The sequence below is a fragment of the Acipenser ruthenus genome, chromosome 5 (genome assembly GCF_902713425.1).
Source record: "Acipenser ruthenus chromosome 5, fAciRut3.2 maternal haplotype, whole genome shotgun sequence".
In the NCBI taxonomy this organism is placed as follows: domain Eukaryota; kingdom Metazoa; phylum Chordata; class Actinopteri; order Acipenseriformes; family Acipenseridae; genus Acipenser; species Acipenser ruthenus.
In genome coordinates, this window is record NC_081193.1 from 40,980,327 (window position 1) to 41,050,055 (window position 69,729).

The following is a 69,729-nucleotide window of genomic DNA, read 5'->3' on the forward strand; positions in this document are numbered from 1 at the left end:
ATTTAGATAAATACTGCAATATATGTAAATATGTGCAAATTGACCATATCTGAAATTTGATTGGCTCGCGGTGGCCATGTTTGTTTATGTAGTGACTTGCATTGAACAAACTTGGTAGACAACCTTGCCAAGGCTATGGATGCAAAGTTGCTCTTCAATCAGCATAACGGTTTCAGAGAAGGAGACGTTTGAATATTTTTGACAAATCCAATATGGCTGCCGAACCATGTGACCTATGACCTTCATTTCGTGCTGGCACAACTTCCCACTGGCCTCTACCATTGTGTTAAGTTTCGTAAGTTTTCGTGTAACGGTGTTGATTTTAGACATTTCAAAATTTGGCATAATAATAATAATAATAATAATAATAATAATAATAATAATAATAATAATAATAATACACAAAAAGTCAACAATAAAAAAATATTTAAAAAATGAAATAAAATTAGAAATTTGTGTATTCTATAGATACAAGTCTAGTACATCCTGTCAGTCTCCTTCTGGTTATGTATGCAATGTATGTGAAATATAGGAAAATAGTTTATCAAAGAATTGCCTTCTACAATCCTGCTATTAATTATAGTCTAAAATGATTTAATTTTACTGTAGATATACTATACAGCATTCAAGTATCCTACACATAAAAAGTATAATGGTGTTGCTTTACAAATAGCCATACTATCATGACATGTTGTTGCGTTTTTACTAATAAATTAGGTGTCAATTTTGGTACATTTTCAACACTAGACTTAAAGATTTAAAGTATGTAAGGTACCAGAAACGACAGTTTAAAAAAAAAAATGTAATCAAGTAAAACAATCTTGTGTGTCTGTGTAGAAGGAAATAAAATGTGCTGTTTAGATAGCTGAATGCATTTAACAATGGTAGCATGATATGCTCCTAACAGTGCATTACTATGACTTAACAAAATTAAAAAATAGATACAGAAAAATAAGTACCACATGCCTTGGATTGCAGCATACCCTTCTGTAATGGGTACTTCTGATACCCTAATGTATAGGATGAGTTAGCATGTATAATATCAGCATGAATAATACTGTATATTGGGCACAAATAACCTTTTCTGATACTTACTGTACAAAAGTTGTTCAGACATCAAAATTTGAACATTTCAAGGCTTTGCGCTTCACAATTGTATGTTAATTTCATGGCTTGTTTTCTTTTCATTTAACATCTGCTATTATTGGTTTATCAGTTTAACTTCTCTGGAGACACAGTTTGCTAAGAATTTGTTACTCTATCAGAATGTTCTCACTCATTTGTTTTTACTTAAAAGGTTTTGGATCAATAGTTTTGTATCAATAAAAACACTGGTAAAATACCAGTTATTGAAAAAAAATAACACTTTAACAATACATTTTAGGAATTTCACTAAAGAGTGTATAAATCACAGCACAGTTTAGTATGCTCATTAAGAACCTGATTATACTATTTCCTAGAAATTACGAAAAAAAATGAAGATGTAAATAAGTACAAAACAGATACAGTCCTACACTATTGAATGCCAGTAAAATCTGTGACGCCACTGAATGCCACTGACTGTGTACGAGGTTTCTTTGACAACAGTAGAGAAGTAGATCAGTTCATACATCAGGAAATGGTACATGACACAAGGCAGCCCCAGCTCAACAGAGGAAGCTGGTAGTCAACGAGGTGCAAAAGCAGGAGGAAAGGATGAGGTGCATAAAGTCTGTTTCCCAGGCCAAGCAGGGAGAATGGATGAGATGGGAGAGTGTGGAACAACGCAAGATTGGCTGGCAAGACCTATGGTCAATGGAACAGAGCAGGATCAGTTTCCTCATCAGGTCAACATATGATGTTCTCCCATCACCACAGAACCTAAACCTCTGGGTAGGAGAGGATCCCTCATGTCCTTTGTGTTCATCACCTGCAACATTAAGGCACATTTTGACAGGATGTAAGGTGGCTCTTACCCAAGTACGGTTTACTTGGCGCCATGACCAGGTGCTGCAATGTTTGGCCTTAGCATTGGAAGACAAGCGTAACATGACCAATAAGTTGCCACCAGTTCCATCAAAACATTATACACAAAAGACAACATTCCTCTGCCCGGGAGAGCAACCACCAGGTGTTAAAAGGTGTTAAAATCAAGCCCAGCACAACTGGAAGCTACTAGAGACTGGAAAATGCTGGCAGATGTTGGTCAATGGCTTATTTTTCCACCAGAGATTGCCACCACTAATCTTCGACCAGATATTGTCTTGTGGCCTGGATCACAGGGAGGCAAATAAGCTGATCCCTGGAGCCAGCATTACACTTCAGCCATCAACACCAGGCAGAAGGATATCTACATCACCATATGGAAGGAAACGCAAATGGATTGAGACACAGATGGATCACATTAGTTCACTGTAAAGCTACGTCTTTGTTGGTGCTTATCTTGGCAAAAGCCGAGTTCAAATCAGCATGAAGTTTTAACATCTACTCTTGTGTAATGGAAATCATGGCATGGTGCACATTTAAACTTTTAGAATAGCTAGCATCTTTCAATTAGGGATATTCATTTATTAGTGATATTCATTAAAAAATGGACACACTCAGCCTGATCATTACAGTTACTGCAGTTCACAGCAGAACTGTCTATCCACAGGTAGACTTATTTTTATATATAAATTATAAAAACATATTCAAGGATGGGTTGGCTTAAATATTTTAATTCTTTAAAATAATAACTAACAATTTCATTCTAAGAATAAAACCCATACAACTGGCACTGACATCATTCCTTCTAAAATGTTATATGTTGTCTTGTTTTTTTTTTAACCCTTAACATGTCCTATTCACAAAGCCTTAATGCGTGAGTTATTTAAAGAATGTCTTTAAAAAATCTTTTTATGAATGAAAAATTGCTTGTTTTTTATACTGTTCTAGACTGATATTGACTTTTTTTACGAACAGTCTAAAACAGTTGAATTAATATTTACTTTTTATTCAGAAAAAGCGTTACTTAAATAACACATGAGCTAGCGCTTTGTGCTTAGGGTCTACAGTTCCGTGTATGATTATGCCAAGAAACAGATAATAATCTAGAATATTCTGGGCATGTTTCTAATGAAGTCAATACCAAAACATTGTATCTTTTTACAAATTAATACTAAAAGCAGGACAAAGAAATACTAAAAGAAACTAAAATTCGATGACAAACGTTTTGAGAAGTCTTTTTCAGTGTCACTGAAAAAGACTTCTTGCAGAAACGCTTGTCATCGAATTTTAGTTTCTTTTAGTATTTCTTAGTTCAGCAGCACTGAGTGTTAATGGATGATAAAAGCAGGAAAGAAATCCGTGTTTGACTATATTGAACATGACTAGTATTCTAAGGGTTATATAAAAAACAAGTTTCCTTTTTACTAATGTCCCAAGAGAACAGATTGTGTTTATATTTTTACAATGTAGCATGGATACCAAAACAATACAAAAGTAAAAGACACTAGGAAAGGTTTCACATATTTCTGACATTTTACAGTAACAAATAAATAAATATGAACAACTGTAGCTATTTTAATAGCAAATAGTTACATTAAAGCAGGCAAACACCTAAGCACAGATATTTCCAAACACTACTACATGGTAGTAAAACCACTTTAACTTAGGATGCTCTGTACAGTTGAAGCTAAAATGATATTAACCTGCGGAAGGTTATTTCTAGGCATTTCATAAAATATATTTTACACATTTTTGCTCACTCACACCCAAAAATAATAATTCTGAAAGTGTTTGGAAAGCATAATCTTTCCAAAGCAAATTAATATATAAAGCAAGTTACTGCCAAGCTAATTTCAAAATTCGAAATAATAATAATAATCGGCATCCATTTACTGTACTGTCATGGTGCACCTGGGCAAAATGTTTTTACTTAATCTAGTTAAGGCCTTCTAATCCTAGTAACGTATTTGTAAATGTGGTCCTAGGCTTGACTTGGGCACAGGGTTACACAATGCTTCCAGAAGATTTTTTATATAAATGCATATTATCTAAGGTGCATCAGACATTTCTAAAACACAAATTCATGTGATATAATGGAATAATAATCTGGCACATGTCTGAATAAAAAAAAAACTAACTCTATATATATAATGCTTATTGAGATATACAAGTACTATTGTTCAATTGTGTTATTCCTTATTATCTAACAAGTAAATACAGCCATTTAAAACCAGGTTGTATTTCCAACAAATCAGAACCTTCGTGCCAGAAAATGGTTGCAATTTACACAATTTGCCCCACCTTAAATTGTCACAGGGGATACGTTCCTGAATGTAGAAAGGACTTTGTAAATCATAAAAGCTCACAGAGAACAAGATTAAATAAATGAAAAAAGGGTGAAAAACAAATTCAATTGTAAAAATCCTTTCAGGAAAAACGAAATTTCTTTTTAGCAATCAAATAAAACATAATGTTTCCCAATACATAAAGTTCACAAACAAAACAGCTGAAGGGACATAACTGAAATTGAAGCTGCTTCCTTTAAAAAGAGCAATAACAGCATGTCCATGCCAATCATAGTTTTTAATTAATCTGAACCATTTGTACATTTTCCAAATATTTACTTTAGAGAGTACTGGGCTCCAGGTTCCTAAGGGAACGGTAACCAGGGCAGATAGGAAGGCAGCAGTTAGAGGAAACATTTCATACATCATACCTTGTTAGTACAGGGAGCAATTAGGAAATACACCTACTGAGAAATGGAACAAAACCACTGTTACTGTATATTCATGCTACTTGCACAGTATTTAGTAAGTGTATGCCCTTTCTTTTCATTTACATTTTTTTGTTACATTAGCTGCTAAGTTAAATCTCAAAAGAGAGTTACTAGAACTTGGTGCTGTGGCTGAAGCTGTCTGACATGATTATGTTCTTGTAGAAGTTATCAGATCTCACGGAGCAGTATCCTTTAACCTTGTCAATGACCTGATGTACAGGAATGATGGATGTCTGGTCCCCTTCTGACTGACCAGACTTCATGCTGGTGTGGTCGCCATACATGTTACCTGGCAATAAACAAACAAACAAAAAATAATTCTGAGATTGTGAGCATGTTTCTACTGGAACCACAAACACGATATTAACCTAGAATAAGTCAGGATCGCGGATCATCAGTATTAAACACATGTGGATGAAGAAATTTGCTAAACATAAATCTCTTGTTATACTGACTACAGATCTGAAAAAAATTCACTGTACATTAAGATTCATCCCCATGCTCTTGCCTTTAAACCCAGTGGTGCTTTTCCAAGGTCTGCGTACCAGTGTATTTTTGTGCAGCTGGGTCACAGCTGGTATTCATTTATACAGAACACATCAATCAAACTACTAACAACAATACAAATCGTTTCACCTAATCCTGGACATGACAGACCTAAAACCTAAAATAAAAAATCTATGAAACAAAATTACAAAAAGGCACAGTTAAAGTTAATAACCCTAGAATGATTTGAGAAAATGTTAAATTATTAATTCATTATTAACACACAACACATACAGTACATAGTTGGATAAAACATTTTATTTTCTTGTTTAGTTATATGTTAACTAACTTTTACCTTTTATTTTTATGTGCCTAAAGTAGAAAAATGGTCACCCGATCAGTGGATGAAAACTAAAGTGAAATTGAAAAGGTTTGAGCCCTGCGACTTCATGAAAACCGGTATTTTGTCATTTTGTTTCTATCACTTCTTATTTACCTTACATTACTACCTGGGTCCAGAAGTATCATTTTATTATCATTTTGAAACTATCAGTGGGTTTTATGACCTGAAACTTAACTCAGAAGAGGAACCCACAGCACAAAATGAAAGCATCTTGAAAATAAATGGTAGAAATCTCCTCCCTTGTTCTGCTGGCCCACTCTCTGGCTCCAGAGTTCATGTACAACAGTCTGTGAGGGTCAGACTTTTGTTTCATATAGGGAGTTCCATGGAAACTCCCCTGGTACCATGGTAGGCATGGTAATTGATACTGCAGTGCACCACAGGTTACCAGTCAATTACCATGGAAACTCTTTTTTAAATCATGTGTCAAATAATACCCTGGCTGGTCACCAAATGGTGTTGTTTTAAAATTATGAAACATTGCATCATGTTTTAAACAGTAAGTGAAGCTAACTCTTTGATCTGAAAAAAAAAGAAAACAAAATATATATTGATGGGAGAAAGAAATGGGGACAGCTAAATAAAACCTAAATGTAACATAAAAGCAAGTCTTCCTTTAGAAAACATAAATATTATCATTTTTAGACACTTATTATTTTCCCTGTCAGGTTTCTACAGTATGTAAAAAAAATAAAGGTTTCTGGAAGGTTTGATTAAACAAATTCATATATAATATATTAATGCTATATTGTATGTTACGTACGCAATAAGGCCCGACAGGGTGCCCATATACGACCAATATACGGATGCCTCGGGACGTTGTGTATAAGGACACCCTTATTGTATTTATAATCCAGGTCAAACAGTGGATTTGATGGCAAAAATGTTTAGTTTTTTTTTAATTAAATATCCTTACGCCAATAAAGGGATCCAAAAAGTAGTCCCATTTATAACTTTGAACGACACACTAAGCTAAGCTGAGTACATTCATGTAATTGAAGCATGCAAAAGTAAGTCAATACTTATTTTTGATGTGTTGAATTGTACATTGCTATTGAAAAGATCCACCAGGAGGCAGTGTTGAGACGGCACTGAATTCATTTTTTTCCCTCTCAGTGCTTGATGCTGTGCTTCATTCAGCAAAATGGAGGGACAGGAGAAAAAAAAATCAATGCCATCTTGCATTTGATTCATTTTTCAAGGTTTGTGTTGGAGCGGGGTGGATAATGTGGAGAAGTGTCTTTTTGTGTTCATCTGTAGCATTTACAAACCGTTAAATACATTATTTACAGTGACAAAGTCAGAGAGAGTGTGTATATTGACAGATTCACCAATTGTGTTTTCATTTAGATAGCGGTTTATTCCAGCTCAGAGACTAATGTAGCTTGACATTTTATATTCTTCTCCTTGGTCATTAATTACATTTCCATAGAAACCCCTTAGTATTTTATTAAGATTTTCTTAAGATGGCATTTTCCAGTTGAGAATTTGTTTCTGTTTTAGCCAGTCCTGAAAGACAAGCAATTTTTTTTGGTATTTTTTTTCCCCCCGTTTTACTATCTTCCAGTTCATTTAATCGTTCTTCATACAAATCGGCATGTTTACTTACTAATTTTCTGATTTTTTGGGGGTATCTTCAGAGACATCCATATTTTCAGGTAGTTGCTCACTCAGTTTTAGAGTTACTGTAACTCTGTAACTGTAACTGCAAACAAGATGGCTACCAGTACTGCGAATTCTGTGAGGCAGTGCAGTGATTTCTATGTGATATCCTTCCAATATACGGACAGCTGGAACCTTGCTCGACCAATCACATTGCTTGTTTCACATGTCATTGCCAGCCCTGGATTATCATCATCATTTAGGTTTACCTTAAATAGCTAAGCTTGTGGAAAATGGTAGGGTATAGGGAGAGTGGGGAAGGGATATTCTATTTGTAGTAGCCTAAATAGTTTTCGCAGTTCAAATTTCATGCTGTGGTTTCATCCATCTTGTACACAACGATCTGTCTAACTATTCATCCAGTATGTGTATGCTACAGTATGTTCTTGTTTTTCTGAACTTCTCATTTGAAATATAGCCTACATTCAAAATATATAATCAAAGTTAGTATATCTGTTAGTTACTATACCACTACCACTACGACTGATAATAATAATAATAAAATTATTTTTAATCCCTGTCATCATTAGTTTCCCGATCAATTTATTTAAACAGCATTTTTTTTTAAATATCTGTGAACCCTTTATCATTAAACTGTTATTGTTTCTTTGAATTTATATTCAAGCGAATTGATGAATCTTAATATTTAATTTTATCAGTCAATTCGTTCCGTAACACAAGCAAGATTGGAGGTGAAATCACTTTATTTTACCTGCAGCTTGATAATGAACAACGGTACCTATGGCACTCTACTGGAAATAGAAAGTACTGATTTTACACTTCAAGTTGCACCACATGATAACCGCTGTATACCATGACATGCCTCAATATAGCCGCGAGTTTACCGCGGTACTGGGGAGATTTTTCATGGAACCTACTGTATAACAAAGTCACACTCCACACAAATCGAAAAATATATAAACATATAAGCATTTTGGCTTTTCAGGGAGAACATTGTGGGACCTGTATCAAGGGTTTGCGACGGCATTAAGGCCATAGCGCCGAGTTTACACCGGCGTTAAAATTGCCACGTATGTATCATGACACTTTTGGCAAGTTAAGGCTGTCTTAGCACCGCCAAAATGCGCTCCGCCGCTCATTAGCTGTGCATTTCAAGCTTTAATTATATGCATGTGCAAATTGTAGGTGGGGGTCATTTGTAAATGAAGTCTGAGATATTAAAATGAGATTCACGAAGAGGCAGAACAGCAGCGCTGGCCCTAAGAGGGTCCACAAATAAACTGGTCTTATTTGGGTGCAAAGAAAAAGTGAGAAGGCAGCTGATAGGAAAGAGCATTATAGCAGCAGTCAACATTCTCTGTATTTTTAAAAGAAATTCATGAATAACAATTTAAAAAAAAACAACGAATTTCATGGAATGTCATGAAACCAACATTTTATATATATAAAAAAAAACACATTTTCTATTTACATTATATTCTACTGATCAAGAACGTCACCCAAAAACCAAGGCTGAAACATTTTAACATTTAGCCTAGCTACTGAGTCAACTCTTCAAAAATGTATATTGTAACTCGATTCGCTATTGAAACAATCTTTAAAAATGTAACAAATATCTGTTTTTTAAAAACAACCTTGAATGACAAATGCAGCAACATTTTCGAGTTTTGTAAACCTTTAAAACTTATGTTAACACATCAATTAAAATAATTGTGTAATTTATAGCCTATTTTGCTGCCTCTAATCCCAAAATATTAAACACAGGTGAAATGTTAACTGCAAACATGAAATGACAAAACTGAAGCTTTTGTGTTTTTCTTTATACACACGGGACATTTCTAGTAGTACAGCTGCTGTAGCGCTGCTTCTACTTGGTAAAAGTATGACATCAACAGGGGAGTGAAGAGTAATGTAAAATACTTTAAGAAATAAAATGCATATTTCTCACAGTAGGCAGTCAAATACACGATTTCCATGAAATTAGTGATATCGTGAATGTTCAGGGGCATTTCTTACGAACAACCCAAGAAAAGAGGTAGAGTACTGAGAAGAAGGGAGAGTATTTATGGTCTGCATTACCCTTTTTGATCCCCCTGAGGATGAAATTATAGCTTGATACCGGCTACTTCATTATGTATATTTGGCTTTATCCGTCGTATAATAATAATATAAAGTCAAGACACTTAGTCAACACGGGTCATTGCCTCTCCAAATGACCTACCTATTGTTCAATTGAGGTAGTCCATTTGGAGGGGAGGCGCTATTTTTCAGATTAGTCTGTTAGTCTGTGCTACCGTAGCCCATTTTTAGGGTTTCAGAACACCAGCGCAGTGGAATTTTCACATTTAAATGTGGTAGCTTATGCCATGCCTCATTAATTTTGGGCCAGTTAATACATTCGGGATGGGGTAAAACTGTGTGCCGCAATCTTGATACATGTCCCCCATTGTGTTTTAAACTGCATTTCTGCTTATGGGTAAAATAGACATCCTATCACCATGGTCACCCATTTAAAAATATAGTGACAAAATAAAAGGAAAACAAACTCAAAAGCAATATATTGCTGTTTTACTTTAAGGACCTCCACAAATACATTGCACCCCAAATAATAATTGTTAATCTAAACAATCTAAATAATCTTTAATCTAAACAAATACCAGCATGCATAATAAGATGAGGAGTTGATCTCAACTGTAAGCATGACTTTCACACACATTTTCAGTGGGGGGCAGTAGGGAATGTGGAATACTAACTTTGTGGAATATTAATTATTTGAGACAGTATGAGTGGATCAACATTCAGACCCATCAAACTTAGCCATCTTAACTCAATAAATCAGCAGTGCAACTCAAACTTGAGGAACTCATTTTAGTGGCTGCTCTCTGGTGTAGAAAAACTGTGCACATTACCAATACTGTAAAATGCAACACAAGAGAATACATATTTTTTCACTTAAATGTTTTTCCAGAACCAACAGTTATGCATGTTCTAACACGTCTAGGATTAAATCTATTTCTCTTGAAAGGTCAAAATGTTACTCAGAGTAGCAGCAATGAGTATACCTTCTTCCTTGGAAAATGGCAACTGCATGATGTAAACAAGCATGGAGCAAATGGGCTATTTGGTTTATGTTCAAAAGATTCCACTTCTGATTATTGGTAGCACTTATATGACATAATCTATACCACAAATATACATAAATGTATCAGGTAAAGACTATCCATTGAGTTAACAATCTGTTTAGTGGTCATTTAAGAGATTGATAAAGACGAATGCATTTATTGAGACAGTTCTGTAGAACTACGATCAAAACTACAGACAGACTACAGTAGGAAACAAACACCAGTGGTAAGTACAAGCAGCAACATAACTGTGTTCTTTAAAATCCCATAACACTGCCATGGATACCTAGGTTTGGACTTTCATATCCGTTATCCAGATTATCCAGCCCCAAATTGGTCTCTAGCCAAGTAGATTAGTTAATGCTAGCATTAATCATGTTATCCTAGCTCTAATCTGCTTCTAAAATACTGGAAATAAAAACAGTCCAAGCCAGTGAAGGGGTTGAACTTTGTTGGGACTGGTACTATCAATGAAGCACCATGACATAAATAAAAACAGGATACAAGCACACACTTGTATAACATGTTGACAATTCAACAGTAAGACTGGACTGCAAAATAATGAATATTACAAAAAAAGTCAAATGGACCATATGTCCCGAACTACTGAAAAAAGTCCCTCTAGAGAAAAAGTCAAATAAAAGCAAAGGATGCAGTGAGGACATTTTAAATGACATAGACGTGTTTCTGACATCATTCTGGCTCTACAGTATGTTTTACCTGTGTTGCTGTTTCGTTTTGCAAATGGATTTAGAATGGCTTTGGATTTGGATTTCCAGTTGGTGGAGCTGGATCCAGTGGAGCTAGAGGATAAGGATTTTCCTAAGTTATCAGAGCTGGCTTTCTTTGTATTGTTGGTGGCTGTCTTACTCCAATCTGTAATGGAAAAAAAGTATTTTATTACCAGCTAATATAATATCACAGTTTTATTTTTAATGCATTGTTCTATTTTTGAAGAACTATATAATAACTATGCAACAGTTTACTTTATAGTTATGTGAATGGTGTCATATAATTAAGGTAAGAATGCATTGGGAAACTATATGGAAAGAAATGTTGCCAAATTGAGTCTTGCATACTTGTAATATTTTTACCTGAATTGTCTGCCAGACGGAATCTGCCAAAACAAAGGTATCTTCTCCACTGCTTCTGAACATTTTCTTTCAAAGCACAGTGAAATATAAATATAAATAAACCTGCAGTCAAGTAAAAAGAAATATGGAAGTTATTTTAAGTTCTCAAAGCCAAATCCTTCAATTGTCCTTTTCTGAGAAAATCAAATACTACAAGGTTAGGATCAATAAAAAAAAGACAAAAAAGAAAAAAAAAACAGTTTAGCTTGCAAGCTTGTTCAGGTAGTGGACAAAAAATGGAAACACCAATGTAAAGTCACTTAATAGGACGTTGGGCCACTATGGTATCCCGCTCTGTGGAGTTCTCGGCAGACCATTTTTGATGAAACTGGCTGCTCGCCCCCCAGGTTGAAATTTGCAGTCAATTGATCTGCAGTTGCTCGCCTGTTTTGCCTTGCACTTTGAATTAATGCATGGATATCACGATCCTGGAGTATGCGCTTCCGCCCACTGTTGCCCTTTGCTGATTATGTCTTTCCCTTGGAGTTCCATGCCAACATCACATTAGACACCGTTGCTTGTGAAACATCATCAAATTGAGCTGTCTTGGTCACTGAAGCTCCTGCCAACCGTGCCCCAACAATTATCCCTCTTTCAAAGTCACTGAGGTCTCGTCTTGCAGCCATGCTAACCATAATTATAGGCAACCAGGCCTGTCCAGCATTTTTATTCATGACCCTGAGCATGCTGGGATGCTAAGAAATAAATAATATTTGCTTAATTAACGCATGAGCCACACCTGTGTGGAAGCCCTTGCTTTCAATATACTTGGTGTCCCACATTTACCTAGGTGTTTCCATTGTTTTGTCCACTAACTGTATAGATTTTACTTTTAGGCAAAGAGTAGAAGTGAAATAACTGTGGATGCATATACTGCCTGCCAGCCTACATTACTGTATTTCACTCATCTATTTTACCTGTTTGTTTTGTTTTATTGCATACACATTCCAGCAATGGTCATCACTGGTTAAAAGCTGGTCTGACTGGATGTGCAACAGTACGGTAGCTTTTTAGGTACCAAAACTGTTTTCTAAAACTGAGAAATCTGAAAATCTACTGTATTCCAAATGTTTGTTGTGGGGATACATTATATTCATAACATTTTCATATATAGTATAGTCCTTGCATATTCACACATATTTACAGACACATTTTAGCCAGTCTCAGTTAGTTCTTGGTTTGTGCCATATGGTCTAGGGGTTAGGATTCCTGGTTTCGGCCCAGGGTGCTAACTTACCTTGCAATGAGTTGAAAATTGCAAAGAGGTACATAAAGGCGAGGTTCACAGGGCCCCATGCAAAAAAGGCGAAGCCCCAGGTCATGCCCAGTAGGAAGGTCAAACTGATGACACTGCGTAGGTTACGGAGAATCTCTTCCCTCAAAGTGCGGTTACTTCTTTTCCCATTCCTCCCACAAATCTGAACCATCACCACAATAAACATGGCGACATTCATGAGGAAAACGATTCCAAAGTAACCTGCACAGGTTACGTAGAAAACAACTTGGTTCTTAACCCAGCAGCTGAAAAAAAGATTCATGTTGAAAACACAGGGTAAATTACAAAAAATAAAAATAAATAAATAATCACTTTCTGTAGGTTTGCCAGTTGGCTTACCGTTACAAAATAACAAAAGCACATGATGTATGCAGTAGCTAGCAGACTTTTATTTTTTTGGAATACACATGCACATTGAGTTATCAAAATAAGGGAGCTTTTGTAAAACGTTAGTGGTTGAATTCCACTTTATTACTTTGTAGAATGATAGATTGTTGATATGGTGCTCCTTCTAATTGCTTTTAAAAAGGAAAAATATCAAAAAAACAACTAAATTCTCTCTTGGCCCATATGGTTCTTATAGTACGGTAACTATAGATTGCTGATTTTGCACGACAGCAAAGCATACACAGATGGTGTTGTTACTTTCATCACACAACAAGCTGAGTTTGGTACTGCACACTGAAATTAAAGGTTTGCTGACATAAAGGGGTTTAACAGAAGAGTTTTGAGCAAAAACTGGGAGAGTCCCGGCAAATAAGGCAGTGTTGACGGGTCCGCAAGCATTGTTTTCACAAAGCTTTTCCTTTGTGTTCATGGTTCCCATTTAGGTTATGGTGACTATTATGAAATCAATGTCTAATAACATATTTTAAACAAAATGGCTTTACATCTGCATCACGTGACTTACAATTCAGAGGATCCTTCTCCATTTTCCCCTTTTCCATAATATTGTTTGCCATAAAATTTTCTGTCAATGGCAACAACAATAGCTACTGTAACAGCAGGAAGACCTGAAAGAAAACCAACCTTTTACTGAAAAAACACATCCTTACAACAATCTTACTGCGCTACCACAACAACTACTGCTTTTTCAAGTGACACTCAGGGATTAGCCCTTTCAGAAGTGGGCAGTACTTGTCCTGGATCATAAATTAACTGACAGATAACAATAAGTCAAGGTATTAGCAAATGTAACACATACATAGTAAACTAGTATTTAGTTATAGCAGAACTGTTACTGCACGTGGTCATACAATAGCTGAGTTTTTCTAGATTATGCACTACAAACATAGCTTAATATATATATATATTAACTTACCCCATCCAACAATGCAGAATTTGAGGATGTACCTCCTAATGTAAGTGTTGAAGACTTTAACTAATGCAATGTACATATGAACAGCCTCCAGACCCATCCAGGTAAAAGAAGTTAAGAGGAAGAAATGGAGAAAGACTGCAACTGCAATGCAGAGACCATCGATTTCGAAAGTGGCCAGCCAGCCATCTATCAAGAAAACCATGTTGAGGAAGAGTAGAGCAGTGCTTAGATTCATTAGGATTTTGGAAGGGTAGTCTCGACGTAATTTTCTAAAAGTCAAACAAGATATGTATTTTAGACAACTTTCATGTCATTGACAGCACAGTACATGGGTCAACCAAACCAAATTATGTTGGACTGCAGAACTTACATATGTAAGAAACACTTACTCGAAAGCTATGTAGGTAATAAGTGTGGCTGCAGAAAAGATGGCAGAAATGCCACATCCAATGTATGTGATGATGGTCAGAATCTTTGTGTTCTTTGCATCAATCTGGGCTGCAGCTCCTGAAATGTCCTTAAAAACAAAGTAAAGGTTGAAAAGGTGACTTCTTATATCAATTCCCTAATAGTATTATACTAATTAAATATTTGCTATCTCAGAGGCTGAACAAAAACTTATATTACTGTGCAGCTTCATAATGCTGTGCACCCAGTTATTAGAACTACATGTAAACTAGAAACACATTGAACAAAAACAAAGCACCCAAGATAGCATAATCAAAAGGGCACGTCATATGAGATTAAATGGTTGTAAAAAAGACTATTACTGATATATCCAGGTTAAAAAACAACCTGACACTGAAATAGTTCATGTTCATTGGACACCACCTGTAATAAAACCTGATTAAAAGAATCAAAGAACACAGCTTTGTACTACCTATACCTAACAGGTGGTCTGTATCATTGACACAATTGGACAGTGAAAGGTTTTTACTGGTCAACATCGGTAATGGAACTTAAGAAAAGAAAATCTAAGAATACAGCTGTGAATCAAACATTAGGACAATAACTAAAAGTGTGCTTTAAACAGGTTACAACTGCATGGCAGCCCCAGTAGGTCAGTGGTCAATTTCATGGACAGCAACACATTAAAATGAAGTCACTAGCTCAAATGGTTTCTGAGATACAAGGCTGTGACGTGATCTCAGCTTTGCTAAAAAAAAAAAAAAACTGTCACTAAAAATGGTTCTTTTTATCTTGTACGACACCCATGAGCTTAGCCTAGAGAATCACAAAATACAAAATACACCTGTGCACCGAGTATGACGGCAGTTTCTCGAGTGCAGCTCCCATTACCACTAAAGATATTGTTGAAAACATGTTTACCCTTCTTTGAAATTGGACTGGCGTTATTCTACTTTTATACATAACCTCTTAAAATTACTACTATATAGCAACACGAAGTAAAGAAAATGCAAGCATGGTAAAAACAATGGTGGTTTACAGTAGATTCCAATTCACATTCCTCTTTATCAAAGCATCAAATCCATGTGCATAGGCATATCTTCATTGTTTGCTCTTACCATTAACACCCCAAAGTGAGTGAGGTGGTTGCATAAGCACACTGTTTTGTTTCCGTTTGATTCAGGGCTCACAGTACAACCATCTGCATTCCACCCACCACTGTCGTCTTGAGGACCAAAAGAAAGAAAAATAAAAAAAAGTTGTATTTCAAAAGCTTGTCAGTTTAATAGCAGCATGCATTTATACAGAAACAGTAACTCACTTTAAATAAATACAGATGAACCTGCTTTATGTCATTATATACTTTGTGATATAAAGTGGGTCATGATATAAACCAGGTTTCACGTTTGCCTACGACAGCACATTACAAGAAGAAAAGAAAGAAAACTAACGGTGAATTAAAGAGTACTGTTTTTAATAATGTACATTTAGTCGTTCTTTACATTTAAACAAATGCATACAGTTTACTACCGGACAAATACGTTTTGTAACATTAACTGGAATGAAACAGTTGGTGTCATTATCTAAGAAAGGCATGAATTGTCGAGGGATGAGAGCTTTCAATTTATGAATAAGGCGTTTGACAAGTTGCACAAAATGTCAGATTATCATCCGAGATGATTATTGGTTGTTCGTTGCATTGGAAATTAAACCCCGGACACGCAACATTTGACAGGCTGCACAAAACGTGACAATAAGCGGGTTTGTGAGATGATATTAAGAGAGGTAATTTCTCAAAAAACCTATGGTGCATGGCGAGTAGTTTTTGAAAAATCATGATAACAAAACAGGGTATGATATTAAGCGAGGTGATATAAAAACAGGTTCATCTGTACTTGCTAGTCCTATAATAGAAGTCAGAAAAAAACAAGCACAGTAATTGCTACTATAAATCTACAAATATTTAATTTGCAAAGTCTGATTCATTTGAATTCTTCATTCTATTGTAATCAGGTCTGAAGTAACAGAAAACTATTTATTTATACAAAATCCATACCAAATAACAATTGCAGTTATATTATATACATTTTATCCAACATCAGCTCACAAAACAAATATGTATATATATATTTTTTTAATGACAGATTATTTCTTCTGTAGGTTTGTTGATGTGTTGAAACATATTGTGGGCTGCTTAAATAACAACAGACAGGAATCCCAGTAATTGCTGTACTAGACTGTGGCCTTCTGTATGTTCCTATGCACAGCCTGGAAGTGTACATGAAGCTTTAACCCTTCCCATTAAACTCCAGTGAAATAGTTTAGTTTCTGTGGGGTTACCATCGCTGTTTGATGGCAAAAATAAGAAACCCTAATTTTAGGCAATAAGTTTTATTTAATTATGTTAGCATAGTAAAGCTGGTACATCTTTTGTGCTTTTAAACTCTTTATTTTCTCTATTTAAGTATTACAAACATTACAGTACTAAAATATGTATTACTAACATCTGTTCCATTCAGTTATGGTTTTCTGACCAATAGTGCACAGTATTAAAAAAAAAAAAAAAGTTCATCCATTTTAGAACAGCTTAAAACACAATTTATTTATCTGACAATTAAATTATGGAGATAGTGTACAATGAAGACAACATGAACACACAACTTGTCACAGATAATTTCCATATTGATCTTGGGATTTGCTTTCTCACAGCACATCTCCAATGATATCTGTTTCACATTAACAAAGACCACCATATATTGTACACAAATTATACTTACTTTGTAAAGTAAAATCCCAGAAAACGCATACAGGGTTTGGCTTGGTCTGAAAAACAACAGAACACTGAGTCTTAACTGAAGAAAAAAAGTATATCAGCTACACCTGCAACTGTTTCCTTTTGGGTGTGTTCAGTTATTTATTATTTAAATATTATTTGTTTATTAATAAAATATCTTTAACCAAAGGAAGAAAACACAAATAAGCCAAGAAAGCTGTTTAACTGGTAAAACAATAGCTAGGAGGCTTGTTACTGGTTTAGGCAGGGTGTTTGGTTGTCCATGTAGTTTGTAACTGGGTACGCAACTTTGAGGTTCTACTGTACATAAAAATGCTATATTTTCAATTAATTTCATATTTTAAATTTAAGTATAAAGAGAATGTGTATTTTGCCAAATGACTAAGTTAAACAAAAAACTTAAGGAACGAAAGGGTTCTTAAAATGTAAAATGTGCTAATTGGAACAGCATAGCTTTCCATTCCCAAATTTTTATTGCATTACCAATCAACATTGCTTTTACATTAACATTACCGAATGGTAACGGCTACAATTTTAACTTAAATATATTTATTTATGTAATATACTGCAATATTTTAGTATATTTTAGTATTTGTGCAAAGTAAATTATATTTAATGTATTTAACATGCATTTATGTGTATTCTTTTAAGACACTTCTAGTGAAAGTAAACAGATTTTTTAACAGTACCTTTTAAAATAGCATTTGTAATATTCAATTCTATGAGCTGGAATCGATCCTGGTGTTGGAGTCGACTCCATGGTGCCAAAAATAGAATCGATTCCCATACTCGAAGAAACAGAATCAGGAATCGAATCCCATACTCGAAGAAACAGAATCAGGAATCGATTCCCATACTCGAAGAAACAGAATCAGGAATCGAATCCCATACTCGAAGAAACAGAATCAGGAATCGATTCCCATACTCGAAGAAACAGAATCAGGAATCGAATCCCATACTCGAAGAAACAGAATCAGGAATCGATTCTTTTGGGATCGCCTCCCCATCCCTACAAGTTACTAGATAAGTAATGCTGAACTTGTATAGTGAAAAAAACTCAATCTTTTTCAGAACACTCCGCAGTGTAATACTTTTCAATTACATTTTTTGGATGGTTTTCAGAAATTGGAAAACTGAAAATATGGTTTGTTTTCATTTTTCTGTTTTTTCATCTACAGTTCGAAAATGTAATAAATGCATTTTTGGTGAAAATCTCCATTTCTTAGTTTTTTGTATTTGTGGTAATGTTGTGTGGGAAAAAAAGCAAACATCAAACTGCAGTAAAACTCCATATTCATGTTTTTTATTGAAGGAAAGACTTAGGATCAGGATTTTCCATACTTAAGGTGAGTTCCGCTAGTGATTTTTTCCCCATTTCCACCACTGACTGTATGTTATGCCTGTTTAATTCATTTTCTTCATGGTAGTTGAGTACCACTGTGTTTAAATGAAAAGCACCAGGCAGACATATCAAAGAACTATCTAGATCAATTACTGAGAATTATATGCATTGTCATACATTGTAAATCACGTATGAATGTATGTACCTGATAGTGTGTATGTTGGATTTGTATCTTGACAGGATCCTGAAGGTTGCTTATTGAAGCATTTCCAACACTACTAGCCACCACATAACTGTTTAAAGAAAGTCCATTCTTTTTCTGATCCTGTAATAATTAATAACAAAATAAAAACATTAAAATGGTGAAATAATGTCTCACAAAGCGATTTTATGCTCCCATCTTAGTGTTGAAAATCATATTGCATTAAATATTTAATATATTTCTTAAAGAACATTAATGCCTGTATGCAATGGTACAAATTAAATGCCAAAAAAATTGTTTTCTGGATTTATCATGATTTCTTTATTAAACCAGAGTTACTGTAATAACATAATATACTGTATCAGTATATTACCCCCCCCCCCCCCCCCCCCAGTAAAATATACAACACAAGAAGCTTACCTGGAACAATCCTGTTTTGCTATAGAATGTAAATTGTACCCGTGAAACAGTATCTATTTCTGTTTCACTTAAATTGTTCAGCAAAGTTGCGGGCAGAATCACTGCAGCCAATGGATCCCCCTGATCTGATTCAAAACTGACCTGATGAAAAATCCATTAAAAAAAAACAAAAAAATGATATTATGAAACAATCGCAAACCTGTTCAGAATTTATGTATCTTTTCTAGTACAATCAGTGCGTGCATTTGTCTATTATGCTTATTTGCAACTCATGTTGCCCGGTTGCATTTACAATGTAGCCCTGGCGGGTGCATTATTACATTTTTCAAGCAGTTATAGCACATGGTTTTACCTGGAGATCTGAAGCATTGTTTGTGCGTGCTGCATTGAAAGATGTTCCATTGAAAGTGCTAGAGTTTAGTGCAGCAATTCCTAAGGCTAGATTCTTTGAGGTGATGCTCAGTGTTGGGCCATTGAAAAGGATTTTCAGTGCCAGATCATCCACAGTTTTCAGTGCCCTACAAAATGAACAATATGACTAATACAGTTTACTTACAGTGTCACACCAGGAAAAAAAAGTAGTATATCTTGAAGCTTCTACTTACAAAGGTGAAGAGGCTGCTAAAGCTGTATCAGAGCTAGTTAAGACATTGGAAAAGACTGCCACAACTTTTGAAGCCAGTGAGGCATTAATTGTTGCCACACTAATGATCTGGTTTAGCTTTGTGACAATTTTTGTTACTTCTTCTGTGGTCAGCTCGTGGTTGGTTATATCTACAAGCTGGGTGGCTACATCTGCAGCATTTTCTGTGGGAAAAAAAAAAAAAAAAAAGCTTGAGGCAGTTAAAAAAAGAAGAAAACCAGGGAACACAAATGTCTAATGAAAATAACGCCCTTCATACGTTAAATCTCTGACTGATTAGAACACAGACAATGGTCAATGAATGCAGATCATAAACTGCAGACTGATGGATTTGTCTTTTTTCCCCCTAACTTCTCAATAAAGTATCATATGGGCCTAGCACTACTACTATTAGCCTCAAACTAGACTCCTAATGAATTACACACAGGTATATAATGAATCTCTATCAACTTAGTCATGACTAGGCAGCCTCTAACTACTAATATACCGTAGTTTGACTTTTTGAATTTTCAACTGCATAACAAATCTGGGCATTATATTTGTCTATATAATTTACATGTATTAGCAATGTTAAACAAAATAAAACAAATATTTTGAACTGAAATAACGCCCTGCTAGATGAATAACAGTATTGTGCTTACCTGCAGATACTGCAATGCTATCAATGTCCCCTGTGCAGTTGATAAGATCAGCTGAGCCCCAATAAGAAGTATAATTCTGCAAATTTAACATGCTAAACAAAAAGGACAGTTAATACACATAAAGGTATAATAATGTGGTTTTACACAGTATACGGATTGTCTAACAAAATCTTTATAAAATAGAACATTCTATCACAATACATTCCTGCACTGCAATGCTTACAGATGTATTTTTAAGAGTACATGTGCTGGAAATGTCACAGAACCTTTAGTTGACCTCTGATTTATAGCAATTTGTAGATAAAGAATTCTAATTATATTGGGACCAATTCATAAAACTTTAAGAACTGTTTTAAGGAATGATTTTAAAAGGACTATTGTAAACATGTTCAGTGTTTTGAAAATTACAATATACTAATAAACCCTTTCTAAAACAGATGTAACAGGTTTAATGAATTTCAAACTTGATTAAGTCTGGTGGGTCAGGGGTTAAAAAAGAGAAGACCACTAAATGTAAGTGTACAACAGAGAAAAGGTAACAAGACTAACTCGTTTCTTTTTTGTGGATAGTAACTGTAATAGTATTACAGGAGGCTGTGTGGTCCAGTGGTTAAAGAAAAGGGCTTGTAACCAGGAGGTCCCCGGTTCAAATCCCACCTCAGCCACTGACTCATTGTGTGACCCTGAGCAAGTCACTTAACCTCCTTGTGCTCCGTCTTTTTGGGTGAGATGTAATTGTAAGTGACTCTGCAGCTGATGCATAGTTCACACACCCTAGTCTCTGTAAGTCGCCTTGGATAAAGGCGTCTGCTAAATAAACTACTCCAGGTTAAATAAATTTCAGGTTGGATGTCATGCCTTTAGACTATCTTGCATGGGAGGATAAAATTGACTAATATGCTTTCAGCCAGTTATAGGCACATGCCGGTTTCTTTAACCTAGATAGCAGCCGATACTGTGTTTTAAATGAAAACATCTTTGCTACAACCCATGTTTCTTTGAAAATGTTTGAGACCCATTTGTATGTGGATAACGGAAATGCAAAATGCGTAAGATTTCTGGAATTTTTGTTAACTACAGTTACTAAAACAAACAAAAAAAACAATTCTTTAAAACAGCCCTTTTCAGTGACTGGAGAAGGGTTTCTTGTGACAGAAAGCAAACCCTTACATTACATACTCAATGTCACTTTAAATATAGTCCAAACTTAAAGTCTATTCATTGTGTAAAAAATAAATCAGTGTATGACCCACCATGTTCTTGATGCGTTCAAAGCTTTGTTTGGAAAGCATGGCAGGTATTGGGTAACTGTTGGTCTACTTTCAGGCCACTTATAATAAAAAGGATTTTCTTCTGTATCGCAGTTTTCTGAAATTTACAAAACAAATAAATGTAGGCGATATGCTGAATATAAATATTTTTTTGTCTTTTTAAATAATTAAACTTTATTTATTACATAATGTAACATTTAGCTCACAAGCAATACTTATTACAAATATTATGTAAATGTAAATAAAAGACAATCGTTTGAAAACAACTAGCAAAAAACTAAAACAATACAGTTTTTTACCAGAATATTATGAATACAGCATTGCAATCTTAACCATTATCAAGAGACACACACAGGCAGGCCACTTCATTAGGACCTGTTGACCTGATTGGATTTGGCATCACCCTAGTGTAAGGCATCTTCTCCTGCTATGCCCAGGGTTCCATAATTAAGGCCAAATAAAGGTTTCAAATGAAGTACCATCCACCGTGCCAGAATTGTGCATGAATGGTTTAAGGAGCATCTTTAATGGCCACTGCAGTCTTTGGATCTCAATCCAATTGAGCATATTTGGGATAAAGTTGAACTTCCAGCACATTGTGGATTCTTTGCCATGTTGTGTCAAAGCTGTGACCAGGGCAATGGGTGGTCCAACAAAACATTAGCTCCAGGTCTTAATAAAGTGGACAGGCAGTGTTTGTGGGTTTCACTTTTTAATCTATTTGATGTGCTCCTATTCTGCATTTTTATTCATAAGAAGAAATCAACACAATTGGGATCTAATAGGGATAAGTTAATCAATTAAAACATTAACAGTGATTACGCAATACAATGAAACACAAAAGTACAAATACAGTGAAATACTATACATACCAACCGGGTGCACAGCCACAGTGTCTAACAGTAACCCGCCTCCTATTGACTTGTTGTTATTTACCAGTCTGCTGTGAATGCTTTCCTCTAGCAGAAGAATATCATTCACGTACTTGTAAACAAGCAATGCTTGACAGATGTACCTAAAATACAAAATATACCGGATCCCGCTTTATATTAATAAATGCTGCTCATTTGGTGTTAATTGTTAAATCTATGTTAACCTATTTATAAACTCATGAAAATGTATCATAGAATAAAGCTGGATCTCAGTGCTGATCAGGTTAAAAGGCTTGCACTGTAGTTTATAAATAGGTTATTATATATTAAATAACCATTAACAAAAAATGCATAACATTTGTTAACATGTTGGTAAGCTAGTTGTTAATAGTTAATATAGTAAATAAAAAGTGTGCCTTAAAATAAAGTGTTACCTTACTGTAAAAAACACAAATTATTAGTGTTGTTATTGTTCTAAGAGAGATTTACATAAGAATTACAGGAAAACAATACCCACTACCTTTGGAATAACTGCTTAATAGAATCACTGGTTAATTGGATCAGCTGCATATTGTAATCAAAAATAGTTTTCTCTTTGCTGTTGCTGAAACTGAGATCTTCCTTTAACCTAAAGTAGTACCAGATGTCGATATTTTAAAATGAAAATTCCTGTGTGCTATTATATGTGGTTTTCATTTGTATTAAACGTTGTTTCAAATGCCATCTGAATTGCTTTTTTTTAAAAATCTTTTCCTTACTATTGTATGGTGTTTTCTGGCATATCCTAGATGCTGAACAGCCCCACATACACTGCAGCTCAAAGTAAACTCAAAGCAATTGTAAAGTCATGGAAACACTGAGTTAAAGAAAAATAACAGAAACCAGAACTGCTCAGAATGATTGTCAACACCATAAAATAGCAATAAAATAAAATAAAATAAAATATACTCACTCATTCCTTACTTGTTAATCAAAACAAACATTTTATATATATATATATATTAGGTACCAGAGAAGATCAATTCAATATTACCTTTCTGTTACACTTCTTACAAGTCTGCTGGACACACCATTGCTTATCTGAACACTAGGACACAAGAAAAGAAATGTTAGCACGAAACCTCAATTAAAAACATGACCATACTTACATACAGTATATTAATCAGGAGATAATAAGGCCTATGTATTGTAAGGACTCTTACCTGACATTAGCTACATAAACTGGGTAAGTCCAGTTTTGAAATGTTTGGTTGAGCTAAAAAAAATAAAAACATAAGATAATTGTTATAATTTTTAAAATAAAACACCCAGTCATTTTCTATAGTAAGTGCTCAAGGAAAAGGTGTATAAATTATTATACCCAAGTTGATACAAACTGTTCCACCTGTTCCGCAGTCGTATGGTTCTGATTCTCATACAGAACAAAGAAAATTCTGTAGAACACTCCTTCTGTTAAAAAATACAAATATATACAGTATATTGGAACATACTCAATAACCATAATATAGCTCAGTACATTTTACTGAGCCTTTAATAACATGCTATTATATTTAAACTATCATAGCAGAATATAAACAATACACAAAAACCTATATTAGAAATTGCTATTGTTTAATGCCTAAAATTGTAAGTGTAATCATTGTTGACCAAAAAGTGGTGACAGTGAAAAAGTTTCTGTTTGGAAGTACAAAACCTCAAATATTAAAATATAGTATATCTCTGGTTTTAAACGGTTAAATAATTTATACATTGTTATATTTGTTCTATTCAGAGTGACAATCAACAAACAAACTCCTCTGGTTTCTGCCCTGAAAAAAGACGTTGGGAACTGTGTCTTGGCATCAGTGTTTTCAGTCTGAACTTTAAAATGAAAAAGAAAGCATGGACTAAGAACAGTGTTGGGGAAGTTACTTTTAAAAAGTTACTTGAACAAAACAGTACAGTACTTTGAAAAAAGGATGCTAGTTACAGTTACAAAGATGTTACTTCTCAGGCACAGTTTACATTTTACAGAAATATTTTTTTTTCGTTTGGTCAGGCAGCAGCTTGAAATACTATTTTCTATCAAGATATTATGTAAGATGATATTAAAAAACATGTTCATGTGACATTTTAGATTTGACTTGCATTGTTGAAGTGCTTTTTGATTTCCATGTTATGCATTAGCCATAGTTTTTATTTAACTAAAAGCAACTGTTATTTTTTCATATGAAACAAGTTGCCACATTTGTTACCTGTCTGAAAAAGGTACCATTAGTTACTGAAAAATGTAATCACATTACAGTGATGTATTACATGTAATGCATTACACCCCAACACTGACTACACATGATAACTTTTAGATTAAAAAAAAATATTACAAGTGTCAATATCAACCGGGAATGAAGTAGGTGGTGCGTAAACAATTAACAAAATGATGTTTGTATTATTCTGTTTGGTGTCAGTGACATGCAAACAGTGTCAATGCTAAACATACATACATTTCAGATGAAGTAAATTCATCTTAGCTATGTCACAATCACCACTAGATGGCATAATAAATACTGATTATTGTTAGTAGTCACTACCATAACATTGTTATCTTGTCACTCTTAGGAGACTGCAGTATTGCAAGCACAGTAAAATCAAATTTATTGCAGCAAAAATAAAGAAATGGCAATACAGTTCAATATTCTAACATGCATACACTTTTAGTAACACAGGATACTTGTTACAAGGTAAGGCTTTCATTTCCCAGTAACATATCGGAAGTATAACACAGTCTCCATCTAAACAAATCTGTATCCACTACTGCAATACTATAAATGTCCATGATTATGTGACTCACATATTCAAAGGCACACTCTACATACAGTAAGCCTCCCAAGCCCTAATTAATAGAACAGAACATTTTAACTATTCTCAATTATCTGCATGAAGAAAAATAACCTACACAGAATTCTAGAACTATTGCTTTAATTTTATTAGTTTTTTGAGTGAGCTTTTACTGTTATGCAATATGTTATGCGTCATTATTGTTAGCTGCAGCTCTTCACTTGTAATGAAACACAGCGTAAAATGTTTTATTTCAAATGCTGATAAAGAGGGAGTCTTAAGAACTTATGTTCTGGTTATCTATTTGTATATTTTTTTTCTTATTGTTGTTTTTGAACAAAACTGTTTATATTTATGACCACACCGAAACCGCAACTTCTTGATAAAAAATCACGATTTTCTTACAGCCATAATTCATCCATAAATCATATATTTATATATTTCAATAAGCAGTCTCCTTTGAGTTTGCTGACAAGGAAACTTAATTTTAAAAGAGTGGTTATCACTCTTTTAAAAAAAAGGACAAATAAATCATGTTTTTAAAGGATATCAGGTCACTTAATTTACAATGTATCTAAAGCTTATACTATTGATTTTGGCTATCATGCATTGTTAGAATTTCTTACTGCATGCTAGATTTGTGAGTCCCCCTCATTCAAAACTACATTTAACTGGTGAATTAATTAGCCATGCTCACTATCATATCCACCGAGTAACTAACACCCAGTGCCAGTGTTAACTAGTAAAGTAGGTGAACTTTTCTCTATATCTACAATGGTATTATGTGGGTTTTTAAAACATACTGTTGTTCGGTGCAAATCCACACTGACAAGTAATATCAAAACGAACTTTACATTGGCATGATGAAAATGCAGTGAGCCCCACAGCTGTCAGACTTCCAGTTGCACTGATTGTGTGCACTCCACCAGCAAATGCTTCACTGGTCCTATTAGGAGGTATTAAAGTATGTGGATCTTTTGTTGGGTAACCTGTTGTTGGTTTACTCTCTGTATGGGATAAAAGGACTGTCTGGATGGTGTGTGGATTAGCAGCATGTGATATATTCCCAATGACAGTGTTTGCCGATACATTTATGGTAGATACTGGATGCTGTGTGGATGGCAGAGTGAAGTTGTTTGTTGAACTTTCAGCGATTGTACTATCTTCAAGAGGGGACTGTGCATCTGCACCCGACACTGAGGAAGACCCATCATATCTGGAGGAATCGGAAGAGTTCATAATCTGACTATGTTGTGATACAGAATCTACATGTAATATTGAGGTTTCTTTAACTATGGTTGGAAATACAGATGTTCTTGCAGTCCAGTCTTTGAAATTTGTGTTAACAGATTCCCATCCGTGTGTTATATTCTTTACAGTATCTTTAAACAATGTTGTCACCGTTCGTGGAATGATGCTAGGTTTTGTTGTGCCCGGTTCTTTATCGGTTACCAGTTGTGGACTCTCCAAGAGAAGAGGAGTGAGGTAAGCAAGAGCTGAATGAGCCTCTTTCAAATTAAGTGTTTCTGTTTGTACTGGTTTTAAATTGAAGGTATTTGCTGGCTCGGGACTTACAGAATGTGGCATTGTTGTGCTTGAGTAAAACTCAGGGAGGAAAACTTTTGAAGGACTTGATACTTTTAAATAAACATCACTTTTATTGAAATCTCTAAATGCTGACATATGGTATTCTCTTTTTTCTTGTGAAGAAACATTGATGGTGTGTAACATACTGAATGGCTTTTGTTGAAAATCATTTGTTGAATACAGTGCTGATGAAGGGGACATGTATTTCTCTAATTCTAAGTTAGAAGCTGATAGATAACCTGTAAATGTAGTTTTATGTATGCTATGAGATAACGTAAAATGTTCCTTTATCTTAGGTAAAGGGTAGATACGCGACAAGTAGGTGCCATCTGATACATGTGTTGAAGAGCTGTTTAAGAAAGTCCAAGATTGTGGCACAATATTAAAATAGTCTGCCCCTTCACTTACTGGTTTTGAAATCATTAGACCCTTCCCCTGTAACACCGAATCCACTGGTAGCAAGTCGGTTTTTGAGTTGGATACATAAGTAATATATGATGCTGATTTATCAAGTCTACCTTCACTCGATTGAGAGAATAGATACAAATGTGAAGAATGGAAGCTAGTTATTTTTTCTGTTTGTGAAAGGAGTGACATGTACATTAAAGGAGCAGCTGTATTCAGAGAAATACTGGATTTGGAAGACATCCCCACTAGTGTAGTAAGTGAAAGATTTTCAATAGGTATTGCACTTCTTGGAATGTTTTCTACAAACTGATTGTTGATTGTGTAAGACTGTGTTGAGTCAGATACAATTAAATTAGATGGCGTTCCTGATATAAAAGTGGCAAAAAACTGAGAATGTGTTGCCAGATAAGCATATGTCATAGAAGAGTAAACCTCAAAAACATGGGACTGTAAAGAGTTGCCAAGCCTTGATGGTTCCAACATTAGTATTTTAGATTGAATCTCTGATGAGGCCTTGACATCTGTTTTAGGAATTTCATTGAACTGTTGTGTGGGCATTTGTGAAGGTGGTATTATCGGATTGCTTGGAAATACCCTGTAATGACTATCTGCCTGTTCATTGTTACTAGTAAATGAAAACAGGTTGTGCACAGGTTCTTTCCTGGAACTGGAGATGTCCCTGTTAGGTGGAAGGAATGTGCTGTTCATGAAATTTGATGACAAGGATTGAGGATTAAGTTCATCTTTGACAGGTTCTGTTGCTTCAGCAGTTGTTGTTGTCACAGGTGTTATATGTTGGTAATCAGATGTAATTCCAGGCAGGCTAAATATATTCCTATTGTATTCACTGAGCAGAACCGGTTTGGTAGGGCGAATGCTGACCCGGGGCGACTGTAGATATGTATCCCTGGAAACCGGTGGCACAGATGGCACAGTTTGTTGGGCACTTGTAAAGTTCAGATGTACTGTTTGTTTACCAGTCACACTTAGTGGTAGCAACACATTGTCCACTATCGTCTGTTGAAGCAAACTACTAAAAAGATTGATTTCAGTAATGCTGCTGTATGTCACCAGGGAACCCTGCAGTGGCAGATCAGATGGAAAATGATAGAATGATTGACTTTGTGAGTCTGTAATGCGGGTAACATTCATCAAATTGTTGTTTTCTTCTGTGATGTTATATTGCGCAGTATTGCCAGAGCGGTTCAGAGGAACTGTGTCATGTAGAATGAAGGATGAATCCATTTCATATGAAGAAAAGGCAGCAGAGGCATCTGTGCCATTAAACATACCTCCTCTAATGTCTACCTCATAAACAGCAGGCTCTGAGCCAGAGGAATAGTCTAGAGGCTCAGTCTGATTTAGAGTGTTGTTTTCACCAGTATCTTGCAGATCCCAGTAAGGGGCATTCTGCTTATTTTTACGACTAGAGAGTGAAGTTGTCTGAAGAGGTTCCACTCGGTCACTTTCGTTGTTTTTATGTTGTCTCAGAAAAGTTTCTTTAGGAAAGTCCGCTGTTGTATCATAAGATCCATTTTTTGTACCTTGCTGAACATGTTTTCTCACTGTAACATTGTGCTTTGCAGCAACAGCAGGCATGTTTTGTGTCACTACAATTTCCGGCTTGGTCATATAAATCACTGGTCTTTCTTGACTGTGAGTGACAGGATCTTGTTTCTTCCTCACTGGCCAAATTAAAGGTGTTGAAATTATTCCTAATGCAGTTTTAGAACTTCTAGCACCAGGGATTACATGTGGTCCTGGATGCTCTGGAGGGGAGTCGGTCTTCTCTCTTTCCGTGCTGTTGTTAACGTTCATAGCTGATGTGAGATTTTCATATTCTTGTATGCTTGCTAAATGGAAGTTGGTTATTGTGAAAAGGGAAGCTGTTAATTCAAATTATTTGCTTTAATATACTGAAAGGCAAAAATGGTAACATTTTGTAAAAGCTGAATAAAAACGGAAAGATTGCTTAATTTCTTATTTCTTATCTTATTTCTTAATCTGACATTAGAATAATAGTATATATAGTAATAGTAATATACCATACATTAACGTATGTCAATTATAATTTACAAATGTAAATTATACATTTTAAAATGTATAATTCCAAATGAATATACTACCAAATCAGACATATTTAGGGACTCATTCACAAAATATTTTCTCAGTTATTCGTTGGCCTTATTGGTTAGATTAAGCTTGGATTTTAGAACAACATTATTTAGAAGCTGTCAAAAAGTATGAACAGCATGTGTATGCAAGGTTACTGCAAATAATCCAATTGAAAATAGCTCATTACGTTTTTCAAAGGATTTCTTTGTTATTCATTCCTTATTCATTTTTTTTTCTGTGGAAAAAACCAGAGGATTGGGATTGTTTCTCTATGATGGTTTCAGTGAGGATTAAACACAAGCTTGCAAAACATTTGATAATGAAAGTCCACACAGCACAGAATATGTACTCTGATATCATTTTTACCTTAGAAAATTTATGGATGAATTAAATACAGCATCTCACGATCCACTAAAAAGCATATGCAAGTACTTAGGATACTGTTCTGATGGTTAAATATTTAGCTGAAAGTCAAGTTCACATAATTTTGCTATTAAAAACATAACATATTATGTCACTGAAATTGGAGTGCAGTAAAGTCTTCTGATCAATTGAAATTGTTGTTTTGGTTTGGGCTGCATTGTCTCGATTGTATGTGACAAGACCTTCAGACAATCTGCTTTATTTAAATAGTCTCCTTTACCAATTAGACAGCTTTTTTATGCTTAAACTGATAAAATGGTATAGTGTATTGGATCAAATATTTAATGTGTGAAACATTTCTTTGTTTTACCCAAACAAATGACATTTTAATGAATGAGGCCCTAAATGTGTGTTGCAGAGTCACAGAAATGCCACAGAGAACAATATTTACTGTATAGTAGCTGTCTGACTAACCCTCTGAAACACGCAGTGTGCCATACATATTGCAGGCGTTTTACATTTTTCTCTGCTCTCTACACCTACTTTAAGGGAATGCCATTTTAGTACAGAAATTACAAAGGTATCCACTAGGTCCCTGCAAAGGATGCAAGGGCATGAAACAGACAAAAGGGTCCATTCTCGCTAAAAAATAAAGGCGGAGCAATGATTATTTGGATATATTGAACAAATTATAAACAATATAGGAACCAAATCCAAAAAATAATAATCTCCATGTTTGTCTTTAATTGCATAATGTAATTTCCAATAATGTTTATTCCTAGCTAAAACATGAATTTAAAAATATTCTAAAAGAATATCTTGACATGCTTTCTCAAGCAAAATCCTATTTAACACAATGAAGTGCTAAAATGATATACACTTTCAAAAATAGTTATTGAAAACTAATCTGAATATTGCAAGCAAGATACAATAACAGCAATTAAAAAAACAAAACAAAACATGGAGTCATAACAAGTCTACCATCTCACCCCATAGACAGCTTAATCTCCCTGATTATCATCCATGATGCAGAGAAAATGAACAGAGCAAAGCACACTTTACTACTACAAAAGACTTCATCTCTTTCTTACAGATTGTTTAAAAAAGGATTCCCAAACAGAAAAACACAAGAACACACACACACACTCAACTTCAGGCTAGTTGAATAGCATTCTGTTTTATAAACTCCTGCAATGCAATGAAAATGTCAAGAATAACCTTAACGGCACTGTACAGTCCAAAATGTTATTTTTAATATTTCACTGCGTGAACAGAAAAACATGAATCAATGAAAGAATTTAAAATAAATCTATAGGAAAAAAAATATTGGTCTTACCATGTTGACTGCTGTTAGTACCAATGGTGTTAGTGGTGTCAGCTGCAGTTGTAGAAGGAATTAATGTTGCTGCTAACATTGAAAAAGTAAAATATGAAATATATATAAAGTTTAAAATTAAATCAACAGAAAGAGACAATAAAGGTGCCCTGCAAACAGCACTAGAAGAAATAAGCGCCAACGCGAGGTTAACACTGAAGAAACACTTTCTACCCCATTTTGTACATTCTAAACCTCCCACTGTCAGCTATTTATGCAACTTTTACTATGGTAACCAGAGCACCCAAGTCACCTGCATTTCTCGGGTCAGACCCGCAAACTGACATTAAAACCTGCAGACCCGTGACAGTCATGGTTGAACCCGCAAAATAAAATGTATAAGTAAGATCACTATTTGGGTGATGTAAAAAAAAAACTGACGTTTTTCATTATCAACATATGATTGTATGCACACTCCAGTCATTGATGAGTTCATAATTCAAGTTGCAAATTATAAACATTTTAAATTAACCATGTTGTTGTTTTCTTTCTTTTATTGATTCAAAATGGAATTTTAATAAATTTAGGTCAAATTAAATCACTGTCCAAAATGTTCAGTAGCTGCCATGTAAGAGCAGGAACCATTAGTAACGTGTTTACATGAAGAAGAATAAGTCTCAGATCCAAAGCTTCAAATTATTTTGCAATTTAACATTAGTAAGACAGAACAAATTGGCGAGGAAAACTAACTGACTGACAAAGTCTTTAGGAAAGATGCCAAACAAGAACCCAACAAGTAGAAAATTGTATTAAAATTTATCTTGTATTTATCTTGCTCTTAATTGTATTATTACTTGTACTGTGATTCTTGAAATGTATTTGTTTACGTCTGTAAGTCGCCCTGGATAAGGGCATCTGCTAAGAAATTAATAATAATAATAATAATAATAATAATAATAATAATAATAATAATAATAATAATAATAATAATAATAATAATAGAAAATCAATCAAACAAGTGTATAATAACTGAATAAATTCAGCCATCTTTCCATCTGTAGTGCTACTGGTAGTCATTGGTATGTCACTAGTGACAAGTGGATAGCAATAGATGTTACAATAACCAATAACAAAAATGGAAAATAGTTTAATTTTATTTATTTATGGCTTCCCTTGTGCCATTTGAAAAGGTACTTTCCCTCAGAATAGTGCTTTATATTCATCCCAAGTAAATCCAGCAACTACCCTACCCGTACATTGTACTGTTCATCAGAATATTCCATGCAGCGATTACTGCTGCTACGCAGTATACTAATAATTAGCCAAATACAAAACAGACAAACAAAAATTTAATTATTGCTCCCAAATAGATTTTCCATAACAAATTGGGAAGGATGATTAACCAACAGAGAAATGTTCTTATGAAATATGCTAACCAAAAACCCTCCCCTGTGAAGAAACATTGAAACAAATCTACAATAACTGAATAAATTCAGCCATCTTACCGTCTGTAGTGCTACTAGTCATAGTAGGCATGTTACTGGTGACAAGCTCTGTTGTTACAAAAGCTGATAACAAATAGAACATGTTTAATGATAGTTATATGGGGCTTGTACTCACTCAGAATCACACACTATGTTCATGAGAATATTCTATGTAATTCATATTCTTATATTAGTAAGATGTAATACACCAATTAGTATTACTCAGGATAAAATAAACGCTCCACCCACTCCAGATTTATTCTGTTCTTTTCACAAGTTTAAACAAGAATGCAGAACTTTTTTGAAAGTTAAGCAGCTGAAAGAGACAATAACAATGCCTACATGCATGGACAACACCCACATTTAAAAAAAGAGAGCTACATACAATACCAGCACCACAAAAAATATGCAATAACACTGAAGAAATACAGTCAAAGTTTACTGTGCAAAAAACAAACTAACAACTACAGTAACTAATACTACTCGTGGAGTTCCTTTAACAAATTCTAACGTTCTACATATATTATTTCAATCAGAACAGGCTGATGTGTAAAAAGGAACGTACTACAAACTCAAAGATGAGCAAATTCTTAGAAAGTCAAAAAGACAGAACCAGCTAGCAGGCGACACAGGCATTTGGAAGTGAGTAGCCATGTAGGACAGAATAAATTGGGGAAGTTTATGAACAGACATTATCCTTATCTTTTACAAGTACTTAAGATAAACAAACACCCTCCACCAAGAAGAAAAACAGCTAAAGTCTACAAAAACAGGGTAAATTCAGTCATCATATCATTTATAGTGCTACTAGTAGTAGTTGGCATGTTAGTGGTGACATCTGGTGTTGAAGTAGTTACAATAACTAATAACAAAAATGGAAAGCAAATATAAAATTACTTTCAGCACGCTTAAGATTATTAAAACTTTTAGTAACGTAATAACTGCATTAAACAAATATGCATTACATGTAGGCCTACTTTAAATCAAGTTTTCTATTATTATTTATTTCTCTTTCATTTATTAGCAGCTCGTTATGCTCAAGCTGCTCCTCCTCCTCCTCATCTTCCATGGTAAAAACCTGGTGTTTATTTTCAATATCTGCCAGCAGACCCGGCGCGTATTGGAGACAGGCGATTATTTGAAGTTTTACGGTACATAACATGCTGTGCAATGGGTAATATAACAATGCATTGTTTTTAATGTTAGTTTTTCTTCTGATTTTTTTTCCAGTTGCAGTGAAAACACATAAATATTGGACCATATTTGAACAGCATGGAGTGTGTTATTGTGCTTACAAAATGGCACCCCCTATACCTCATCCCTCCCAATGTGATTTGGTTGTCATGTGAAGGTACAGTGGTTCTCTAAGTTCTAAACTGTTGGATGGTTAGAACACGTCTTAGCCAATGAGGTGCTAATGAGACCCACTTTGTTATACACAGTGGTTTAGTGCATGGTTGAATTAATATTCATAAGATAACATATTTTTAAATAAATAAACAGCTTTTACAGAAACATTGAAGGGGAAAGGAATTCTTACCATCGGTGGTTGGATTAGTATCAATCATGTTAGTGGTGGTGACAATGGCTGTTGTAGTAAATGTTACTGGTAAAAGTAATGGAAGAGAGTTAAATAATGAATTAAATGGATGTAAAATTAAACAGGTAGAAAAAGCACAACTGGGGCAAAGTTGTGCAATATAAACACATATTTACCCCAATGAACATACACAATGTAATTCATTCAGACTACATGTAACTAACCAGGCAATATTTAAACAGTATAGATTTAGTCAATTTAGAAAAACTGGTACACACAGCGCTCCAGATAAGCGGTGTAAATGCGTAAAGAATATGCATAGAAATTTTACTACTAAAAAATCATGATCAGGATACACTAGGATTTTCATATCCTCTTTCTGAGATTGAGCACTCCCAAGTGAAAGTTAAATACTTCCGTCTTTGTTCTCCTGCTAATTTGTGATCCATATTGTGTGACTTAAGCTGTGAAGACAATCATAAACACTATGGAGTGCTGTAAACCTTTTACTTTAACAGAAGTGGTTCCATAAATGTATAATGTCACTCTACATAGAGGCAAATCCCTCCTACAGATTGCTGTGTCATTAAACAAAAAGAAAAAGAATCACTAGTTGCACAATCTCTAAATGTACATGTATTCATGTACAGGAAATAAGAGGGTCTATTCAATTGTTAGCAAACAATAGTGCATTTGAAAACTGCCACTGTATTGTTATTGAATATAGAGACCTTTGTATACAAAGGCTTTAAAAAACAGCAAAAGGTGCATGCAAGTTTCAGTCATGTACCGTAAAGCGATAGGGAGGGTCCTGATGATTTTATGAACAAGTATTTAGATCTGTCATCATTAAGATCAATTGAATATGCCCTAATAAGCTAAATAATTCTGTTTGTTCTCAAGACAGACATACTAAGTGTAGATAATGTCATACAAATTAATCAGGCAGATAAAACAAATAACCTTGCATGAGATGAAGCATAACATTGATTGAAGCTGATGCAATAACTGAATAAAAATATACTTTTTTAAAATTATGACACTGTTGTTATTGGGCATGTTGGTGGTGACAAAATCTGAAATATTACATATGTCAATAGGAAACAAATACAGCGTTAAATCGCCACTGCTTGATTCACTGACAGGGGCCACTGTTCTTTCTTGCACAGCTTCAAATAAATACCTGCAGATAATAATTAAACAGCAAAACATATAGATATTTGTTTGATTATTGTTTCCTACCTGGGCAACCGAGTTCAGATGATGAACAGCTAGTTGTTGGCACTGTAGCTGATGAAGTTAAAGAGGTACCTTGAAACAAATTAAACACATTTTATTTTTATTGGCAGACTTTCACTATTAGCTACTTGATATAATACAATACACTTATTTTCTGACACAGCTCATTTTACACTTATTTTCTTACACAGTTCATTTTTTTCCACCTTCCAGCTATTTGCTTACAGAAACTCAATACTGAGAAAATGGAAAATGTACCACCTAAATGAGGCAATACCATCAAATAACATTTTTATTACACAAAAAGAAACAAACTGCTGACATTTGAAATACCTAACTCTTCTCCTAACTTCTTATCAGGTCAGAAATGTTGCCAACACCACATCATTGTAGCGTAATGTAAATTGCAGTAGCATTAATATTTCAGGAAATTACAAAGGGAGTGTCATAGTTGAAACAGGTGGCAATCTTTTTTTATTGTCTTCAGTTTACTGTGAGTGTAATCAGGTTGCATTATATGGACTTGCACAGACTCTTGCTGGAGAAAGATCAGGTCTGTAAAGGAATCAGGAAGGTAGGCAACAGGCAAACAACGTTTTTGAAAGAAGAAAAATGTACATTTCCATGCCGTGTAATTTTATGTCTGCTGCTTTGAAATACTTTTCCAAACAATGGCCATACCCACCCCCACTTTTTATCAAAGCAAATATTTCTTCCAGTGCAATCGAGAAATCTACATCTCTCTCTCTCTCTTTTGTCTTGGTTTAACAAATAACTGTTTCACTGATGTACTGTACAGAACTTATTTTAGACACCCATGGGATGGGATCCATTCCAGGTTTTACTGTGAATTTAATCAGACAAACCATAGAGAGGAAAAGCTCAAATGGACCAAAAGCTTAGACTAAAACTGTGAATGACTCAAACACCTATGCAATGGATGTCTTTAATATTATACAGTACCCCTGTCTGTTTTCCATGCCCATGCTCTAAACTAGAAATTAGTGCAGACTGCAGAAAGTTAAGAACATCAGAGGTTAGGCAGTTTTTTTTTGTTTGTTGTTTTTACTTCATATCCTCTGTACATTTTGCGGTTTTAGCAGCCTGCCTGGCAATACATGCATTGCATTTTGATTTTGATAAAACAAGCAGTGTTAGCAGCAAACTCACCACTAGATGGGGTAGTTGTTGTTAATTTGCAATTTGGGGAGCAAACTGTAAGAGAAGATCAATAATTAGCTGCTGAAAACATTAGTCACAGTTAGGCACTGAATGGAATCGCAAATTGCAAAAGCCTAATTAATACATGTTAAAATATAAATTTGCCAACATTTAATCAAACCAGCTTAACATCACTGCTGTTTATGTTGCCCTCTACTTTTATCAAGAGTATTGTACTTAATAATCAGCTTACAGTCTCTGAGCACTATACATTTCCAATAATATGATTAAAAGCCTTTAAAACGGGGCTGTGGCTTATCATTCATGACCCTATAGAGTTAAAATCCCTAGCTCTCTATCAGAAGTCCAAATTCTTACTAGATGTATTGAGTTTCATAATCTCCTTCATGAAGGGTGTTTTCTTAGCAATAAGAAGTGTTTATCCCTGGGCTTGTAAAAATAAATTAAATGTGGTACTGATGTTAGTTTACCCCAAACCGCAAACCTATGGATTATATGCTTGAAGTAATTCCTGAAGAGGTCACTAGAGTAAAGCAAGGTCTATTGGATGGTATAGAGCTCTGTGTCCTGGATTATTCTGTGCTTGCACTGGCACTTGTATATGATTTGAATTTGAAGTGCTGATATCAGCTTGCTCTTTACTTCAGTATAAGCACCATTGTTTCAAAAAGGGAACACACACCCAATAAAGTGAACAAACTATGGAAAACAACACAGACATTTGATTCATAGGTTTGTGTGTAGTCCTAAATTCTTTCTTTTTCATATTATAATAGGTGTTTTCATCAAAAAACAATGTGAATTTGGAGTAACAAGTTGGCCACATAAAGCCTCTTATGTTCAAGTGCATTACGAACGACATTATTTTGCATTTCAAAACTGCAAAAATCTAAATTAAGGACAACCAGCAGTATACTTGTTATCACGGGGCTGTTAAAGAGTTGTTCATTCAAACAGACACTTGACCCACATATTTTGCCACAAACATAAAGCATTTTTTAAAATAAGAATTTAGGTGCCCAATTATTTTCTCCCTAATTTCCAATTACAGTCCTCCAATCCCACAAACAAGCCAATTAGTTTTTAACACCCAGAAACTCGAGAGCGGTTGATGCAAACCAGCCCTGCAGGTGTTACCTTGAGCTCACCAGGTGCCTGGCCAGTAGGGTCTGCTGTAGCACAATGAGGAGAAACAATTCCTGCTGGTTTTGCCTCCCTAACCCATGAGGGTGCCAGAGCTAATGCAACGCTCTCTCTGGAATTCCCAGAGAACACCGGCGACTTTGCACAGCCAGGACGTGAACCTGCACTCCCCTGACAGTATTTTTTAACCAAATTGCGTATCACACATTTAAAATGTGGAAAAATATTACTATTAAAACGAAATTATAGAAATCACTGAACAGTGGCACAAGTGCTTGCATTATTATTTCTCAAATCAGGCTGCTTGATTAAAGTTCCAAATGAAAACATACTTAAATGCAGATGTAGAAACAGGAAAAGAAGGTACTTCTCCAATATACAGTATCATATTTTAAATAGTTTCTATGAAAATGTATGTCTTCTAATGATCAGTTTGCTTAAGCCTTATTGTGCACAATACTTTATTATTAAATAATAAGGCTCTGGTAAAATAAATACATAAAAACCAGCTGGTCTGCTTGGTAACCAACAACATTTGTTGCCAGTTGACATAAGAAAATAAACTGTAAAGATGTTTGGTCTCAATCTAGAGATCTACATGCATATCTAAAGCAACCAACTTCCACAAGTCTGGATGTTGCTGCTAGTTTGTGAGCAGTTTAAAAACAGGTTTAATGTACAGAGCTCTTATTATGAATGATTAAAAAATAGATTTCGCAGTTTTCCAAAATGCCTGATGTTTTCAGTAGAAGGAACTTGGTTGTGCAACTGCTCACAATCACAGCTGCGTTCACATCTAAACAAGTTGTACTTCTAAATCGAATAGGTGTGGACCGGCTTTAGGATGACTTTTTTTTCTATTAAATGTGTACACTTACCACAGCTCAGGTTTTCATCTGTGGTTAAATAAGAGGCTGTGATATTCCAGAATTCATTTTCCCAATCAATGACGTCACCTTTTTCATCACAGGTAAGAGCTGAAAGCATGTCTGAATTCATGGCTGATTTCCAAAGACGGAAGTTATAAATGCCTCCAGTGAAAGAATCATGTTTTTTGGAACTAGGGCCAAGTGAAAACACCCCATTGCTAGGAATCACTTTAGATTTAGATGCTGGACATTCAATATTCTCATACGTATTTACAGTATATATAGCTATATAACCTGTTGTGCCATCCCATGTGAGGCAGAGCAGCTGCATATCCTTGGAGAATAGCTCAATGTTTAGTACTGCATTACTCAGATCACAGTTAGCACCAAGCACAGTTAAGGTAATGGTTGACTTTGACTTTTCAAAAGTAAGCAGTTCTGTAGAAGAAGAATCTTTATATGAAAAGAAAATCCAGTTTTCTTTGCTGTTGACAGATTCGGTTGCTTCAAAGCAGACTGTAAACTGTTCGAGATTTGGGATGGTTACACTTGTTGCAGTTGACACAGATTCTTTTACATTAAGCATTAACTTCTGATTCCTCAGGGACACTGCAACTGTACAAACACAAAATGAAAAGGTTAGCTCATTGTGTATATATGTAATTTACTACATCACAGGGCTGTGCAGATACTCTTCCATGTAATTCATCTGATGTTTTAAGGTCAGAATTAAATGGAAAATTACTCAACACAAGTCAAATTGCTCCCTTGGTTGCCCTAGTTTACAGAAATTATTGAGGACCTATCAATAACAATCTATGTGATTTAACATAGAACCTGTTGTGATCAAACTAACTAAAACCACTCATTTTATCTGCGATTATTTATCTTACCTGTTCTTTTATCATTTTGATTGCACTTTGCTCATTTCCTTAAAATTGCATGTCTGCAGTGAATTGTGGGATTGTAGTCTGGGGGAAAGATTTAACCTGTGATAAAACTCCAAAAGGAAATACATATCCCTTTATGCACAGTGGTGGCTCTTACAGTAGGCCTAGGGAAAGGTCTCGTGGATGTGACAAATCAGTTGCGTTTGCAAGTATCGCAAAGTAAACATTTTTAAGTGGCTTTTAAATCAATCAGTGCCATTGATTGATACTCAATTGTAAATGTAAGGGAAAGGCAGTATTTCTTGTGGTGAAATTAACACATTAATTAATAGTCTGGTTTCATACCTTCCTACAATAAACATCTTAAAGGGAAATACTGCATGCGCAATAATACATTATACAATTAGTAGAAACACAACTGAAAAACTTGATAACCCACAAGTTAAAACACCAACAAATTCAACAGGGAATTGGGATTTTTATTTTTTGTATTTTTAAAAATAATACAGTGGCTCTCAAAAGTATTCACCCCCCGTTGGACTTTTCCACATTTTATTGTGTTACAACGTGGAATCAAAATGGATTTAATTAGTTTTTGCCACTGATCAACACAAAAAAAGTCCATAATGTCAAAGTGAAAAATAAAATCTACAAATTGTTCTAAATTAATTACAAATATTCACCCCCTTAAGTCAATATTTGGTAGAGGCACCTTTGGCAGCAATTACAGTCATGAGTCTATTTGGATAAGTCTCTACCAGCTTTGCACATCTGGACACTGCAATTTTGGCCCATTCTTCTTTGCAAAATTGCTCAAGCTCCGTCAAGTTGGGTGGGGACCTTTGGTGAACAGCAATTTTCAACTCTTTCCACATATTCTCAATTGGATTGAGGTCCGGGCTTTGACTGGGCCACTCCAGAACATTGACCTTTATGTTTTTAATCCACTCCAGTGTGGCTTTGGCTGTATGTTTGGGGTCATTGTCCTGATGGAAGATGAATCTTCTCCCAAGTCCCAGGTCTCTTGCAGACTTCAGCAGGTTTTCCTCCAGGATTTCTCTGTACTTTGCTGCATCCATTTTGCCCTCTATCTCCACGAGCTTTCCAGGCCCTGACGCAGAGAAGCATCCTCATAACATGATGCTGCCACCACCATGCTTCACGGTAGGGATGGTGTTCTCAGGATGATGTGCGGTGTTAGGCTTGCGCCAAACATAGCGCTTAATGTTGAGGCCAAAAAGCTCTATTTTGGTCTCATCGGACCATAGGATCTTCTTCCACTTGGTCTCAGAGTCTCCCACATGCCTTCTGGCAAACTCTAGCCGAGATTTGATGTGAGTTTTTTTCAACAATGGCTTTCTTTTTGCCACTCTCACATAAAGGCCAGTTTTGTGAAGCACCCGGGCTATTGTTGCCATATGCCTCTTGGTGAATACTTTTGAGAGTCACTGTACTTGTGTTTTCTGGATATCCTCATTTTTTAACCAGCAAACGCTAGAAAGCACCACTACCAGTATGCATTTTTCAAAAATTGTAATAATCTGAACAGTTTTAACCACACATTGGTTGTTAGTCTTCAATTATGGGAACACATGTGTTTGATAACTGTGTGTGATCTAACTGACATGAATATGCTTAAATGTAAATATCTCCTTGGCATTTAAACATTAAACAAAACCATTTTAATGAGTGAAGAGAACTTTCGGAAACATTGGACTTTAACAACTTTAACACTCACTTCAGAGCATGGTACCTCCTGTGGTATAGGGCATATAAGCAGAATACTTTACATTGAGATGATGTAGTAGGAATAGGGAAGCTGGTTAAAAAAAAGATACTCAAAGAGTACTGCAGTTAGTTTTTGACATGCACGAGGATGGCCTTACAAATAAATACAAATGGATAGCATGTGGGTTACCAGAGCTCTTGATCACAAAATGGTATTAAAACAAGAGTTTTGTAAAAGCTGGAATTGACCCAGCTACTAGAAATACAAGCTTCGCTTCTACCTTCACGCTAACTGGGATGATAATATTCATATACTGCAGCAGTTTGTTTCACATTCTTTACAGTTCCCATTTTCTACAGTTTGGGGATTTCCATCAGTCCTCTTAGTTTATTTTGTAAACCTTTCATAGTGCCAGGGAGTCTCCCTGGCAATATCAAAAGGAACAGTACAGCATACAATCAACCCTATGTGAAAGACCTCCTGTATTAACTGAGTTTCCTGTTGAATTTACTTCTGTTAAAAACAAAAAATACTGAACAGAAAAAAATAGTGAACTGTATCAAGTAAGAATCTGACAACCTGCCACGAAAAGAACAGGGGACTATGTATGCCAGTCAAAATATCCTTGCTTTAGTATTTTCATACAAACTGTACCACTAAACAGAATGCATGAATTTGCTGTGTAGGCATGTTTGTTTATAGTTTTTTATAACCTTGTTTTTAACCCACCGTCAGCGCCAATAATTGAGCTCAAATGGAAGGCGGGAAGGGGTACCAAACATGGCCGTAACTAGCTATGAGGACACCAAGGTCGTGTCCTCGCTTGTTTTTTTGCATAATCAATGCAGATGCTCATGTAAATATTCTGGTAAAGTACAAAAGACTCCTTCATTTTCTCTGTTGGTTTGCCGTGTAACATGGATTTGGAGGTTGAATAGTAAATACCAAGCAGTCATATAAATACTGCAGCTAGAGCTTGAAGCCTCAGTTTGACCTCGGTAGAATGTCAGCTCTGGTTATGGCCCTGGTACCAAATAAAACCCAGATACATGTGGTTAAAAGTACTTTAAAGCAAAAGAACGACACAAAACTGGTTTATATTATTATTTAAACTGTTCTGTAATGAATACACTTTTAAAGTGCGAAGCATTTTAAAAATATGTTGTTATTTATTTATTTTTTAAAAGGTGCCATCAACAGTAAAGGCCTGACAAATCTAAATTATATTTAGTGTTTCGGGTTTTCGGTTTTTATCTTTAAAAAAGTTTATTTTACATATATTAAAATAGGGATAAAAATCAGTAAAAAATAGTTTTTCATTGAACCATCGGTAAAAATCAGGGGAATATGACGTGTAGCAGTTCTGGTTTCTGGTTAGGTTTAATATCCCTGGCATGTCTGATAAAGTGCAATCTGTGCAAGTCGAAGCCACATTTTCCCAAGTTAATTGGTACTTTGCGAATGTTTGGGCAATCGCTGTGCTGACGGAAATAGTATCTACAGAAGGTATGAACATGACATCAGCACAAAACAAGCCAGGTTTATTTGCCTTGAAATCATAAAAAGAAAAGAAAACTGACAGAACTATTTAAGTATATAAGTATTTGCAGTGCTATGCATCCTCTGCTTCATCTGACCCACTTCTGCTATTTATGCTTTTTGTATACTTCGAAACATTCTTTTCTTTTGAATATTCATAAACTGATTTACGTTTTCACCCCATTCCTAATCCACTGAAAATATTATATTTTCGTGTAAGTATTTCAATTCAGTTTTTGATCAAGCTAGTAGTTACTACGCCCAGCAATTGCCACAATAATCAGACTTTGATTGGCCAACATATAATCAGGTGATAGTGTGTTTGTGAAGTGACAGAGAACCACAGTTGAATGTTATTTGATCCTCTGACATCTAAACATCTGCTGTATCCTAGGATACAATGTAGGGCTGCTTATTACAATGTCGGAGTCAAAATAAAACAGTATTTTAATCAAATTGTGTATTTCTTTGAAAATAGTACCAGGATGATACTGAAAAATAGATACAAATCAGGTAAATCAGTAAAAACCGACGTCCAGTTAAAAATAATATCCTGTAATCTTTTGGTAAAATTCGGAATAAACCGGAAACGCAGAACACTAATTATATTGTACTCGCAAATGTAACATGTAGAAATCTAGTAAAATAAACAATGCCAATGCATAACTTCAATATGAAGTCGCAATGCACATAAAAAAGCAGCTGTAGTCTTTCTGTCGAGGAAAAAAAAAGTGCGAGAACTTGGATACATCATAAATAAATTTAAAAAGAATGCCAATCCAAATAGCGCCGTCAAAGTTTCAAAGTCCTGTAAAGGGGAGCACCAAATTGCCTGTCGTCTCTCTCAGGCATCGATTCCACAAGTCAACAGGGGCTGCACAATAGTGCTAGCCAAGTATATGAAAGACACCTTTTTTAAAAACTTGCAATAATGTTCTGTAGGAGATAGTAAGTAGGGGTGTGCAGAGAACCCATTACTTGTACTTGACAAACCAATACCTGTATGAATACTCGTACTCAGATTTTACTCAGACAGCATCATCAGAAGTGGGAGGGACTAAATCAGAAGTGCCGTTAAAATGCATCTCTTGCCCTGATTTTCATCCAGACGTGGTTTAATGTTAATTTAAACAGGGATTTTTGTTGTTTCGAAGTATGATTTAGACTATTACGTTTTATTGATAAATACATTTCACATACACAGTAAACTAAGAAAAAGCTTGTTGATTCTTAGTGTTCTGCATTTTCGTCTGGTGTGTGGTGTAATTCAGAATGTGCGCGACACCATGTGAATTCATTTCTCTTGTTAAATGTTTTTATCTTCATGGCAACGCATGAAGCTCTCCTCACTACCGAAGTTAACTGTTTTAGAAACCAATACTTAAAAAAAAAAAAAAAAAATCTGGGAAATTTTTCGGAGTTTATTTTACATATATTTAAATAGGGATAAAATCGGTACAAAATAGTTTTTAATTGAAACATTGGTAAAAATTGGAGGAGAAAAATCTCAATATACACACTTTACATGTGGAATATGATGCACAGCAGTTCTGTTTTCTGATTAAGTTTAACCCTTTGCGGTCCTATGTCGGACCAAGTCTGACATCACAATTTTCCCTTTCCGTAAAACACGTAAAACACATGTCTCTAGTCATTTTTTCTCTGTAAAAAGCTGAGAAAACCATTCAAATGGCCAAGTGAGACTGATAGGAGCCAAGAGAAGCCGGAAAAAAAAGCAATACACATAGCCCCGGCACCACAGAGATAACACGGTCATCCAGCATTCAAAGAATATCACAGACATATGCAGAGCTTTTTGAGATGTTATAGCAATAAAATAATGACTTGGATCACATTATTGAGGAGTTTGGTGATAAAATGAGTGATCAGGAGATGATTTATCGGTATGCACGACTATGAAGAGGTATGTGAAAAATACAGTGAACAAGATGTGGGGCGGGGCTGGGGATGCAGTACTGAGTGTCCTGTTGATATGCAGTGCCTTTTAAACCTGTTTTACTGTGAAAAAACACTTTTAAAAAGTGTATGTAAAATAAACAGCGCGTGTGAAAATAAATTGGACCTGATGCGCCTGAGACGCGCTGAATAAATCGACTGCTAAGAAACAACAAACAATGAACACAACCCTTCAAGCACATGGATTTCTATTGTGACTAATAATGCCATCTCAGAAAAGTCCAGATGAAAACGTAGAAAGCCTTGCACAATCGGCAAAAAATTAGCTTTTTTTCACTGATGTGATCTTGTTTTACTCATTTTGAATATTTACATTAATTATTAATTTTGTAAATATAAAATGTTAATCTAACTTAAAAATACTTACTGGTCCTGAATTTTTTGGTCCGAAACAACATCAAACATAGTCTTACACTAACTTGAATATGTTTCAATTGCTGTTATCCCCCTTATTTTTACCACAACAAATATTATTCTACATTGTATTACAGTGTTTATTATCATGATGATAAAGATACACTTTCTTTTTTAATCTTGTATATTACACGTGGGAACAAGATTTTTTTAGCTTAGTTTATGTTAAACTGAGTAAAATTTATGCTATCAAAACTGAAAAAAAAGGTCCCATGGATAAACGATAAAAGCTAATGCATGTTATCAGCCCAAGGAGCTATGTCTTTGCAGGCTCGGATCTAGGCTGCTGGTTGCCAAAAAAAATAAATAAAAAAAACCCCAGTATTTTCTGAATAAATAAATAGTTCTTATTAAGTTAACTGTGTTGTTTCTTTCTGTGGCCAGCAATTAGCTTTATATATAAATCCTAAGCAAAACTACACAACATCCTACACTGTGGCCTTGACTTAAGTTTAGTGGCCTTTGTGCCCTCTACAAATTGTACTTGTGTATTACTCCTTCTCTAGAAAATACTTGTTAATGATACTCGTTTGTGCTCAGACTGTGGCACACTCCAAGTCATAAGCAGGCTACTGCAAAGAATGCAGTAATCAAATACAGTGCTGGAAGCGTATGTATTATACACACACAGACACTCATTCTAGGACAGCAAATTGAGTACATATGGTTACAAAATGGATTTTAGCAGCGGTACATTGATTTTTTTTTTTTACATCTATACCAGCTCCCCTACACCTCTTAGCACACTATTCTGCAGGTAAACAGGAGCTGCACATCATAACCTATACAGTATATGAAACATCATTTTTTCTCCCTGAAGATGGGAAAAATGCAAATGCACCCTAAAAATGTACCATGTGCACTTTCACAAACTATTAGAAGAATCTCCAAAGAGTTATATGTTCATTTTAAACATGCAGGGGTGCACTTAAAAATACCACATACATTACTACATGCTGGTTTTCATTTTTGAGGGGCGCACAAAATTACATAATCCTTTAGTCACCGTTTAGAGTATCGTATTTTGTTTATTCATTGAAACACCATTACAACTGTAAACTGTTCAACAGGTTCCAAGGCTTTGTCACTGAATGTGTTTACATTCAATTTATTTTGAGTTTCAGCTGGTCAAATACAAAATAAAAGAAAAAAAAAATTGCATTAGTGTCAAAACCTGTCAGTTAAATAAATACTCTCTTAATTATACTACACTACTCCAAAAGGGGAGGGTTTACAATTTTGACAGTAGATAGATTCTTGGACCTTGTTGTAAGACCATTTAATGTGCAATTGGCCCCGAGTCTGTTCTGATGCAAGATAATGCCTATTGTCCTACCGACAGGATTGTCATGGATTATCTTTAGAAGGAAACTATAGAGGTGATAGTGAATGTGCTCCCTTGAAATTGAATAATTCTTGTTAATTGTGTTTTGGAAAAAATAAAGCATGAAATGTCATTGCTCCTAATCTTTTGGAGTAGAGTATGTAAGTAGAGCCTATGACAATCCGGGGTGTGGAATGTTTGATAAATTCTTGTCCAAGGGATACATTGCTAGAAAAAATGTACTTGTCCTTCTTAAAAATCTAAAATGTACTTAGGCTAATCTGTTATTATACAGCATGCTTTTACCTCATGCATAAGAAAAAATCACGCAGCTGCCTTCATTTCAGGAATCATGGCAAGTTATGATGACATATCACTTTAAATATTAAACCACGCAGCCTTATAAAGACACATGGGAATATGAACCATTCACATTACTGTCAGTTTGTAGTTTTTATAGGGCATTGTATAAAATGCTTTGCTGGAGAGGACACATCTTGTGTCAATTGGAGCCCCACTGAATTCATTTTTATTATGTTATATGTTCTTCCTAGAGCTGGCAGTCAAACTTTACTGGGCTCCTGCTGTAGACAAAAGCAATGTAAATTAGTAATAATATCGTTGCATTCGTTTAAGGACGTTCGTTACTGTGTGTGTGACTGAGGCTTTGTGAATTAAAGGGATATGTATACGTGCGGATATAGTTTTGGTTTGAGGTTTAAAGGTCTACATCTTTTTATATTTGTGTGTACGTGCAAAACATCTGCAATTCAAAGTTTTCAGAAACTTGCATGACTCTCTAGAAATCTACTTGAAGTGTTTTTCTACCAACAGAACGAACACAGTGAGAAAAAGAAAAAAACTATTTGTCCAACAGTAAAGCATAAGTGAAATCTTGTTGTCCTGGTCATGAATTCCACGCCCTCCGTTTATTTGATTTTACTTAGCTAATCAGAGGTTTAAACAGCACAGTGGTGACCAATTAGAATATGTATATTTATGTATTAGACAGCAACCATCAAGCCAGCCCATTTACAGTCAAAGAGATTAGTATTACACGACTCAATGGCTGCGTTGCAAAACCGAAAAACGCCACTCCATCTCAGCCCCTGCCTCAGCTGCTAAAGCCCGCCGCACACAGCCCGACTCAAGCCGTCCCGACTCATCTCATCTCAACTGGCTGTACAGAGTTTGGATGAATCGTATCAGTGTGCGTGCCCTTAAAACCAAGATTATGCAGATTTCAGTCGGGATGTCTTCAGATTTGAAGATTGAACATGTTGAATCTTTTTCAGACGCAGTTTCGTTCAGATGTGATCAGTCTGTCTGTGTGCAGCGGTTGCCGACCAAGACTGACTGAGACCGATTAGTCATAATGGTGTCAACCAATGGTGAAGCAGGTTTAAGTGACGTAGCTTGTCATGTAACTTGTCACAAGATGGCGGAATATTGACAACTTTAGTTCCACAGGTAAAAATACATTAGTCTTGAATTGCTCTGAGTGTCCTGAATTCAAAGATATCAGATATGTGCACATTTTAATAGGTTTTTTTAGGCGTTTACTAATCAAAGGTAAATTATCAATTTACCTTTTTATTATCAATCTACTGGCAGCCTATATTTTCTTACTGCGCTAAAACAGAAGTAACCGGTGTGTCGATCTCCAATAGGTCACAAATCACAAGCCCCTAGATCCACACGCTGAGAAAAAAAACGCCAATGTCAAATAAAAAATCAACAGGTTGGATTTTATTTACCACAGGCTAAAGTGTAGTAGACAAGCTATACAAAAAGTCAAACACTGCCTAAAACGTTTGCACGGTGTAAAGTAGTCAATTAATTAATAGGCTAAGCGCTTCTTTTGGTTGCCTCGCAGCGATGTCTCCGCCGTCTAATCAGCATACGATGCCATGCATAATATGAGGGTCGCTATGTTGGGCTAAGTTAATACAAAAATGTGTGCAGGGCAGTATTAATTAAATCTGCATACATAGTAATCATCAGAATCTAGTTGTGGTCCTTCTAATTCAGTCTTAGCAGTGTGCGACACCCAGTCGGGAAAAAATTGTGACATCAAACCAAAACTGAGCACAACTGATCGCAAAATCTGTGCATACTCAGATGAGATGAGTTGGGATGGCTTGAGTCGGGCTGTGTGCAGCGGGCTTAAGACTCATTTCAGTTACTCAGTATGTTGGCACAGTGCATCTCTGACCAAGAGACCCTGCGCTAGGGTAAATTTGTTTTAGAACATGCCAAAATACAGAAATTTAATATCAAACCCATAAGTGCCCAAAAGCAGTTATTCCACAGAAGATGTACATCATTGTGCATATTTTTCTTCAGTATGAAATGTGCTTACTCATAGCAATTGCCAGAAAGATTACACATTTGACTGAACTCAAATTCAGACTTTTGCAGCACAAACAATGCTAGTCTTTGGTAGTTCTTCTGTCAGTTACAGAAGAAAAAGTTAATTCAACATTTTTCCATGCAATAGTTGCCATAGTTCCCAAAAATGGTACATAATAATTCTCAAAAAATAACAATTGAAAACAATATCTTTTTGTAATGAGTTGCCTGTTATAATTTTAAGATGTATAAAATTGAAGTATTCTCAAAACTACTTACAACATCCATGTAAGTGATTATTATAAATCTTTCATTATTTTTACTAGCTAAACTTCATCCACAATAATCAAGCTTAGTAAGAAATGTTATTCTCCAGACATGTTCAAACTTACAGTTTGCGGTGTACTTAAATCAGAACCACTCCTAAACAGGTTCCAGGTACACTACCTAGTTAATTATGTATTTAAATATTTAAAAGACACACCTACTCTCATGCTACTTAAATAATATGATTGTCTTCAGTTTTAATGACTATTAACCAGGGATTCTGCCTTATAGTTTGACTGTAACAAAACAAAAGCAAGAAAAAAATAAACAAAAACATAACAAAAAATAAACAAATAATAAAATAAATAAATAATAAGAAGGAAACGAAAAGGTTACCCCTTTCTCAACATACCTTGCTTGTAGCTGATTTTGAAGCCTTTCTTTTGGACGCTAAAATCTGTTGTAAAGGACACGTTCATTACATTCCCAGTGGAGTTCAGTGTTAAACCATTGGCTGTTATACCACAAAACTTGACATCATCTTTTCCACTGCTTACAGTGACATGGTCATAGATACATTGAGGTGCTTCTTCAATTTCAAAGTCAAGAAATGTTATCTGTATGATATATCCTGCTGGGGCCTGAAGGGTCCACTTGCAAGCCTGGCTGTTGGGATACTCGCTTGGGTAGCATGGTGAAGTAAAGACTCCGTTTGAAGAGGTGAGAACTTTCCTGCAGTCAACCCGACAACCCAGTACAGCTAAACCAAAATAGGGACATGTCAATTTTAAACTGATATTGAATTAGGATAAGGGATAGAGGGCAGAACAGGGACCCAGAGTTGGAGATTTCAGCACAAAGCCATGCAGTCAGTAGAGCTCTTGAAGTGGGTTTAGTGTAAGTTTATAGGACTGCATTGCATTGACAGACACAGAAAGACAGTAAAAGCTTGATATATAGCAGAAAGAATCAACAACTACAGCCTTTCAAACATCCTACGTGTCAGTAAGTGTGCTATCTGGAAAAAAAATGTTTTTAATTAGCTTAACATTGAAACACTGAATTTAATATATAGTAACTAGAGCTCTGCAAAGATTTGGATTTTCAGACCATATCAGTTAAAGAAACAACAACTTTTGGCTTTGTTGTACTGGTATACATGTTTGATTTATTAAAAAACTGGAGGTTTAATGTAGGGACATAAAATTAAATCAGTGAAAGTCAAAAAAATGAATAAATAAATACAAAATCATTGTTCAGCAATTTCTCTAGGCAAGAACCACCAATAGTTGTGAAGATTCTCTGGCAACTGACAGGCACACAAATTGTCCTTCGGCTATATAAATTGGAAATTGTGAAGTCAGTAAAGTTTACATTAGGTGTCTATAATTACATTGCAATTTCTGTACAACAAAGTTATATAGTAAATAAACCACAACACACAAATTCAGTGCTATTTCAAAAGACATTAGCAACTGCCTAACTTTCATTTTGTAATTAAATATTTAGTAGCATTGCAACTAGGGCTGCAAGTTCAGTTGGATGAAGTAAGTGAACACCCTTGAATTTCTGGTGTTACAGTATTGCAGACTTTTCTAACTCTGCCCCTTGTGCCGAGGTTTTTGGTTTGCATTCATCATATATATATATATATATTTTTTTTTTTTAGTGGTGCTTGTATACAGCAATTCTATGAAATGAAACACATTGTGAATATAACTAACTAAAATAAAATTGTTTTATTTTAACTGTTTTTGCGGAGTTCAGCTTATTTGAACAACACCGCCTTTCTAAAACTTCAGAGCAGCTTCTTCTTTGTAGCTGTGCACTGGTCCTTCCAAAGTGCTGTAATGTAATAAATAACATTCATTTCTTACTAGTTTAAAAAGTGCACAGTTGACCCAGCTGCATGGTAAGTGAAAACAAATTATGAAAAACATTTCTAAACCCTTTACTAACGTAAGTGAAGTGTATTTCTGCTTGGTTGCAACGCAAAGTTTTAGAGCGAGATGTTCATCAGTGGAGAAGAGGATGCTCTTCTTTTCAAGCTGTGCTGCTCTTGAAATTAGAATTTTTTTCAATCGAACAACAATGCAAATGATTTAAAATGTTTATTTGAAGAAACAAAACTGATGCAGTAATACTTTACATTCTTTGTTGGTAATGGAACATGAGTTAAAAGTTCACCCAGGCCTATTACTACAGGTTTGTATCACTTAGGATGATGCTAGACATAGTTTTAAACATTTCTACAACCACTGTTTCACTGTTTCCATAACATGTTAATGCTTCATTTTCCAGAAAGAACTTCAGAACTGTAAACTGTTATAAAAAGGGTTTACTTGGTGTAAAACATTTATTTGTATGATACTGCATGTTTGTGTTTATATCTTAAAAAACTAAAACTATAAATAAATATGCCAGTTTTACAGCTCCAGCCAGAAAACAAAAAGTTAGATTTTGATGCAGTTTGGCCTATGTTGTATTTGATAGGGTTACCAACAACTTTTATATTACTGGTAATCAATTCTATGAGAAATACAGGGTTTATGAACTATTCACAGTACATTTAATTAATAGTAGTATGGTCGAACTAGATCACATTCATGAGAACTTTGGCAAGCTTTTACTAGCTCCAAGTTTACATAGTAGAACTTTGAGGATCACACACTCCTAATTGTAATAATCACCTGAGTAATTAGTTTTGTGAGCAAGCCTTTTTTCTGAAAGATATCCGAATATCCTATATATTTCAAATGTAAAATAAGCAGAATATTGCTTTAATAACCTTTATTTACATCTCTGTTTAGTATCTATCTATTGTAAGGCAGCGGGAATGTGAGACAGCAGGGAGGGGGTTAAAGCCTCCCTGAAAAGGAAAAAAGGCACCTATTGTTTTGTTAATTGTTTTATTATTTGTTAATTGTTTTATTATTATGTTTTTATATTATTATGTTTATTCATTAAATTATTTTCTCTAGCAATCTAAGAGGATTTAGTGCAGGTAGTGGTCACAACCGCATACAAGTGAATTGATGATGTGATTTCTGCGACAGTGGTGTAATTTTCTTCCATATTTATTGTGGGGTGCTGTGGCGGGGTACACCCCGCCCCTGTGTGTATTTTGTTTATTGCGTGATTTGTGTTATTTAAATGTATGTATGTATTTGTGCACGGGTGTGGTGTTTAGCGTTTAAAATGTATGTTTGGTGTGCACAGGTGTTTTAGGTTGGCAGAGAAGGCGTAATTATGTTCCCTGTCAAATCACTTCACATGCAGACTGTGCCTGAGCCTTTACAATGATTTAACAGGCAATTGAGCCCAGGTACAGTGGCATAAGAAGCAATGCTCGTTCACTCGGGTTTGGGTGCTCAGAAGTGGAACGTGAGTGAAAGAGAACTACAAAATATATAAACTGCTTTAAACTGTCTTTAAAAGCCAGTGCGATACTTGTTTACTTCAGTATTTTGTGGCTGTCGGTTTTATTTTGGCCACTGTGCCATTTTGTTTGTTTTAACTTTTTTGATTTAAAAATAAAAACGAGCAACAGCGCTTCATACCTCGCAGTACGGAGTCTCTCTTCCTGGTCTGATGTCACCACAAAGCTATCTGTGACAGGTGCCAAAACATTCAGTTGGGAGTTTGCATCCCACAAGCCCACCCTAGAATGTATTTAATACATTTCAAGACTTGATGAATCAAGAATTAAAAGGCATATATGGCTTAAAAATGAACATTTAAAGAACAAAATATGAGATCTCATTTTCTCATGGTACTCCTGGGGCCAGTTTTGACCCAGTTTTTCAGAAAATGTCACTGCGGGATAAAATGTACCCTCATTCTTAAAGACCAGTGACTGGTCTTTAGGAATCAGTGCTGCATTTTTACTGACTGTGGTACAACATGCAATATGTGCATACTGGGAATACTTTAAAAGTAACTTTACAGTCTTCTCTATCACTTTCATTTGGTATACAAGGTCAAGATGAAGAACTTATGTATCCCTATCAAGTCTTTGGGACTCACGATTTTACATGGGAAGGTAAATAATTCTATGAATTCTTCCTTAACATGACAAATATGCAGTTGTTGGATTCCATTTTTTTCCTGTTATCTCAAGCTATAATTTGTAGCGATTGACACAAAACTTTAGGTCAAGCTTCCATTTTCCCATTCCAGAAAATGGCATCGCACTAAATCAGTTATCCAAGCCTACAAGAACGTCAATATACACACTTCACTACAGGAGCCTGAATGGACAACCCACCCAAGCCTTACCATTTGACAAAAACAAAACCAGCTATATACAGGTTCAGGTTGGAGTTTTTAATCTTTATAATTTGACACTTTCAGGAAAATCTGTTGCTGAGATTTTCTTTAATTTGTACAGCAATCCTAATAATTCATAGAGATGAACAGTCATTACTCTTGATATTTGTGGTGACATATTCTAACAATAAGCCTTTATTGTTAATATTAGATTTAGTTTCTCTAAGGACTATAGTACATTCAGAAATGCAATACCAGTTCTAGTAACCCTTTCTCATTCCTTCATCCTGAATTTCTAGAGGGCAATTTGGCTTTGGTACGTTCATTGACAAACTATGGCTTTTGTACTGCCAAGTTTCTAAAATTAAATATTTTCCAGTGAACACTATATTGGTCAGCTGAAACAATTAGCACATCATCTTGTCTTAATAAAGGATTCTCATATTACCATCTCCAGACAGAAAATGTCAAGAAACAAGGTTCATTATGTCTTTCCCTGCAATATTCTAACTTTATGACAAAAAGGCAATTAAAATGAGGGGGATAAGCAAATATGCATGAGCAGATAAGCAAATGAGCATTGATGCAGATGAAAGAAAACATATGTAAGAGAAACAGGAAGATAACATAAGCATTACAATCATAAGAATTACAAAAACAGAAATAACAAAAAGCATTACAAGTAAATGTTTAAAATCTTTATAAAATACTTGGACTTTTTTATATATCATCACTTGTATTCATTGCTTTTGTTGCTTATTGAAATACCATAACATGATATGCTTACCTGTATGCTGTACACATATCAACAGAGCAAGTAGATAGAGAACATTTCGAAATGTCCATCTCAAATGAATGCACCATAAAGCACTGGTGTGGGACATCCTAAAATCACAAAATGTACATTAAATCATTTTTGAAGTTCAGGCAATAAGGGACAACTGAATTGTGTTATGTTTCTAAAACATAACGTCGTAAGGTAAAATGTTTTCAGCCAGTACTGAATCTATACTGCCTTTTCAACCTGTATTCCAATTTTATGTCTATGTTAGTAAAATAACACTTTAAGAAAACTTTAAAAAGGCTTTGTACTTGTGTCTACAAAATCATGCATTCTGCTGCCAAAACACTGTTCGTCCAGATGTAATGGTTGAGCACTCCTCTTCTGCAATCCTGTTCTGTTTATAAGAGAAATTATGAAGCAACCGGAGGCGCAGTTCTGAAACTACAGAGCCCCAATAAGTACATTTTTGAGCCACTTCTCCCTCATCAAGTATAGGTCAGAAGCTGAAAATATCGTATTATATATATATATATATATATATATATATATATATATATATATATATATATATATATATATATATATTAGTAGCGTAATAATATACACAACAAAATGTTAGTTTACGTTGGGTTTAAAACAGTGTTTAAAGAATATTACTTATTTCTTATTTTAATACCATTTACAAACTCATTGACATGAATACAGACATTGAGAAGTAATACAGATCCAACGAGGAGACCCCTTAGCGAGTCCACACGGCTTTGTTTTATTGTTTGTTTGTTTTTATCATAGGGATACACTACAGTATACCGTAGTAGTGCAAACATTTTAATATTCTGTATATTTTTCATGTTTGTTATGCATTTCATTAATCGATATTGGCACTATACTCTTGAGTTTGGGGAGACCACGCTGTAATATATGTGTGGTTCACGAAGTTTGAAAGGGGGAGTTTGATAGCCATGAAACTAATTATGCTTGGTTAGGTTTGGAGAGATAAGAGATTCCTCCTGGAGTTTAGTTGTTTGTTTATTTTTTGTTTTTGTAAGAAAAAAGAAAAAAAGGTATATTTTTTTACTTTAACAACTCCTGTCTCCCTTGTTTACGCACCGCAAAATATACCCACTAGACTTCCCCAATTAAAAATGAATGGCACTTTGTTGCACTAAATGACACTCTTAACATTAGAGTCTGGGTCAACTGTACATACTTAACGTTGCTGACATTTACATGGTAACGTTCCTATGCAGAGTGTATAGCTATAGTACAAACACTATTTTATCTCCAAACTGTATTACCTAGCTATAGCCAACATAACATATCCATTACTGAGTCATTGGTATACAGGCAGTACACAAAGACGGCATGCATATACACCTCATTTAACAATTCAAATTGGATACTTCACGTCTTACATTTATCATATATTTTACTCATCTGTTTAAATAAGGGAATACAATCACATGTACTTAATTTGAAAACAATGTAGATTACACGAACTTAAATCTGTACATTGTTTTAAGGCACTGTTAAAGAGGAAGTATAAGTAGTGGGGTTCAGAAAAATACAGGGTTACACGTCTCCAAGTGTTACTACGATCCATGTGGTACTGTACAGAAAAGACGCAGTGTATATGTTCTAATAATATCCACGTTTTTTTAATTATAATAAAGAAAGGAAGAAAGATTATCCCAATGAAAAACACACAGAGAATACAAAAATATAAAATCACAAGAAAACAAAACGATTTGAACTTACATTGTCTATTGTTGCACTGGACACTGTGGTCTTTTGAGAAACATTATTTCACTCAGCATCCAAGTTGATTTTTAACCTTCAAAAACGACTTTTTTAAAACTCTGGGATTTCTTTCTTGTAAACCCAATCTTCCAGTCTGGGCATGAAGCCAGCCAGTGATAAAAAGCGTGATAAAAGCGGAAAACACCGTATTATTTTTCATAGACCTGCTCTTCCCAGTCACTTCGCTGCTTAAAGTTACAGAACGTGATTATAAGACACTCTTCTGTTCAGTTACACAGCTGTAGGCAATGCTCCTCCTGTAGCCCCACCCTATAATAACATCAGCAGAAATCCCAGGAGGGTAGCAAATGACCAAAGATTCATAGAAAACCACTTCTGATTAGTAAAAGGAACAACTTGTATTATGATTATATTACATTTATTATATATTTTTTTTAATTGTTTAAAAAAAAAAAAAAAATCTTAATTACAGTTTAAAGTTTAGGTGCCCCACACAAGTATATGTAAAACAAATACTTCATAGGTATCCATTTTCCACATTACTCAAGTTATTATTATTATTATTATTATTATTATTATTATTATTATTATTATTATTATTAAGAAGTGTGCCGTTTTGAAACAAACGTACTATAGCACACATGTGCTTTTATTTTAAAACATGATTATCTGGCATTACTCTAGGTTAAAGAAAACTTCAGAGTAAGAAATATTCAGTATTCACTGCCTTTGATATTTCAATTTTTCTTTTTTCTTTTTTTTTGGACGTGTAAATTAGACAGCAAAATAAAGAGGGAAGCACTGTATAAAAACATTTTTAACATACAATATTTTTTATTACTAAATAGACCTAATCAATGGTAAACTAAATAATATACAGAAATAAACAGATCAGGAAAAGTTCCAATCAGGTTACAGGTCATCCATTAAATTATGTTGATAGATTTGTAGAAACAGATTAGCAGTGTTAATCTTTCCACTAGACTATGTAGGCTACACAGATGCCACATTCACGGGAGGCGCACGCGAACGTCTGCTACCTGTCAGACAGTAGTTTACAGATTCAGTGCTACAAAACACTCCATTCACTCCAAAGCAGCTTTGCATCTTTAATGTCTCTGTCATCAGCATCGAAAAGGATCGTCTAACATGCACTTAAATTAAAAGGCTGAATTACAAAGTAATTATTTAATGTTCCTAAATACCGCTTAATAGTATACAAATATTGACTGGAGTTGAGTCATATAGTAGGAAACTATTGCATGTGGCTTTGGTCTTTAAAGATACTGTCAGTATTTACAAAGTATTTACCACTGTGCTAAAATTGCACCATTTCTTGTGAAACAAAACTCAAACTACTAATGTTGCAAAACAATTAAAGTGGATGAGGGACTTTCTAATTTAACTTACTAAGTTTTTTATTTAAGGCTTAGTAACATCAATATTTTGTTTCCATTTTAGAAAAGCAGTGGTAAATGCTTTGTGAATAGGGCCCTACTTGTGGAACATTTTATAATGCATTTAACAATTCAAATTCGATACTTCAGATCTTACCCAAAAGTTCTACAATACTTTGAAATTACATCCCATGCACAGAGACTACTGTACATATCAGCACTTTGTGTCTCCAAATTCCTAAACCCAAGAGTATTATATTGTTTGCTTCAGTGTCTAAAATATACAGCATGGGTTTTACTGTGAACAGGACACAGACATTTCGCAGGGTACCCTGTGGTTGCATATATACAAATCCTATTGTTTTTATTATAATAATGTAATAATTGTGGCACCACTTGGAAAGTGCTCTGATTATATGGTTAATGTTGAAAAAAAATCAAGAATACTTATTTTCTGCAGTTTCTGTAGGATTCTAGGCCCCCATTTCAATATCAAACATAAAATAAGATGAGCTACCAATTTATTCTTCAGAATCTAATTATCGGTTTGCAACCAAACTATTGGGAAGATTATCCAAGTCTTACGATGCAGAAAACCCTGGTTAGTTAATATACAACATGTGTAAGCAATATATTTTTTCCCCCTAAACATTGTAATTTGAACTGAAGTAAACTTTTATCGCAGAACAAAAAACAGGAAGAATATCTTAACCCACTGTATGGAAAAAAAAAAAACTATTGTAACTAACTATTTTAAAACCATTTAAAGAAATATATATTATATATATATATATATATATATATCTTTAAATGTACATTACATTAGCAGGATTGGCAAGGTTCTATATACCTTAACATGTGTTCCCAAAATGCTGCTTATAACTGGAGTTAATACAACAACAAAGAGATTTTGGATTATTGAATAACCCCGATGTGGTGTACTTCAATTTCTTTTCAGTAAACTGGAAATTTCAAAATTCAGGTATTTCACTTAGTATACATATGTGAAGCTTTTCAATTAATAGAAAATCAAGCAAATATGTCAATTATGGTAGCTACTGTATATTAAGATTGATTTAGTGTGTGCTGTGCAAATGGAAGACAGGGTGAGATAGGCAGTATAGATTTTTGTACTAGTGGCAAAAACTCCCAATAAATGAATAGCATTCAACAATATGCCTGATAGACACCAGTTAAAGTTACATTTAGTGTGGCAATAAGACCTTAGTTAATGGAAACATATTGCAAGTTGTCAGCAAATGGAGGACAAAGAGTTCTTTAAGTATTTAATATATGGTTGTCATTATACCAGACTAATCACTGATAATAATAGGATACAGACTTTACTAAATGACATACATTTGCCAGTGCCTTTAAAAGATTATATATATATATATATATATATATATAAAGAAAGTTTACAAACGAGAGGAGGCCATTCGGCCCATCTTGCTCGTTTGGTTGTTAGTAGCTTATTGATCCCAGAATCTCAGCTTCTTGAAGGATCCCAGGGTGTCAGCTTCAACAACAGTACTGGGGAGTTGGTTTGAGACCCTCACAATTCTCTGTGTAAAAAAGTGCCTCCTATTTTCTGTTCTGAATGCCCCTTTATCTAATCTCCATTTGTAACCCCTGGTCCTTGTTTATTTTTTCAGGTCAAAAAAGTCCCCTGGGTCGACATTGTCAATACCTTTTAGAATTTTGAATGCTTGAATCAGATCACCGTGTAGTCTTCTTTGTTCAAGACTGAACAGATTCAATTCTTTGAGCCTGTCTGCATACGACATGCCTTTTAAACCCGGGATAATTCTGGTCGCTCTTCTTTGCACTCTTTCTAGAGCAGCAATATCCTTTTTGTTACGAGCTGATCAGAACTGAACACAATATTCTAGATGATGTCTTACTAATACATTGTAAAGTTTTAACATTACTTCCCTTGATTTAAATTCAACCCCTGTGTCAAGAGACTGTTGCATGATCTTGGTTAGCGGTTTGTAAATAACTTCTTTCATTTCTTTGAGTACTATTGGGAGGATCTCATCCGGCCCAGGGGATTTGTTTATTTTAAGAGCTCCTAGTCCCTTTAACACTTCTGCCTCTGTTATGCTAAAGTTATTTAAAACTGGATAGGAACAGGTCGACATGTGGGGCATGTTGTCCGTGTCCTCCTTTGTAAAAACCTGTGAAAAGTAATCATTTAATATATTTGCTATTTTTTTTTCTTCGTCTATGATTTTGCCATTTGTGTCTCTTGGACATTTAACCTCCTCTCTGAATGTTCTCTTGCTGTTATAATATTGGAAAAACATTTTGGAATTGGTTTTAGCCTCCTTAGCAATGCTCATTTCTATCTCTCTGTTGACTTTTCTAACTTCCTTTTTGACTTGCGTTTGCAGTTCCAAGTACTCTTTCTGTGTACTTTGTTTTTGGTCCCTTTTAAATGCTCTGTAAAGTGCCTTTTTTCTCTGAATATTTTTTTAAATTGATCTATTAAACCATTTTAGCCATTTTGTTTTAGATTTAGATTGGTCTACTTTTGGGATGTAATTGTTTTGCGCCTCTAGTACTACATTAAAAAACAGCCATCCTTTTTCTGTGGATGTTTTCTCTATTTTACTCCAATGTACTTCTGTTAGTCTCTGTTTCATACCTTCATAGTTTGCTTTTCTAAAATTGTAAGCCTTAGTTTTAGTCATTTCTTTTGGGGTTTTAAAAATCACTTCAAATGAAACCATGTTGTGGACTGAGTTTGCCAATGTCTCTCTGTTTTAGTTATTCTGTCTTCGTTATTTGAAAAGACTTAATCAAGGCATGCCTCCCCTCTAGTCGGTGCCTTGACAAATTGCGTTAGGAAGCAGTCATTTGTCATTTCCATCATTTCAATTTCGTCTGTCATGCTCCCCACTGGGTTTTCCCATTTTATATGGGAGAAGTTGAAATCCCCCATTAATATGGCTTCTCCTTTGCTACACGCATTTCTAATGTCATTGCATAACAGATTATTTTGCTCGGTGTCTGAATTTGCTGGTCTATAGCATGCTTGTATTATTATTACCTTTGAATTGTTGTTCATTATTCTGACCCATATTGATTTGGCATTGTTTTCTTCATCCAGATTTAACACCTGGGCTTCAAGACTATTTCTTATGTATAGCGCTACCCCTCCGCCTCTTCTGTCCTGCCTGTCTTTCCTATACAGTGTGTACGCACTAATATTATATTCGTCTCTATCACTCTCAGGCAACCAAGTTTCTGTAGCACACCTATCACATCGTAGTTATTTGTTAGTGCAGTAGCTTCAAGTTCTAACATTTTGTTTCTGAGACTTGAAGCATTTAGATAAATACATTTAATGGCTGTCTTACCTGAGTTGTTGCCCTTGTTTAGATGTGGTCCCCCTTCTGTTTTTTGTTTTCTCCCCCCTTCCTTTCTAGTTTAAATGCTTCTGAACCTCCTCAAGGATCCTTTCTCCAAGTAGATTGGTTCCTTTTTGTTTATGTGCAGTCCGTCCCACCTATATAGATAGTCCTTGTTGTAGAATGTGCTACAATGTTCAAGAAAGATGTAGCCTTCCTGTGTGCACCACGATTTCGCCATGCATTTTGATTATGTATTTCTAGCTGTCCGTATGCTCCTTTGCAAGGTGCCGGCAGTATCCCAGAAAATACCACAGTTTTGGTCATGTCTTTTAATTTCCTTCCTAGCTCTATGAATTTGTTTTGCAGGGATCTTGGCCTGTCTCTTCCAATGTTGTTTGTACCGATGTGAACGACTACTACCGGGTCGTCTCCTGTTTGTTCTAGGAGCCTGTCCACGTTCTCAGTGATGTGCGTGACAGAGGCTCCTGGAAGGCAGCACACTGTTGTAGTAAGGGGTCCAAACTGCAAACTGAACTTGCTGTGTTTCTCAATATGGAGTCCCCCAACAATCATGACCCTTCTTTTTGCTGCCTGGCCAGCACTGTTTATAGGGTCCTCGATGTTGTTCCTTTCGTTCTCTTGAAGTTGGTTTTGATCATCTAAATTTTGAAGTGGCTCAAATTTGTTGGATGTTTTGATTTCTGGTGGTTGTGTTTGATGAAGTTTCTTTTTTTCGTTGCTTCTGCCTACCTGAACGCAGCTGTTTTGACCATCTTCCATCTCCCTGTTGGCTTTCAGTCTGTTAGGGGTGCTGACTTCCATGAATTGCATGAATTGTGGGTGTGCCAGCTCCTCAAGCTCCTGTTGCTGTCTCATTTCCTGCAACTCCATTTCTAGCATACTTACTAGTTTAAGCAAGTCCTGGATCATGCAGCACTTTACACACACTTGGTTGAGCTTTGCTGGGTTTTCTCGGATTTCCCACATCATGCAGGTGTCACAAATTACTGGCTTGAAGACCATGTTCATTTTTTTTTCCTTTTTTTAAGTTTAGTTTAGCTTCTGCAGCTGTCAACCTGCTTTCAAACTGCTTCTAACTGCTCTCTACTTTTCCATGACTGTACTTCTCCCACGTTGTCGCTGGGAATCCCAGGAAAAAGTTGTCATTAACCGAAAATTGCCAATAAGTGGAAAGCCCCCATTTTCAAGTGTATTTATATGGAGCTATATATACTGTAGTTGTACAAATATGGCACTGGAATACATGTGTTTTAAATGTAGTGTTAAAAAATTAACATAAGCACGAAATACTCAAACAGAACTGTTTACTTAATGCGTGTGTAAAACAAAAAAGGCTTAAATAGTACTACACAACAATGTACTACAATTGTCCTTACAATGAGTAAAGCAAACATAAAATGTGCTGTACTTTCAATCAATTCTAAAGAACACAATTTTAAAATAAGAAATTGTCCAACGATGCCTGCTTTTTACAATGTATCCCGCTGTAAATCCGTCTCAATTTTGCGTGCAGCTTTGTAGCCAGCTTCAAAGCCATGATTCTGCCTCAGTCTGCCAGAAATATGCAGTTGTGAAGTCAGTGTGTTATAAGAGCTGCATGAAGTATGTGCATAAATCATGCAAGTGCGCTCTGTAGCACTGGCAACTAGTAATAAAGCTGTCAATAAGCAGCGTGCAGTTGCTAATATCAGAATTCCATTAACATTAAAGTCTATGGGACGGGATTGGTTCCTGGGAAAATCTTATTAATAACTGAAAGTTGTCTATCAGGGTTGCTAATAATCGGCATATACTGTATATATACAGGCTAGCGTCACTATAATGAACCCTTCTTATAACGAACACCTGTTTTTAACGATCCCAACAGCAAGAACTGATTTTTTCAATGCAAATTAGCTCTATCAGAATGATCACGTACAGGATCGACCCAGATACAACGATCTCAGTACTGACTGACACTGAACTTTCTCCAGTGTCAAGTGTGTTATTTTCTCAGTCAAAACAAAGACCATGGTTGACTAATTCAAAGATAACGCTAATTCAAAGATGATCTATTGTAGTACGAATCATGCATGATGAATGCAATCGTTGCCGGTCCGCCACCTTCACAACTGTAACCAGGCAACGGACCTGAGGAGCAATCCACGCTGGACAGTTTTTTCAAAAGAAAGGACATGTCATTACTGTATTCAGCATGTAACTGTACATTCTTTCCTTTTTTAATTTCTTTACTGTTTTTTTTTTTAAACAAACCTGTAGCTGGGCGATTGCCCTTTACAGGGGAAATTAGTGTTGGTGTAATTTATATATGGAAACAGGTTTGTTTTGTGTGCTTTTTGGAGTTATGTTTGATTAAATGATTGTTTACAGGCAAGTGCTCGATTGAGTGTATGCGTCTTCTGTGCCTTACCATCGTCACATGACCCGTTTGTTTACTCTCTGTTTTGTGTTTAATAAATCCTGCGCGCCTGTGCCGGGGTTTCAACTCCATGTCTCTCTGTCTGGCAATGCGGTTACCCACCCATGTGACACGAGTACCTTGTCACAATACCGTTTAAATGTTGATCAATGTGAAGGAATCTTCATCAAATTACTATATATTGATGTTCAATTCAAATTTGCCGATATGTTATTATTCTGATACAGAAAAATTCCAAACACTATTATAGTGAAAAATAGATTTAACTGTTGTCCTCACATTCTTACACCACCAGTCATTAATCTCTGTCTGTCATGTGATTGGTTCACATCACTCTCAGTCCTGCCCCTTTTTAAAGGAACGCCTCTCTCCCCTGCACTCTTCACAAGAGAAAATGGCTGAACACCGATTTACACTGAACACTGAATTACAAAACATACTACAAAAGAAAGATGCTCCAAACACTAAAATGTTGATTAAAACGTCACTATTTTCTGAAATTCAAACCGATGTAAACAAATATGACGGGCAGGATATAAACTGGATTATGCAGCAGTCGCAAACCAGATGGAGACGGAGAAAAACTTTGATGAGTGAAATAACTCGCATCACTCGATTTTCAAGGTGTGGTATCCGAAGCATAATCAACAAGTACAGAGAAACATCATCTGTAATTGACAAACCCATGACTGGAAGACCCAAAAAGCTGTCTAACAAGGATGAGCAATACTTGAAGATTGTATCCTTAAGGAATAGAAAGAAGACAAGCGTTGAATTGACAACAGAACTGGCAGAAGACACATGTGTCATTGTCCATCCATCAACAGTCCAAAGCACCTTTGACCATTGTTCCATAGTCCAATTTCTGTGTTCTTGTGCATATTTTAGCTTTTTAGTCTTGTTCCCCTTTCTTAACAGAGGTATTCTTACTGCAACCCCTCCTTTAAGTCCTGATTTCAAGAGTGACCTTCATACTGTTGATTTGATGGACAATAACACCTGTGCCTGTGTTAAAAGCACCCATATAGCTTCAATAGGACTCACAGAGTGCAAGTTAATACATTGTGTGAAGGGTGCCTCTTACTGTTAAGTAATGTCATCTTGTGTAATTTGGGCAGTGGACAGGTTCTGTCTGCTAAAACTGTGCAAGATGGCTTCTGATATATTAAGAAATACACAGTGTATTAACTTTTTAAAAATAAAACAATGAAGATTGTTTTTTGAACTACAGGTACTATAACAACTTTAGAATTGTGTCATGTGTTCTATGCGCAGGATGACTTCTACAAAAATGTCTGCCAGCAGACTGATGTACTGACTGTTTCTCAACAATGTTTCACATAAACCTCTTTCAACTTCCTCAACTCCTCTACAGGGGGAACAACCAATAATAACTTCTTCCAACATCAATGATTTCATCTAGATCTTTCACATGATATCCACATTCAAACTTCCACTTCTGCTTTTTTCTAAACAGTTTATGCTACAGTGCTGCTGTTTTTACTTGAGCATGTTAAATGGCTTAATTTTCTGCACTGAAGGGAAAGCTTTCATAATTGAGTTCACCTCATTACCCTTACTTGATTTTCCACAGTGTCAGACAGCAAAATTACAATACTCTAGGGTGCTTGAGGAGATGTGTTTACAATATTGACTCACAGACAGGTTACTTCGGTTTAACAAGATCTGTTAGAACATTGTCCTGATCAACTCTTTTGTGAGAAAACTGTCAGTGTTGCAATAAACTCTTAAAGTAGAGTATACATATCACATTTTTCACTGTTCTCTATTCAGGCCTCTCATAGTGAAAAGCAAGTAAGTAGATGCGGTTAAATATTTTTTGCACAATCTTGGTGCCAGTTCTGGTCACCTGCATCATAGGACATGTTGTTCATGTATCATGGTACTATATATATATATATATATATATATATATATATATATATATATATATATATATATATATAAACATATATATATATATATATATATATATATATATATATATATATATATATATATATATATATATATATAAGTTTTGAAATAAACCAGCAGTAAGAGCTAGTACCTGTTCCATAACGTAGAACAATACTGTTCTACGTTATCCAGGACGACTTATAATTGTTACAAGATATCACATTTTTTTTACATACAATTACCCATTTATACCCCCCCCCCCCATCCCCCCCCATCCCCCATTCTCACTTAACTGATACATCAGATTTTGACAGCTTCAGGTAGCCTGGATCTCCCAAAGCTGGTGCCACAGTATTTACATGGGAACCCTGTGCTTGGAGGTTAAAGCACCTCCCAGTACACCATCTAATGATTAAAAGTCACTTAATTTGCCTTAGTTTTGTATATTTTTTGTATATTTGTGTACATACTTCAAATTACAGAAAACTTTAGGTTATTATCATAACCCTAGTTCTCTGAAATAGAAATAGAACCATTACCGAATGGGTATTAACCTCTTTAAGACCCAAAACCTGAATATATCAAAGCTGCTCGCAGAGCCTCTGTGACACAATCATGCCCACCCGCGAGGGGATAAAAGCACTGCACACACAGAACCTTCCTTCAAGCCTGCTGCAATCATGGACGGAAGCAACCTTGAAGGTTAATGGTTACATTTCTATTTCAGGGCACCAAGGTTATGATAATAACCTAACGTTACCTTTCAAGTACGAAACGTAACCATTACCGAATGGGTCAGTATACCCAAGCCGTCGCAAGGGCAAGATTGCTGTACGACCGGAATGTTACAAGGATAAGCTGAAGCTGCCTTGTGCGTTACCATTCAGGACGCCCGGTAACAAGTAACTAGGGCTAAAACATTGAGAGAAAAGCTCACCTCTATGCCTGTGTTGTAAGGGTTGAATCGGAAGCTGCCCTAACACTCTAGTTCCAAAGCCAGGGTTTTGAGGATCCACGACATTGTCTGTAGAACCTAGTAAAGGTATGGGGAGCAGCCCACACCACTGCATTGCAAATGTTCTTGACAGATGCACCCTGGAATAAAGCCCATGAAGTTGTCATGCCCCTGGTGGAATGGGCTGTGAGCTTTTCTGGAGGGGGCAAGTTGGCTCGCTCATAGGCAGTCCTGACTGGCAGTAGGAGTAGCCGGCTGTGCTGGTCTCCGAAGCTGCTGGGTCACCAGTTTAGTTTCGTTTATTTAGTTTAGTTTATTCACTTTGTGCCCAGAAGGCCAGCACAGGTACGCCTCAATAGTGCAGCACTAATACAAAGAGAGACCTAAGTTAACCATATTCAATAATAAACAATACAACAATTATACATCCAAGCAATATCAATAAAAACACAGATATACACATATACATACAACTATATTAAAATATAAAGATATTTCTATTTAAATTACATTACAACTAAAACAAGTTCACCTCAGACGAAGATGACACTGAACAGCAGTTTTAAACCCGGAGAAGCTTGATAATGACATAATGGAATCTGGAAGGGCAAAAGAAAGAATTGAAGGCAAAAAGCACAGACAGAGGTATAACTAGGGCTTCTGTTTTTTTCAGTTTTTATTAATTGTATTTTTCAGTGCTTATTTTTAGCTATTTGAGTTTTATGTAAATCGTTTTTTTCGGGGCTTTCGTTTTTGATATACTGTATGAAATTAGTGTTTTCGGTTACTTTCCAAAATGCTTGAGCGTTGTTTTTTTTCTGTCAAAATATGTACAGTAACTCGACAGTACTTTCCTTTGCAGTCTTCCACAACAAAATCCCTATGGTCACAGGCACATTCTTCTGGGGTTTTTGTGTGTAGGCATTTTTTTACATTTCGCCACAATTCTGTTTTAAATCCTCCGTATCTTAACTGTAATACGACTTTAAATCCCGCTAACAAGCCTCCATTCCTGATTGTAAATTTGTTTTAAATCTCACAAGCCGAGTCTCTAATAGAAATGTAGGAATGTGCTGTCACTCAGTAGTTGGTGCAGGTTTAAAGTATTCAGAACGAATCAATGATAGATGCAAGTCAGGAAGGCGGGACATTGCCCAGCAGCACTGGGAAATGTATTTATTATTATTTTTTGTAGTAAGTTTTATTTTTGAATGGGAAAAGGGTAATGTCATTGTGAATTGACTAACCATTTCCACAGTTTTTCCGGTGTTTATTGGCTAGCCACCAAGTTCATTTTTTTTGTATCTGGGGTGTTTTATCAGGTTTTATCGGTTAAAACTGAAAATCAGAAGCCCTAGGTATAACACATTGAATGTAGAACCTTATAGAAATGAACAAACCACTTAAAGGTTTAAGAGAAGAGCGACTAAGAAGGTTGTCATAAGTAGAATCTCAATTCCAGTCATTCAATCCTACAAGCACATTTTTGCACAGACTCAAGCTTCTTAGTATTGTATTTTTGATATGGATCCCAGACAACAGTTGTACTCTAAAATAGGTCTTACCAAGCTCTTGTAAAGACATAAAACAACATTTGGAGGGCCTCTCTAAAGGAACGAAAAATAAACCACAAAATTCTTCTCACTTAGCCGCAAACCTAAATCAACATGGTGTGACCAGAGCAAGTTATCAGATACCCAAACTCCAAGAAGCTTATGAGTGACCTTCTTCTGTAGCACTGTGTTGGGATGGAATGGTGCAGAACCGGAATGGTACCAGGATGGTGCGGTACCGGGTTGGGAACGGAGTGGTCTGTGACCTTGGTACAGGTCTACCCAGTTTGCAGTTAATGTGGGTAGCATTGTACAGAGGTGCTCACCTGTGCAGGCTACTGGCAAAACCACTCAGTCAGTACCCACACGAGACTGAGGGAAGCCTGCTTGTTAGTAAATTAACAGCCCTTGTAATGGTGATGCGAAAGCTGTCACCAAAATGGCATCAACATGTTGTAGGGGGGATTCTCAAAGCAGTTTCTTGGTCCTGCACAGCAGCTGCTCACTAGACGTGTGCCGCGCTACGCAATGCAGACAAGTTTGCGTTTAGTCTCTGCGAAAACAGAATGAGAGAATAAATATTTCTCTCATACAATAATACAATTACTTAAATTATATAAACCGTCTCGTAATATTGGCCGAAGCCAAAACGAGAATAAAATAACAGCCAGAGGTATTGCAGCCTGGGGGGAGAGCACAAAGTCAGCCAACTTACATTGCTTGATCCCTGGGGAACAAGGCCACACTGGGATGTAACAAACAACAGGCTGTAGTGCACAAATACATGTAATTAGTAAAACGAACACAGTGATTATTTGTAAGATCATATATTTGTCTAAAACACAACAAATGGGAAACATTTTTACAGAAAAAGTAATAAGTAGTTCTCTGAATAGGCTCTCCTGTCAGGTCAGTTCATGGAAAGAAAAATGGCACTGGGTTCTGTGCGTGCAGTCCTTTTATAACCCTCGGTGCGGGTGCAACAATTAATTGATACATCGATTATTGATCATCTGTCCTTAAATTTCCCTGAGCTTCAATTACATAATGGTGAATCGATGCATCAAATTCTCCTGTTGCCACTTTGTATTAAAACATTGAGTGTGTGAGAGTGCGCTTCTTTTAGTGCTAGTACGGTAGATTAGCACGTTGCTAGGATACATACTTTAGGCCTCTTAAATTAAAGCAATTCGTTTTTTTGGGGGTTTTTTTAAATATTAAAATCTACTGATTTACCTTTTGTTTCAAAGCATGTTGTGTTTGGTACGATAGTTAAATTAATTCAAATCTTTTGCTTTTGGACATAAAATGTTAACAGTAATGAACAACCATAGTTCAGATAGAAATTACTTTTGTTAAAATGTAGTATTTTGTATTATTACAATATTAAAGGGACATCTGATGCAGATGCACGCATATTCTTTTCAGTTGTTAAAAAGTGTTCTAATTTGAATATAAGCCTTTTTGTTTAACTTACGCACAACAGCATTTTTAGTTATTGGATCTTCAGTTAAAAAAAAACAAACAAACAAACAAACAAAAAATGTTTGTTCTTTATTTTGAAAAATAAAACATCAGTGCATCGATTATCGTTAATAAATGCCTATATGATAACTGAATACAAAATTAGGGTGCCGGCTGCACCTCTAGTTAATACCCATTCGGTAATGGTTACATTTTGTACTTGAAAGGGAACAAGGTACTTGTGTGGAAACGTGGGCAACATGCAAAATGTAAGCCTCCACACTTCTTTCAAGGTGCTACCTATAAATCTGCAACTGCATTCTCCAGTAGCTTTTTTCATCAGTAATTACCCTCAAAAGTAGAGCCGTTTAACCCTACAATTACATAAAATGTTTTACTTTCACAAACATTTAGATTGTCTGTTGTAATGTGTATGTGGACAGACAACGTATAAATGGAGAAAATGTATCATATACATACTGTAGGCACAAGGAGAATGATGAAGTGCCAATTCTCAATAACAAAGGCAGAGGTGGGGCACTCTTCCATTCAGCAATATACGCACCAAACTGATGAAG

At 35.4% G+C, this 69,729-nt stretch overlaps 1 protein-coding gene across 11 annotated transcripts; it reads right to left on the reverse strand.

The window, feature by feature from the left end:
- Positions 1–2,680: 2,680 nt before the first annotated feature.
- LOC117402866 (adhesion G-protein coupled receptor G6-like) lies at positions 2,681–56,318 on the reverse strand. 11 transcript variants are annotated; one of them, XM_034004448.3, is made up of 28 exons: positions 56,061–56,318; positions 54,306–54,403; positions 49,662–50,009; positions 38,767–39,372; positions 36,734–36,778; positions 35,567–35,635; positions 34,325–34,390; positions 32,806–32,868; positions 31,322–31,393; positions 24,059–24,147; positions 23,901–23,953; positions 23,732–23,785; positions 22,699–22,841; positions 21,809–21,923; positions 20,556–20,647; positions 19,877–20,078; positions 19,624–19,789; positions 19,272–19,412; positions 18,855–18,974; positions 17,291–17,336; positions 15,632–15,738; positions 14,495–14,622; positions 14,106–14,374; positions 13,695–13,797; positions 12,746–13,029; positions 11,470–11,571; positions 11,096–11,251; positions 2,681–5,030 (listed from the first exon to the last, which is right to left on the reverse strand). In XM_034004448.3, coding segments are annotated over exons 1-28 (3,918 nt in total). In that variant the 5' UTR covers positions 56,063–56,318; the 3' UTR covers positions 2,681–4,851. The 11 variants fall into 11 exon arrangements, with proteins under 11 accessions (XP_033860339.1, XP_033860346.1, XP_033860340.1 ...); XM_034004455.3 differs by lacking the exon at positions 49,662–50,009; XM_034004449.3 differs by lacking the exon at positions 36,734–36,778.
- Positions 56,319–69,729: the final 13,411 nt, after the last annotated feature.

Excerpts from the sequence above, each read along its gene's own strand:
- LOC117402866 (XM_034004448.3), bottom strand. Across the intron at positions 23,786-23,900 it reads GTTTATGTAGCTAATGTCAG|TGTTCAGATAAGCAATGGTG; the intron begins GTAAGAGTCCTT and ends CTTGTGTCCTAG. Across the intron at positions 11,572-12,745 it reads AATTTTCAACTCATTGCAAG|GTTTATTTATATTTATATTT; the intron begins GTAAGTTAGCAC and ends ACTTGACTGCAG.